Below are 72,089 nucleotides of genomic sequence, written 5' to 3'. Positions count from 1 at the left end.
TTCACCGAAGCAAAAGCGCAATGACAAGGAATTCGAACAGCGGAGCGTGTAGCCGGCATTTTGTTCACGCTGGTTTCGCTCACAGTAGTAAGTTTGCTGGCTGCTAAATCATTTTCGAGATGCGACTGCATGATTTAGGACCTCAGCATAGATGCAGTGCCATTTTTTTGTTTATCCAAGAAGGAAACTGACAAACGTTTCTTTTGCTTGACGAATTAAGCGCGGGGCACGGAAAGGAACTGATTATAGTTTGTAGTAACGTCGCATGCTGAAATGATAACGCGGAGGAATACGACAACCTTCTACCGATTTACCGGGCATTGAACATTTTATTATCTCAGGAAAAGTTTAACTGATGCTCTGTGCACTGATTTGGTTTGCCTCCGGCATATCCACGTTGGACCACGTGGCGAATTCGCAATGAGGCATGATGAATTAAGATTTCTTGGTTCCTCGTTTATTCCGCATCTTGGGACGGAACATCCCTCAAGATAGCGGTTTGTGGGGTGCACTGCTAAGCTCAATATATATATTTTTGGCAGATACACAGGACTTTAACAAATGAACTCAGCTGTCATACCCTGAATTGCTGGATGGCACCGCATGCTGACCAAATTGCGCTGTGTCTGCGAGCGTGGATTTCTAAAAAAAAAATCAGTTATGTCATAGTGCATCAAGTTATGCGAGATGCACCTTATAGCGTTATGGACGGCCTTAGTGCGAAAATGACTTTCGCTCTTTTTACGTTCATTATTATGAATTAGAAGAATATGAAGAAAACCGTTCGTGCTTTGAAAATCACAATGGAATCATCTTGCTCGTGGTCTGTCATCAGACTTATTATTCTGGGCTAGCTCGCACCATAAACTGTTGAGTCAGCGTCGCTTGCGAAGTAAGCTACGTATCGGTTATTGCCATTTATAGCGATTGACAACACGTGTATTTCCTTCTAGATCTTTGATATCATTGATGTGAGCTAATAATTGGTTTTCTGGGGAAAGGAAATGGCTAAGTATCTGTCTTATATATCCTTGGACACCTGAACCGCGCCGTAAAGGAAGGGATAAGGAAGGAGTGAAAGAAGAAAGGAAGAATAGGTGCCGTAGTGGAGGGCTCTGGAATAATTTTAACCACCTGGGGATCTTTAACGTGCACTGACATGGCACAGCACACGGGCGCCTTAGCGTTTTTCCTCCATAAAAACGCAGCCGCCGCTGTCGGGTTCGAACCCGGGAACTCCGGATCAGTAGCCGAGCGCCGTAAGCACTGAGCCACCGAGGCGGGTGATGTGAGCTAGTAGAATTAGCATTCGGTGTAAACTCTGGGCAACTCTATGGTTGCTAGAACGGAGGAATTTGACTTGCATTATATCCTGACTTGACAGCTGGATGCAGTAAAAGTGCGAGTGCTGCGCTTAACCGGGAATACCCAGAATGAATGCACGAAGATTCTTTTTAAGCCTGTAAAGAAATAGAAACAGCAACGAATGACTTCTACACATTCCACAGTAAAAGCACGAAAGGTTATAGCAGCTAGATGAGTTTTATATGGCACTAAGCTTTTGAGGATTTTGCCTGTTTGCTCTTAGTGGAAGGTGTGCTGCAGTAAGTTTGCTAGGAAGCTACTGAGTAGCAGAAAATTGTGAATAGAGCAAATTTCCGCTCTTAGGGATCACCCAAGCCCGACCAAAGACACGAGCTCTGGAAGCAGCTACTGTCGGGACGGGTCCGGTCTTTCCTGGTCGGCGGAGACGACGACCTCACTGGCGAAACAGACGTCGGCGCAGGCGAAGACTACTACCACTTCAACTACGGCGGTGAGCTGCCGCTCAAGCTTGATAATGGCGTGCCTAACGGCGACCAGCTAAGCGATGCCTGGAGGAAGCAAGTGGCGGACACCCTGCTGGCCCCGCCGGTCCTTGTCCAGCGTCATCGGCACACGACCAGTGCAGCGTCCCCTGTGGAAGCCTTCTCACCCTACCGACATCCCACAACCCGACGCACGACGAAGGTTACGTCAGTCGGCCGCGCATAGCACTGCAGTAAATTTATTCCCTATGATAAGTGGCTAAATTCAACGAGAGCTTTCTCCTATTTTTTCTAAGCGCTTAGCCCAAGCGAAGTCTGACACTCTTTTAACTCGATACTGTATGCGCCCCGTGGGGCAGAGAAGACAATGTCGTCGTCGGTGTTCTTCAGTGTTGGTCGTCGTTGGCCGTGAGCAAAAAGTACGCGAAAAATCCTGAGGGGATAATTCCTAGGAGAGGGGGGGGGGGGGCAACCTAAGTCACTGACCTTTTGATGTCATCACAGCCTGACAACTGGATTGTGAGCAAACTACCCACCGTGGCAGGCAGCAGTTCAGATGATTGGTTGTGAGAGGAAGCTCGGGAACAGCAGCCTCCGTCTCAGCAGCCCCACCGGTGGCAGTACCTGTTTATTTATTTATTTATTTATTTATTTATTTATTTATTTATTTATTTTTTTATTCAGCATACCCCTAAAGGCCCTCCTTCGAGGGTATTACATAGGGATGGGGGTCAGTGTAAGAACATGTACAATTAACATTAATAAGAAGAATAGAAACAACAAACAGGCTAGATATAACGTGAAAAAAATAATTAAGCACCAGAGTGTAAATAAAGAAGCATGCGATAAAAACAATATAATACAAATCATTGGCTTAATGAAAAAGATTTGGCATAATGGAAATAAAAATATTACAGTGTACGTATTAGGCACGGAAAGAACAGAAGTAATCTCAAAAGTACAGCAACTGGAAAAAAAGAAATATTAACGCCAACGTAGTTGTGGATGAGAGCAAAGAATGTGGAAGCCCTAGATTCAATGGCCATGTGCGCTGGTAAATTGCAGGTTAGTGACGCATCGCTTAACAGCAGCAACACTTCGCCTAGAGTGTTATATTTTGCATATATAAGCATTAGCCAATTCACACTATCCCGACACACTCATAAGCTGGAGCTTAAGTATCGCCTCCAGGGTTTCTGTCTATACACTTCAAAACCAAAGGACTGCGTAGTCGGATCATGAATGTTTATGCTGATTGTTGTTGGTGAGATCCTTGAGCTTGAAAACACGTAGTGAGAAGAATAAAGGCAACTTGGCAGATTAGTAGATTAAAAGACCGTGTTTGAAATTTCTGTGAACTAGGCGTGCAGTCTAATTATAAGTACGATAAAAATAAACGTCAGTTTTTATTATAAATATTTGAATTCCAGGAAGTATAACATCGAATTTTATTTTTAAATCAGGGTCGAATCCTAAGTTGAATAGAAATCTCATTTAAAGGCTGAAAATTCGGCGTTTTTTACGAATAATTATTAATAATATTCTAGGTCAGCACATGTTAAAACCGCACCATGAAGGTTTCTTTTTTTTACTGGATTCAACGCCCCGAAGGGCCTCAGGTTTTCAAGGAGGCTGTAGTGGAAGGCTCCAGATAATTTCGCCTGCCTGGAGTTTTTTAACGTGCACTGATAACGTATAGTGCACGGGACTCCAAGACCGAGCCTCCATCGAAATGCAACCGTCGCGATCATTATCTAAACCGTGTTTTCAGGTCTAAAGGCGTTCACGATAGCCACAGAGCGTCCGCGGTGGCTAGAATTTTACCTTGGAATAAGTTTTGAGTTGAGAAAAAAAAACAGCGAGAGCGCCATACACTCTTACAGATTAAGCTTCATGGACAGTTCACGGCGGAACCGAAAAGCGGTTATCATTGCAGCAAACAAATCTGCAATAGAAAACGTGCCAGCAGAGCCGCCACCTTCTGCACGAGCAAAGTTAGCACATTTTGCTAGAAAAAGTTGTATTACACTTTCCGTTAGTGCACTTTCTCCACGGCCGATCTGAACCAGATTATCAGCGACATAAAAAAAACTCGATATACAGGAGCAAAGAAAAAAAATGTGGATTGGAAAACTAATCGGCCTTAAGGGTATGACGCAATACCTTTAATTGGTTAACGCCATAACGCCATATACGCATAAATGACCATTTCCTAGTTAACATTCATAGATCGCTTGGTGTCCCCATACCACTCCTGGCGCAGTGGTGCAGCGGTTAAGTGATGAGCCACTGCCCTGCGATGGCAGGCACTGCCAGCGGTGGGCCCAGGTTGCTCTTCCGGAGTGACCAGTCAAGAACTGTCACCTTCCACGGTGGGCACTGCGCTGGCTGGCTATCCGACGGGCAGGTCGTAATGACTCCGCAATGTCACGGGACCTATGTAGCCCACTTGCCTTCTATCTTGTTCTCGGGGCAGTACCTTCCAGAGTCATACTCGTTATTTCTCGCTCACAACGACGACGCTGGTTCTTCTGCGTAACGGGGCCTGTAACGCTATAGCGTTAAAAAATGTACGCAAGGGGGGGGGGGGGAGAGGTATACTTAAGCTCCGCTTTAAGGGTACGACGCGATAGCGTTGGTGGGTTAATGCCCACATATGCCTTCGTGGTCATTCTGTAGTTAACAGTCATAGATCACTGAGTGTCTTCATGCCAATCTTGGCGCAGTGGTGCAGCCGTTAAGCGGTGGGCAGTTTTCTCACAACCCAATGGGCAGGTTATGATCAGGCCACAACGTGACGTTACCTAGCTAGGCCGCCTGCCTCCTAAGATGCTTCTATGCATATTTTATTCTGCATTCTTCGCTCATGCTCGACAACGCGGATGGTGAAGACGCAGGATTTGCTGCGACACGAGCTCCTTAATTAAAGCTGACCCGTTAAAAACCATGTAGTGCAAGCACTGGCATATGTCTCTCCTAGCGGCCAGTGTTTGTGTTGTGAGCTTCTTTAGGTTGGCCCTTTTTTTTTGCTTCCTTACCTATTATGCATAATTCTTGTGCAAAAACACGTCACAGGTCTGTATTGGTCATGGAGTTTGGCTTCTGAGGACCCCGACGCTGGACTTAATCCCAGAAATAAAAACGGCTGATTACAAGACTTCAGTCTAACTTATTCTGCGCTATGAGCGTTGTTTCTTTTTGCACATTGCCAGCTTCCAAAGTCGGCTAGCACAGCCCAATTTGATTTTACCTAGTAGTAGGCCGCCTTCAAATATCATCCACCGCGAATGCGCATGTAACGCTTCGCGTGTCTATACTTGAACCCTCACGGCCTCATCTGTATTAAAAAAGAGCTGTTATTCTTTCTCCCCGGGTTCTCTGGTGCAGGTACTGAGTACAATTTCGACTGAGTCTCCTCACCTGGGCCAGTTCTTAGACATCGTCAACGCCCACGGCGCTCGGCATCTGCACGAACCGTCTCCTCAAGCTCCTCTGATCTGCCGTTGCTCGCCAGGAAAGAATGGGAGCAGCAACGGCAGCAGTGACGTCGTTGTGGCCAAGCTGATGACATCTGCGAAGACAACGCGGGAGCCTCCGCTGCTCCTTGTTGTGCCTGGATTGATGGTGGTGCCACGCGATGGACCCTTCGCTGTCGTACTTGAAAACAAGGGTACCAACGCGAGCGGTCCGCCACCGCAGTCAGCACTGACGCCTTCATCGACGTCCACACCTATGCAAGCGGCCAAGCTGAGAAGACATCGACTGAGATTTGTGTTGCTTCTCGTGGCGTTTGTTGTGGCACTGTCAGCGTCGCTGGCCTATCGCATGCGCTCCTACCTTGCCAAGTACAAGCGAGAATACGAGATAATTAGTACTGCCCAGTTTATTTGATGCGCAGCGCTCTGGAAGACTGCTGCTAGCCTGCTCCACTCTGCGTTTTCATCTCAAATAGAGAAGTTACCTCTATATCGCTGCATTCGTGTTTTTAGTGCAGTTTGCTATTGTTATGTTCGCGCTGTCTTTAACAGTTTTAGCCTTCAATCGTTGCACGTTCGCGGAAAGGGTTTGCGTTCATTTTTAGCTCGCTGCGAATCGCTTGACCTGTACAATTAATTTTTGTATGAAGAAGTATTAATTTATGGAATGCTTTATGCAAGAGTCTGTGTTTGAGAAATGCTCGGAGCTCATCTGACAGCTTTGTCAAAAAAATGTGTGATCACCCCCGACGATATAAATTTCGTCTGAAGAAATACAAAAATTGGAGCGGACACTTAAGCTCTGCCTTAGGAGGGCTCATTAACTACAAGTCAACTTAGATTTGAACTTTTTCTGTCAATACATGGCAGCACTTAACTACCACAAAAAGGGGGTAACTTCTATTCCCCTCCAGGTGCGTAAATTCCACCGCGATACGAAAGTATTCTCTTCAATTTTGCTGCTCTCAACAAGGAAATTGAGAGCCATGCCCAAACACTAAATAGACAACACTGGAACGACATCTGCGATAGACTAGACGGCCAATTAAGCTCCGTCACCACCTGGAAACTATTGCGACACCTCCTGGACCCAGGCAGCACCAAAGCTGAGACCAGGACAAAAATGCAAAGACTAACCCACAATTTCCAGGGATCGGAGGAGGAGATGATCAACCAGATAAAAGAGAGGTACATAGGGGAAACAAACACCGAGACATTGCCCGACTATAGCGGCGAAAACAACGAGGAGCTAGACCAAGCAATCTCCATAAGAGAGGTCCAAGCGGCCTTAAACAAGCTCCGCGGAAAAACTGCGGCTGGCCCAGATGGGATCAGCAATAATATGCTTAGAAATCTCGATGACGACTCCTTCCAGCAACTAACAGCATTCATTCAAAGGTGTTGGGAACAGGGGGAGATACCCGGGGAGTGGAAAACAGCAAATCTAGTCCTCATCCCCAAACCTGGAAAAGAACTCAAACTTGAGAACCTTAGGCCAATATCGTTAACCTCCTTTGTAGGCAAGCTCATGGAGCACGTCATACAGAATAGGCTCAACGGATACTTGGAAGGTAAGGAACTCTACCCAGACAGCATGGTCGGATTCAGACAACTGTCCACAAACGATGTTATGCTACAAATCAAAGAACAAGTATTGGAAAGGAAGAGTAGCGACTCGAGAGTCATAGTGGGGCTTGACGTTAGCAAAACGTTTGACAACGTCAAACACCAAGCGATCCTGTCGCACCCCAATCACCTAAATGTAAGACTCAAGCTATACAACTATATCAAAAGCTTCCTCACGGACCGAACGGTAAACATAGAAATCGGGGGCACAATAAGAGAAAACATTATGCTAGGCAACGAGGAAACACCGCAGGGATCGGTGCTCTCTCCTATTCTTTTTAACAGTGCAATGATCGGGCTGCCAGAACAACTCAGAAAGCTAGAGGGCCTCTGCCACACTCTCTACGTTGATGACCTCACCCTTTGGGTTGACACAGGAGGGAGCGATGGGCAAATAGAAGACACCCTACAAATGGCAATATGGGAAACGGAAAGCTATCTGAGACCCATAGGGCTAAAATGCTCACCGGAAAAGGCGGAGATGCTAATCATGGGCCAGCAGCAGGTTAATATCCAGCTCCTGGACAACAACACCCCGGTCCCAAGAATGGACAAGATCAGGATACTGGGTATGTGTATACAACAAAATGGGAGAAACACCGAAACAATAAACCAACTTGAAGCCACGACCAACCAAACATGCAGGCTTCTCAAGAGGATAGCAAACAAAAACGCGGGGATGAAGGAGGCGAACCTACTTAGGCTTGTATCATTCTTTCATAATTAGCCGAATCACCTACGCTATCCAGTACCTAAAGACAACTAAAGCAGAGAGAGACAAGGTAGACATTCTCATCAGGAAAGGGGTAAAAACTGCCCTAGGTTTACCAGCGTGCACATCAATCGAGACGATCCTCCACCTAGGAGTGTCGAACACACTAGAGGAAATGTGCGAGGCTAAACTCACGGCACAATATGTCAGACTAACTGGCAGCAAAACGGGCAGATCCATCCTTAGGAAACTGGGCTACCAAAACCCAGAATCACGAGAGGGGATAACCACCATCCCCAAAGAGATTGCCAACAAATTAAGAATACCCCCCATCCCAAGAAACATGCACCCCATACACAACGAGGAACGCAGGAGAAGCAGAGTCCAAAGACTCCAAAGCTCCCTCTTCCAGAAACAAGGGGTTGTGTACACCGATGCGGCAGAGTACAAGGCCACTACGCTGCAGTAGTAGTGAGCGACAAAGGCGAGCTAATCTCAAGCTGTAGCGTAAGACACTCTTCACCAGAGGAGGCAGAGATGGCGGCGATTGCCCTGGCAATCACATACCCATCAACTAGAATTATCATCACCGATTCTAGAACTGCAATCAAAGCCTATGACAACGGTCAAGTGTCCAAAGAGGCCGGTAAAATTCTGCAAGCAGGCAAGGAGAACGTACCTAACGACCTAGTTAGCATAATATGGGCACCCGCCCATAGTGGACTCAAAGGGAACGAGATCGCCAACGAGGTCGCCCGAGCACTCACACACCGGGCCCCAGCGCAGGCAGAATACTGCCTGTCCAAAAAGCGACACTTAATCACTTACAGTGAAATTCTAGAACACTACAGAATGGGGAGGAGGACCCTGCCTCCCACCCATACATCTCTCACAAAGAAGGAAGAAGTAATCTGGCGAAAACTGCAGACGGGTACATTTCACAACCCGTATGTCCTACACAAATGGCATCCTGAGGTGCACTCCCCAATTTGCAAAAACTGTGAAGACATAGCGACCCTAAATCACATGCTGTGGGCTTGTCCAGCGCTAAATGGTCGACATGGAAACAGAGAGTCATGGGAATCCTCCCTCCATAGCCAGGAAGAACAAGTACTGCGACAAGTCATCGGTCATGCCCAGGCCGCCGCCGGAAGTCAACTGATTCCGGCTGACGTCTAGGGGGGAGGCAGACGGTGAAAGAGGAGCTGCGTCTCACCCATCACCCATACTCTCTGAAGGGTGCAAATAAAGTGCTTTCTCTCTCTCTCTCTCTCTCTTCTGAATAAAAACAAAAATTGGAGCGGACACTTAAGCTCTGCCTTAGGAGGGCTCACTAACTGCAAGTCAACATAGATTTGAAATTTTGCTGTCAATAGACGGTAGCACTTAATTATCACAAAAAGGAGGTAACTTCTATTCCCCCTCCAGGTGCGTTAATTCCACCGCGACACGAAAGTATTAAGGTCTCTTCGATTTGCCTTGCACTGGCTGCACTAGTTCTGAAAAGTGCCGCAGCGGTGCCAAGCGGTGCTGCGAGAGTGCAGCGAGTGCAGGCGCAGCCGCGGCACTAGCGCACGACGGCTACATTCAAAACGAAGACGCAAGTGTATCCCTCAAACCTGTAGCGCGTATAGGCCTAGCAGCTCTGTGTTTACGTTCGCGATGTGCGCAGTGTGTAAAGTGCTGCTTGCCAGAACGCGGCCGTGATGGCACTCTTCGAAGCTGCCATAGAACTGCTAGACTCTGACAGTGACGACGATTTCGAGTTCGATGATAGCGACTGCGTCGAGGAGTTCGACAACGTCTGCATTTTGGTCGCCTGCGCCTTGGTGCGTCAAGATGTCAATCGTGTGCCTGGGTGTGCCTTCTACCCAAGCGCTGTGCACGACCGTGAAAAAATATCGGCCGAAAAGACGTGCCTCACTACGCTGGCGTACATCGGGTCACAAATGTCGATGTACGCGATAGGCGACAAGTTCGATGTCACCGAGTCGTCCGTGCACGATTACGGGTGCACGTGATACGGGTCATCCATTTTCTGCACGCGATTAGCGGTGAAGCGATATGCTGGGCCAGTAGCGCGAAATGAGCCGCATCAAGGACAGTTTTCTCGCCAAGAGCGGTGGAAAGAGCCCATGCAATGCCATCGGCTGCATTGACGGGTCGCCTCAGTCCTACTTCAATCGGAAGAAGTGGCATTCGATTAATCTCCAAGGAATCTGGGATGATTAGAACAAATTCGTAGACGTGTTCATAGGATTCCCAGGCTCGGTACATTACGCCCGGGTCTTGAGTGAGAGCCGGTTCTTCACACGTGCAGCTCTGAAATGCGAGGAAAATTACATACTAAGGAACAGTGCACACCCCTTGATGTCATTGGTCATGACTCCAATCAGGGACTATGAGAGCAGTTTTCCTACATGGAAAAAGAACTTCAATGAGCGACACAGCCAGCAAAAAGTGTCTATTGAAAACACCTTTGGATTGCTGAAGCAGCGTTTCAGGATACTGTACTTAGTAGATACCAAAAGTGTCGTGCAGTGCTGTTACACAGTTATGGCTGCGTGTGTGCAGCACAACCCGTGTAATGACGAGAGAGACTTCCTTCAGGAAATGGTATCATTGCCGCAAGATGATGTAGGCAATGGCGACAGTGAAGGGGATATTATTTTATTTATTTTTTTTTATACACAGTACCTACAGCGCCCTCATTGGGGCATTATTGTAGGGGGGAAACATCATAAATAAGAACAAACATCTAGTACATAATAAATTAGGCAAATGATGCGGTCTACACAGAAAATACAATAAACCCATGCACACGGAAGGAAAAAGAAACAAACAAACAAACAAAATAAAAACCATTGTAGAAAGGCAAACATACCCTAAACACACACATACACACACAAAAAAAGATACATTTTAAAATACAGCACTGCTTAAAACATAATACACTCGGACAAGAATTATTGCACTTATATTGACAGGTGGCTTTGCAAATCGGTCAGAAACGATGTGGGAGGAGCGGTAGCGACCCGCGAAGGGAGACAGTTCCAATCATGCACTGTTCGTGGGAAAAAACTATATTTGAATACGTTTATACGGCAATTGTACTCGCGCACCTTAAGTGGGTGGTCAGTGCGGGCGGAAATGTAGCTGGGTTCACTAATGTATTTCTCTTTTGGAATTCCAGTTTTATTATTAAGCACATTATAAAAGAAAGAGAGTCTCAAATATTTGCGCCTGTTTTCAAGTAATGGCCATCCCAACTTCTCGCGCAAACCAGAAGAACTTTTTTGGAAATTGTAATCGGCGGACACAAACCTAGCAGCCCGTTTCTGGACGCGCTCCAGCTCCTCAATATTCAGTTTTGTATGCGGGTCCCAAACCGCGGAAGCATACTCAAGTATCGGACGTACAGTAGACATGTATAATGTCTCCTTCAGCGTAAGGGGAGCGTCCTTAAAGTTACGTCTGAGAAAGTTTAATGTGCGACTGGCTTTAGCAGATATGTAATTTACGTGTGTATTCCATGATAGGTCAGAAAAAAAGACTCCCAAGTACTTATAAGTTGAAACTGCGGATAATTCAGTGCTACCAAGGAAATAGTCTGTTTGGAGGAATTGTTTCTTTTTTGTAAACCGGACCAGATTACATTTGGAGATGTTTAGCGCCATATTCCAGTTGTTGCACCAAGAGAATACAGAGTTGAGGTCATGCTGTAGTGAAATTGCATCTGCTTCAGAAGAAATATTGCGGTAGATACAACAGTCATCAGCATAAAGTCTGATTATACTTGAAATGTTACTAGTGAGGTCATTTATAAAAATGAGAAATAGAAGAGGGCCCAAAACCGATCCATGCGGAACACCTGAAGTTACACCCACACTTTCCGAGCTGACACCGTCGATAACCACGCACTGTCTCCTTTCCGCAAGATACGCCTCAATCCAGGATAAGAGTGAGGTAGGAATATTTAATTTTGAAAGCTTCTGTAACAATAGGTTGTGAGCAACTAAATCGAACGCTTTTCGAAAATCTAAAAATATACAATCTACCTGACCGGCGGAGTTTAAGGGAACAGAAATGTCATGTGTGAATTCCACGAGCTGTGTTTCACATGAGAAGCCGGAGCTAAATCCATGTTGTGTCGAACAGAAAAAACTATTGTTTTGTAGATGGCTAATTAACTGAGTATAAATGACATGTTCCAGTGTTTTGCACGACACGCACGTCAGCGATATGGGCCTATAGTTACATGTTTTATTTTTATCACCACTCTTATGAATCGGAACGACATTGGCACTTCTCCAGTCAAGGGGCAAAGAAGAATTCTCTAACGATTTCTGAAATAATGCAACGAGATACGGGGCAACTGAAGCTGCACAATTTTTCAAAACGTAATTGGAAATGTTGTCAGGCCCTGGTGCTGATGTAACTTTAATTTTCTGTAATAAAAGCATGATCCCCCGTTCAGAAATTTCTACGTCATTCATTCTGGTCAGGGTGCTGGAAGATTGAAAGTCAGTATGTGTATTAATGGGATCGGAAAACACCGATTGGAAATAAAGATTGAAACTTCTCGCTTTACCTTTTGAATCCCTTCCAAAATCAGTTGCGTCTAGTATATCAGGCGCAGAGACCCTGCTGTTTCTCTTATTTTTAACATATTTCCAGACTGCCTTTGGGTTTGTATTTAGTTGTTGGCCTAGTGTGCTGAAGTATGCCCTTTTCGCTTTACGGATTTCTTTCGATAAGTTCTTAGTTGGCTTTTTCATCTCGGAGTACAAAGTTAGTGCGGGCGTATCACAATATCTGCGAAAGAGCCGTTTCCGCCGGTTGATCATTGCCCGCAACTGTCTATTCATCCAATGCATATCGTCACGACGCTTGGCTGAAATCAAGCGGGATGAGATGAAAGTCTGCGTCAGTGACAAAATTTTAGTTTTAAACAAGTTCCAGAAGGAATCAATATTCAGGGATGGCTGATGTGAAAGAAACTCAGGGAAAAATGCGTCGAGTTCCTGTGATAGCGAAGCATAATCCCCTTTTTCATAAAAAGACACTTTGCGTGGTTGGGTGTGGTGGGTCTTCATAGCATTACAGGATACTTTTGCTAAAACTACATCATGGTCGCTTATGCCTGGCAGCGTTATGACAGACGAGACTAGGCTAGGGTCATTGCAGAAAAACAAGTCTAGCACATTAGCACTGGTAAGGCCGAGTCTGGTAGGGGTTTGAACAAACTGAAATAATGAGTGAGCACCAATTACTTCACGGAAAGCGGTATACAAGAGGGATGCAGTGCGAATTACTGGTTTAAAACAAGACCATTCTACGCTGGGCATATTAAAATCACCGGCAAGGATAATATGTGTTGCGTCTAAGGCTAATAATGTGTTGCTAAGTTCAAAAAATGGCTGTGCGCAGGTTGAACCGGGCGTCCTATAAAAAGAGCCAATTGCCAAAGAAGTACCATCGCCCAGCCGTACCCTGCACCAGACAGCTTCAGAGGAATCGTTGTCTAAGTTAACAGACACGCTTCTCAAACTGCTATGAACGAGGATGAACACACCACCACCGCGTACATTGCGATCCTTCCTATACGTGGTATAGGATGGAGGAAATATTTCACCATCACTTATGTTGCTGTCCAGCCATGTCTCGGTTCCAATTACCACATGTGCGCTCGTCATTTGTAAGAGTGAAAGGAATTGGTCAGTTTTGTTTTTTAGACTGCGGCAATTAGCAACAATACAGACAAGTTCATTTTTAATAGCAGTTTGTGGGCTAGCTAAAAGCCTCGGTGATGGCTATTGGTTTACACAAGTGATATCGTCTGTTTCAATGTTGTATGTACATATAGGTTTTGTTGTCCAGGTTTAGCTTATTAAACCGCAGTTTCAACTTTCCGCCGCGTGCCTTAGCAAACTGCATGAGCTTTTTTCTTTGTTGCCGTATTTTGGCCGAATAGTCCTCGCTTATCGCCCAGTCAGTATCTTTTAGTTTGGCAGCATTTGAAAGAACACGATTCTTTTCTTTAAAGGACAAAAATTTAACGATCAGGGGTCTGTGCTTGTCGGGCGCATATCTTCCTAGTCTGTGCGCTCTTTCAATGGGAGCGGCGTCAACGGAAAGTTTTAACTTTTCAGCGCAAAAAGAGATAATTTTAGTCTCAGACTGTTCCCACGATTCGGTTTCTTTGTCATGGATGCCGTAGAATATTAAGTTGTTTCTTTGTGATTGGTTCTCCAGGTCATCATGCGATGACTCGAGGGCCGTGCACGCGACAGCAAGTTTCTGGGAACTTTGAGATAATCTTTCTACTTCAGGCTTTAGCGGGAGCACCAGTGACACATTATCTTCAACGCTCTTGACTTTTTCTGCGAGTTTTGTTAGTTTTTCTTCGAGATTCTTTTGCTCAAGCCGAATGGAACGTAGTTCGTCCAATATTTCGGTCTGTTGCTGTTGTATCACAGGTATTGTCATGATAGTATCGAACATCTGCTTTTCCTGCTCAGCAGACAGAGGCCCAGGGTTTTGCTCTACGTCTCCCGCAAGCAAAAGCTTTCTTTGAAACAAACCTATGTATCCTGAACAGCTCGCGCACACGTCGTACAGAAGGCGTAAAAACATGCACACAGCAAAGTTGGGATCTGGCGTCGACTTCCTAAACGGTTTGCCATTAACAGAAAGGTAAGAGTAACAAACCTGAAGAAGAACAAGATATAAGCGTCTGGCTGCAATGTCGGCGCCAGATCCCGGAGTGGCTGGGTACAACAGCTGCTTATGTAGGTCATGCTTGTGCGGAAGGTTCCAGGGTTGCCAGTCGATGAAGCGTTCGAGCGCCGGTAGCGCTGTGAGGTCCAACGGCGAAGCGTCACCCAAAAAAGCCAGGTCAGCAGAACAGACTTTCTAGGTAGAAGCGGCTCCGTTCATTGGCAGGCACGTCGACATCGCGGCAGCATCGAAAATCGCCATCATTTGCAGCACGTGAAGAAGAACAAGATGTAAGCGTCTGGCTGCCATGTCGGCGCCAGATCCCCAGGCTACGGGCAGTCTCAGCGTGTATTCATTGACTAGGAGCCGTGCTAATAGCGTATATTTGCTAGGTCATTGACAAGTCACCATGAAAGTATTTTATAACATAGCCGCATATGTATATATAAGTACAGCATTGCGACAAACGCGCCTGTTCGTTTTCAAGGTTTCTTTTGACAACAGTTTCTGGAATACCATTCCAGGAACTCTTGGCAAAATAAACCTTTGAAACGAGCAACCTCGTTTGTCGTAATGCTGTAATTACACTATTAAACTGGCGCATTGGAATTCCTACTGAATATATATATATATATATATATATATATATATATATATATATATATATATATATATATATATATATATATATATATATATATATATATATATATATATATATATATATATATATATATATATATATATATATATATATATATATATATATATATATATATATATATATCGTGGGTTCACGCTGTGCTCCTTCTCCAGTATGGCGGCAAGTTCTCTTTGTGATGCACAAATGATTAGAACCACTGAACAGGTTTATGGGGTTAAAAGTCCCAAAGCGACTCCGGCTATGAGAGATGCCCAAGCCACTAGACAGCTCAAGAAATAATTGCAACTTACTCCTCGTGTACGCTGCTGACAAGGTTGTGCAGACTAACTGTTATCTTTTTGGACTTTTTGTAGGCTAGTCCAGGGACTTCCATTTGTTTTCGACTTGTATCGGAGACATATTACATTGCAATTCCTTGTTTATGAGCTCACAGAGCTTTAGCCAAAGTTGTTTTCTTGTCCTGAACAGAAAAATAAAGCACAGTTGAGAGCAAAACAAAACTATATAAAGTGGTTTGACTTTTCTTTCACTGTAGCACTACGATTGAAATGACTTGCATGCTATGGCTGCACAACCTTTTATTTAGAACTCTCTTAAGAAGTGTGTGGCTACCGGGTTAACTTCTACCAGAGTATGTGCATTTCAGCTGCTACATATTTTAAGCATTCTCTGAGGGATGAAAAGTATATGAGCTTCAAAATGCCGCGAGGAATTGAAAACACTGCAGTAACTTGTTGGGACGTGAAATCTGAGCACAAATGCCCAGCTCTACTGTACAAGTCTTTTTGCACATATTGTCGGCGTTTACGTATAGAAAAAACGAAACGCCATTATGGTATGCTGCAGATAATTTTGGATACAAAGGATTACATGCCGAAGTGTCCTGGTTTTACCAACAAAGTCCTTCATCTCCGTGTACTTGTTCAGAACAAACTTCGTCTTCCGGGCGCTCCACAGTTCTTCTCGTCGTCAGCAGACGCCAATGCCACTGAAGAAAGAGGTGTCAGCGTTTCATCGTCGCAGCCACTGGCAGAAGCCGGCGTCGGCGGTTGCGCCGGAGGGGGTACATTCTCCTCTTGGGCCGCAAACCGCAGCGTCACGCGCTGCCCGTCTGCAAAAGTGCACACCAACATTTATGAAGTCTACACAGCCCAACACGATGCCTCAGAAAAACAACCAACACATGGGACTTAGCAGAGCGACGAGGCCGTATTCGTCGATAATGGGCTACCGACATGTGGCCACGGCCACAAAGAAAACCCTCCTGACCGCTAGGCACGTGTTAAGCGCCAGCTTGCAACAGCACTTACCGAATGCCTCGTCTAAGTAACCATTTGCGTCCTGCATGGGAGAACCGTCCGGGTTATGAAGGAGACGAACTTCTTTCAACGCCTTGTAGCACGATGTGTAGCGCCGTCTGCTCGGTGTTGGGTGGCACGTACGCCATTGTTGCATTTCTCAACACCGCCTCTCCAGTGAGTGCACCGCGACCGAGAACTAAAGCCGAAGTAGGCCTGAGCCCTGACAAAACGAGGAAAAAAGTTCAGAGGGCGCGCTACAGCAGAAAAACGAGGACGACGGTGTTGCACCCCTTGAACTCACTGATCTCCACTATGTTGCTGGATGCCGCATTCCCGCTTTCCGAAGTGGGCGCAAGTGAAGCCTACCGAAGTTCGGTTGCATGTCCCGGAATTTCGATGTGTGCTGTGTATTTCAAAGCAGAAAGTCGCGTCTTTCGCCCTTCCGTCCTCAGATTTTCGCGTTGTTTTCGTGTGACATCTACTGTAATATCAAAGTAATAAGCAAGCTCAACGCGAGAAATGTGCGCATTGTTTGGGGAGCTCCGTAATTTCAGAGAAACCGAAGAAAACAGACATGCAGGTCTCGCCATGCCGCGACGAAGGGGCACGTGCATTAAACACTATTTTCTGATCTGGTTCTTGTCTTTAGAGCATAATTAGGGGAAGTAGTGGAATGACGATGAGTTTAGGTCACCTTAAAAGCAAATTTTCGTGTAGCAAAGAAAAGGTAAAGGCGAGGAAATCCAGACGCTCGAAGAGCCAGTCGTTACTCAGCAGCTTCCGCTGTCTCTTCTTATCGACGGCAGGTGATGATTATCGCTTTAGTTTGTCATTTACCTTCCAGACGTGCTTTTAATCTAACTCAATAGCACAGCCATGTTTCCCCTACACAGCACTAGAGAAACCACTGACGTACGTACGAGAAAGACGAATGCATGCAGCAGCGCATGTGACAAGCGCTGTTTAAAGTGAACTGCACCAATCATCACATGAATAACAGCCCATTCAGGCATAATTTGCTACAGTACGAAACAGTACATACTTGATACACTCCGCCGAAAAAGCAGTACCATATACCTTTTGTACGCGCTAGTGTGAACCAGTCACCGACGGCACCCCACCAGATTGTGGCCTCTCCCTCACCCCGGTTCGGTCTAAACAAAATTCCGGAAATTTGTCACTGCAAAGTCGGCTGCCTAATGAAGGTTCCACCTATCCTTTCTTAAATTTATCAGTCATTGATGGTATAACTTGATCTTAGAGCGCGACAACGTGCAAACACAACAAAGAGCAGTGTTGGCGATGCTAGCGCAACGCGACGACACAGAGCTGAGCAGGCGCGGCTCCGTACGTGCTGTGTGTAGCGTTGTTCTGTCGTCTGCTAGTGTCGTCCCCTTGCGAGGGAATGGACCCTTACTTTTGTAACGTCTTTACCGATGATTTTGATGCACTCCTCATGCAGTTGACGGTGCAACGGGTCGGCATTGTCATGAAAAATGACGAGAGCGTCAAAAAGAGTTGATGATTAGTGGAAAACTAAAACTGAAAAGCCGTGCTGAGGCCCGATTTCGTTCACTTCCAAAGGCTGACTTCCGGGACATGCCGCCCAATTTCCGGTGGCCTCACTTTTTCAGGCGCGCGATGCGGCATCCGGCCTGCTAGTGGAGATCAGTGCTTGAACTAGTGCAGCCGGTCCAGTCAAATGGAAGAGACCTTGAGTTCTTCCGCGAACAAAAATTAGTGCCGAGAACTTTCTGTTATAGACAAGCGTCAGGCCATGACGTCAAAGAGATGCGGCAGCTTTCGCATCAGCAGTGACCTTCGTGGTGAAGGCAAAAAGCGGGACCTTTCGCATGGCTGTGCCGCGCTTGCGTATTTTTGGGCACAATTCACGGCGTTCCGACAAATTGTGGTGCGGTTGGTTGAGCCGCAATGCAGAAGAAAGGAAGCGGCATAAGCTTCCACAAGTTTATTACAGTCAAATAGGTGCGAAAGCGATGAGCAAGACAAGTTCGGCGGCCGCCGAGCTGGAGGTTTATTACGCAGAGCTCATTTCACCCCTTGGGTTATTACATTGCGTTTCTGCATCAAATCTAATAAGTTGTTTGGTGCTTCTGACTTCGCACCGTTACTGTTCAGTCATGCGGTGAACTGTGCACAAATCAAGTAATGCCAGCAACTCGTCCTCATTCTGTCGTGCTCTGAGCAAAAGTTTGGGCGCGATATTCCGTGTGCTTGGGATCGTGAGTGTAACGCAGGGGGCCATTTTCAGACGCTTATCACACGGACAAATTCCCGAGAATCACTTCGCGTAAACAAAAAGAGACAAAAAGCTTGCGCCAGTCGCCTTCAGCGTTCGCACTGTGCCGCGCTTGAAGAAGCAACGGACTCGCGTAGTAGCGCGCAAGACGGCTTTTTCCCTGTTTTCATTTTCGCGAATTTCAACAAGTGCGTCGTTTCAACATCGGTCCAGCGACGCTAGGACTTCGGCAAAGTCGCGCATAGTTATTCCCTAATTTTTTTGGAATTTTCACATAGTAGGCCGATCAGAACTTGGCGAAGAACGCAAATTCCACGCCAAAAGCTGCTCCAATCAAGCAGAATGCGCACACATGAATCAATGCTAAAATAAGACGCAAGGATATATAGCTTAGCAGAGTGAGCGTAAAAGCAGCGCTGGTATCACCTAGCCAGAGCAGATAAGTTACTCATCTTTTGACACACCTTGGGCACACCTCCCTTTTAGCACTTCATATGTTCAGTACTTCACGAAGCTGACTGTTTTCTCGCTTTTGGCCGGTGCATATTCCGCGCTATTCCACCGTCGCCTCATGAAATGCAAGCCTGGTGACCGTGTATGAGCGTGGACGCCGATTCGACGACGCGGCCTCAGTGAAAACCGTTTCGCGCTCTCAAGCTTTGCGCTCGCAATGTTTAATTTACAATGTCTGTGCTTTTGTTGACCTTACTTTCCCTGAAAGCATCTGGCCGATGGTTCTTTGAGAGCGAAGTAATGCCGCGAAATTGTTGTAGTGCTTGCATGCTCGAATTCAAAACCGTTGGCGCGCGGGATTATCACTTTGTTACGCGAAAAGCGATCAGCGTTACCTGGAAGGATTGCAGCCAGGCGCCACTATGTCGACATTATTCTGGGCTGTTGTAGTTGCTTTTTAGCGCCTTGTCTCCAAGGTTGCTCTTCGATGACCACGTCTTTTGCTATCGGCGTCGCCGAAATTCTTCAGTTTATTTATCGGCAATAGTCACTTCAATAACGACTTTGTTCCTCGTTAGTGTGCTCATCTCATTTTTCATGGCATTGCCACCAGCTCCTGACAATTTTGAATTAAATAATTGCTGAAATACTTCATTTCATGTCTCGTTCACTGCATATAATTTCACAACGAAACAAATAAGAGTTAGGTAAATGGGTGAGATTTCTGGTTTGCAAAAGCACTGAGAACGTCCTGTTGCTATTCACGGTGACTTTAAACGCAAATTTCATCATTGCCCAGCGACATTATACTGTTCTGGACAAAGTTGCTATTAGTGGTTTAATTTTGAAAAAGTAATAAAAATTGCAATTTAATAGAAGAAAAGATGGGCGCTGACCACGTCAACCGCGTGTGCTCTTTGTGTACATAAAAATGGCAGCACACCTGAATTGTCATGACGTCACGGGTTTAAAAGCGAAAATTCTATACCTACTATGGTTCCCGGGAAAACCTCAATATGTGCCATTTTTCTCTATGTATTTATTTGTATGCCTCTGTATTTATATAGTGCCCCTTCAGGACGTTTTTTCCTGATTGAAATATGCGACTTTTGGCAGCGTAGTGTAGAAGGTGCGATAAGGTGTGGCGCAGACGGCTAGAGAACGCTTGACACATACGAAATCGATTCACAAGCAAAACTAGACTATTTTGCCAGCCAGGCCATGAACCTTTGACATCACGTTCTTTACGCCACGGTCATTACGCCACGTTCTTTACGCCACGGTGAAAAACAAGTACGAATTTATCCTCTCCCCTCCCACTAACCCTACTTTTCGACTCGACAGCGTTTACAAGCAAATCTGGTCAGGGTCGAGTTGAATCAACCTACCACTTGCGGCGGAGTTGACTGGAGCCCACCCGTCGACTCCCGTCCTGAGTCGACGCGGGTTTACATGAGTAGTACTGGTTTTCAGTTCCATAACTCAACAACCAGGCGGCCCTGTTAGGTTCATGTAAGTGCCGCTATTGGCTTGAGGGTCTCCTATGAGGAGTATTTCTAGTTTAATTCTTGATGACTTGTATCGTCAACTGGGTCACTGCGCCCTTGCGGTGGGGAAGGAACAATGCTCTTCTCCCACACTGTCCTGAATAATGAGCCCCCTTCCTGTGTTTTGCACTAACAATGCCTTGTGTGGCTGCTAGGAGTGGAAAGGAGGGGGGCGCTTTTGCGTGTGGCCTTGCATACCACTTCCTTTCTGCACCACAAGCTCGAGCAAAAAAGAAAAGCAGAAATCCTCTCTGAATACAACCCAAAGAAGAAAAAAGGAAAGAAAGAGCTCAAGTCCGTCCAAGTTCTCATTAAAAACCTGCGCGCACGAACACAGACAACCAAGAGGTTCGTGGTAGAGTGCAATAGCGACAAAATATTGTCTTACGCCTGATTTAGCCTCGTCGCATTATTTAAATTTGATGCGAATTTCAAACCACCGCAAAAAATACATACACAACTTTCAGAGCCTGTAAAACGCAAACATTAGGCACGATATGGATGAAAATTGCGGGTTAACAATGAAGCAAGAAAAAGAGCGAAAATTTTGCGGGAGAATTTTCGTTTTGTGGCTTAGTTTCTTCACGAGATGACATGAAAGACCGAAATATATAAACTTGCAATTTTGCTCAATGTTTAGCTCTGGATTTTGAAAAGTTGGAATTAAAAGAATAAAATCTGTCCGCAACATTTCTTCTATCCACTAAAGAAGACGTTCTGTCACAGACCTCATGAAATTCGGACCATATTTAGGAACGCTACAGGTTCTGGAGTTCCCATGTATTTCTTAAGGATGTAGTCACTGGTGAACCCTCGTTTATGTGTTATTGCTCACATATACACAATTGATTATACTCTACATTTAGAGTTACTGGGAGTACCCATACTGCTTCTTCCATCAATGCTGCAAGTTAAGCGATGCGCCACTGCTCTGCGATCGCAAGTGCTGCCACCGGAGGGGCTTGTGAGACGGAGGCTGCTCATCCCGAGCGACATGTCTGCTCGCAATCCGGTGGGCAGGCTAAGATGACGTCACAAGGTAACGTGAACTAGGCGACCCACCTGCCACGTATGCTGCTTCTCGGAACATTTTTCGCAGGTTTTTTTGTGCAACAGCGTCGACAACGACGGCGGCTTTTCTTCGACACCAGCCTCCTAACACTGTCACGCTAAAAGTTGTGTTCCCATCCATGTTACAACAGTCAATTCTCAATGCTGTTTGCTGCCCTGCTCCGACCCGTGCATATGTGCCTGGGGGCGCCACCTACCTAAGTATTTTCGGTGGCGAGCCGGGTTTAAGACGGCCCCTCCGCATTGAGCGGCACGACTCGAAACTTTGAGGGGGTCTCTCACTTTTAGTGATGATAGTTTTACTTCGGGCATTTGTGCTTTCTTTATATATGCTGCACGCTCTTAATTACATAGACAAATTGCTACATAGCGCTTCGGCGCTGAGTCTTCACTCTGAGAGTCACTCGTGTGAAGTTTTCGAGAACACCAAAAAGTAAAAGCACCGGACAGAGCTCATGATATGGACCCACGTGATTAATCCTGAAAACGCGTCCTCTTCTATGTATTTTCCACGCATCCCGTTGCCCATAGTAGGTGAACTTATAAATAGAGCTTGCAGCGCGAGGCGTTTCGCGCATTTTCGGAAGACACATGGTTAAACTTGAACTCTTATATGTTCTATAATGACGCTTCGTCATCCAAGCCAATAACAATTCTCTGAAGTGTCGAAATAAGGTATTTACTATTAATTAGGCTCAAGCATTAACGTGTGCATGCGTGTGTGTGGAGAGTTTACAGTGTATTGCACCTGGCCTGTTAGTAAATTAAAGGATGCGGGTATATATTTGTTTTAAAAATTTAAATTTGAGCAGTTGCGAACGAGCTGCTTTAAGAGCGAAAAGTGTTTTAGGCCCTCTGCGGTAATCAGTGAGAGTAAAATACAAACCCTTCTCTACCGCAATAGAAACCTTTCGTAATATTCACGATAGGTGGTCCAAGAGATTAAAGACATAGACCCATTAAAGCCACTTTATTAAACATACCATGGCTAGAAACCTCAAAGGTATCCAAAGGAAGCAGGCCTAATACTATCTTTTCGCTTTGCTTCGGTCACTTTATTTTATTGGGCATTATTTACACACTCTTTGTTTTACTAAATAGCCTACGCGCCAAGTTAGCACTCTAAAACAAAACGTGAAGACCCTTTGCATTGCTCTTACGTGGGAGCTGTGAGATTCTATTGCCGTAATGAATTTACTGTGAACATCTTCGCGACGCTATGTGCGAGTGTTTTTTTTTGCTCTCGACGAGAGTGAACCACCTGAAAACTCGCGAAGAAATCAAATTTATTTACCTTTAACCACGCATTGAAAGATGCCTCTGTGCACGAGACCTTAATCGGATGTGACGCTTTAACCTACAACGGCTGCCAACGCGGTACGCTTGTGCGCTCTTTTAGGACCGATTTCCGCAAGGAAAATTCACTGATCTCCATTTACTATTGCCAAGCCACGGCTTCATAGCAAGAGCAGAGCGCAGAAACTAGGCAATAGAGCGTAGAGACAAGAACACAGGCTGTAGCTACTTCTGCTAAGGTTATAACAAGGTAGCCGCCTGAAAAAAAGAGAACAGGAACAGACTAGACAATGGAGCATAGAGACAAGAACACAGGCTGTAGCTACTTCAGCTAAGGTTATAACAAGGTGGCCGCCTGAAAAAAAGAGAACAGGAACAGGTTAGACAATAGAGCATAGAGACAAGAACACAGGCTGTAGCTACTTCAGCTAAGGTTATAACAAGGTGGCCGCCTGAAAAAAAGAGAACAGGAACAGACTAGACAATGGAGAATAAAGACAAGAACACAGGCTGTAGCTATTTAGCTAAGGCTATAACAAGGTGGCCGCCTGAAATAAAAAGAGAGAACAGGAACAGACTAGACAATGGAGCATAGAGACAAGAACACAGGCTGTAGCTACTTCAGCTAAGGTTATAACAAGGTGGCCGCCTGAAAAAAGGAGACAACAGGAACAGACTAGACAATAGAGCACAGAGACCAGAACACAGGCTGTAGCTACTTCAGCTAAGGTTATAACAAGGTGGCCGGATGAAAAAAAAGAGAGACCAGCAACAGACTATACAATGGAGCATGGAGACAAGAACACAGGCTGTAGCTACTTCAGCTAAGGTTATAACAAGGTGGCCACCTGAAAAGAAAGAGAGAACCGGAACAGACTAGACAATGGAGCATAGAGACAAGAACACACGCTGTAGCTACTTCAGCTAAGGTTATAACAATGTGGCCGCCTGAAAAAAAGAGAGAACAGGAACAGACTAGACAATGGAGCATAGAGACAAGAACACAGGCTGTTGCTACTTCAGCTAAGGTTATAACAAGGTTGCCGCCTGAAAAAAAAAGAGAGAACAGGAACAGACTAGACAATAGAGCATAGACAAGAACACAGGCTGTAGCTACTTCAGCTAAGGTTATAACAAGGTGGCCGTCTGAAAAAAAGAAAGAACAGGAACAGACTAGACAATGGAGCATAGAGACCAGAACACAGGCTGTAGCTACTTCAGCTAAGGTTATAACAAGGTGGCCGCCTGAAAAAAGGAGACAACAGGAACAGACTAGACAATAGAGCATAGAGACCAGAACACAGGCTGTAGCTACTTCAGCTAAGGTTATAACAAGGTGGCCGCCTGAAAAAAGGAGACAACAGCAACAGACTAGACAATGGAGCATAGAGACAAGAACACACGCTGTAGCTACTTCAGCTAAGGTTATAACAATGTGGCCGCCTGAAAAAAAAGAGAGAACAGGAACAGACTAGACAATGGAGCATAGAGACAAGAACACATGCTGTTGCTACTTCAGCTAAGGTTATAACAAGGTTGCCGCCTGAAAAAAAAAGAGAGAACCGGAACAGACTAGACAATGGAGCATAGAGACAAGAACACACGCTGTAGCTACTTCAGCTAAGGTTATAACAAGGTGGCCGCCTGAAAAAAGAAGACAACAGGAACAGACTAGACAATAGAGCATAGAGACCAGAACACAGGCTGTAGCTACTTCAGCTAAGGTTATAACAAGGTGGCCGCCGGAAAAAAGGAGACAACAGGAACAGACTAGACAATAGAGCATAGAGACCAGAACACAGGCTGTAGCTACTTCAGCTAAGGTTATAACAAGGTGGCCGCCGGAAAAAAGGAGACAACAGGAACAGACTAGACAATAGAGCATAGAGACCAGAACACAGGCTGTAGCTACTTCAGCTAAGGTTATAACAAGGTGGCCGCCTGAAAAAAGGAGACAACAGGAACAGACTAGACAATAGAGCATAGAGACCAGAACACAGGCTGTAGCTACTTCAGCTAAGGTTATAACAAGGTGGCCGGCTGAAAAAAGGAGACAACAGGAACAGACTAGACAATAGAGCATAGAGACCAGAACACAGGCTGTAGCTACTTCAGCTAAGGTTATAACAAGGTGGCCGCCTGAAAAAAGGAGACAACAGGAACAGACTAGACAATAGAGCATAGAGACCAGAACACAGGCTGTAGCTACTTCAGCTAAGGTTATAACAAGGTGGCCGCCTGAAAAAAGGAGACAACAGGAACAGACTAGACAATAGAGCATAGAGACCAGAACACAGGCTGTAGCTACTTCAGCGAAGGTTATAACAAGGTGGCCGCCTGAAAAAAGGAGACAACAGGAACAGACTAGACAATAGAGCATAGAGACCAGAACACAGGCTGTAGCTACTTCAGCGAAGGTTATAACAAGGTGGCCGCCTGAAAAAAGGAGACAACAGGAACAGACTAGACAATAGAGCATAGAGACCAGAACACAGGCTGTAGCTACTTCAGCTAAGGTTATAACAAGGTGGCCGCCGGAAAAAAGGAGACAACAGGAACAGACTAGACAATAGAGCATAGAGACCAGAACACAGGCTGTAGCTACTTCAGCTAAGGTTATAACAAGGTGGCCGCCGGAAAAGAAGAGAGAACAGGAAGAGACTAGACAATGGAGCATAGAGACAAGAACACAGGCTGTAGCTACTTCAGCTAAGGTTATAACAAGGTGGCCGCCTGAAAAAAGGAGACAACAGGAACAGACTAGACAATAGAGCATAGAGACCAGAACACAGGCTGTAGCTACTTCAGCTAAGGTTATAACAAGGTGGCCGCCGGAAAAGAAGAGAGAACAGGAACAGACTAGACAATGGAGCATAGAGACAAGAACACAGGCTGTAGCTACTTCAGCTAAGGTTATAACAAGGTGGCCGCCTGAAAAAAGGAGACAACAGGAACAGACTAGACAATAGAGCATAGAGACCAGAACACAGGCTGTAGCTACTTCAGCTAAGGTTATAACAAGGTGGCCGCCTGAAAAAAGGAGACAACAGAAACAGACTAGACAATAGAGCATAGAGACCAGAACACAGGCTGTAGCTACTTCAGCTAAGGTTATGTGGCCACCCGAAAAAAGAGAACAGGAACAGACTAGACAATGGAGCATAGAGACAAGAACACAGGCTGTTGCTACTTCAGCCAAGGTTATAACAAGGTGGCCGCCTGAAAAAAAAAGAGAACTGGAACAGAAGAGGGGAAATATTTTGTGGGCGAACTGTGAACGATGCACAAACACGTCAACGCAGGCACAGAAGGCCAGAGCTTCTGCCACGAAGAAGCGTTGTTATGATAGAATTAGGAAGCAGCGCGCGCGTGCAGCGAAGAGAATAACATCCTATACAGTACCGTGTCCAGGATTTAGTCCGCCTTAGTCTTCACGGCATGATTGGACACTCGGCCGTAGGAGATATTTGCCTTGTGGACAAAGTTTCACTTAAAGTTGATCGTGGTCAATCGGTCGCTTTCGTTGGCGCTGCCATGAAATACAACCGCCAAGAAAAAAGTGCGTAAAGGTTTGGTTTTCGCAAAATGCTCGTTGTATATGCATAATAAAACATATAAACAAACACCGCGAGCATTAAATCTAACAGTGGAAAAGTATAGGCATAACCATAATTAGACCGATTTTTTTTTATCATCTGACAAATAGAAACATTTTTTTACCTCACTTTTGATGTGTCGTTATCCTTCATCTTTTTTCTCTGCTAGGGCTCCATCTTTTTTACAATTTTAACATGCTCTCACTTCCTCCAGCTTTGTAATGTCGCCTCAGCATTGAGTGATGAATTATCACGAGTAAGAAAATTTCAGTTTTAGAAGAAAAAAATTTGTGCACCGTGGCGCGAAGCATAGCTTGCAAAGCCCGACGCGAACACATCCAGCCGAAAAGCGATAACCACACTTTGGAGTGTTTTTTGTACATTTACATTTCAAATCAAGCATCAAGATTGCGCACAAGAAAAAATATTTCAGCAGTTGAATGTAAAAAAAATTGCATCAGCGTAGACGAATGGAGCATTATTCTCCGGGGCCCCCTTTCTTTGCTTTTAATTCTTAGCCAGCGAAATACTCGAGCGAGAACAGTGGCCAACTAACTCATGCAGTCTTGTAGAAGTCACTGCTCTCCTTCGGGTGTTTTGTTTTTATGTACCTGTTTTTTTTTCAGCATTAATACATTTTCTTTGTTTCAAGTTAAAAAACACAATGATGCAGGAAATAAAGCTCGCAAATAAACCCGAAAGCTACTGATATGGCACCTTATGTTGGATTCAGATGGAATGTGTCACTCCTTCATTAAACATACATTACACATACTTTAAGCAATAAACATTCACATTGTTGCAGGCTAACTGGTTGGTTTCTGACGTTTAACGTCAAAAAGCGTCTCAGGCTTCGAGAGACGCTGTAGTAAAGGTCTCCGGAAATTTCTACCACCTAGGGATTTTTAACGTGCCCGGACGTCGTACAGTACATGCGCCTATAGAATTTCGCCTCCATCAAAATTCGACCACTGCCGCCTGGATCGAACCCGCGTCTCGGGTCAGCAGCCGAGTTCCATAACCACTGAGCCACCGCGGCGGCCCCTTTTTGAGGCTAAATGTATTAAAAGAATTTATTTATTTATTTATTTATTTATTTTATTTTACAGGTACTGCCAGCCTTATTATCAGGCCTTAGGCAGGAGTGGACAACACAAATCAACAAATTCAGAAACAGCAAAATCAGCAAACAAGATACAGGACGCTGAATGATAAATCAGAACAAAAACAAAAACACAAGATAGTATTTACAACATGAGTGTCATTTTGATGAGGGGGAGCCACATGTCACTCAGGACTTACGCGCAAGTGCGCAGAGGAATGAGGAAACCGTTGGGCAGTCAACTGTGTCGGCGGATAATGCATTCCAATCGCAAATAGTGCGCGGAAAATAGGAATTTTTAAATGCGTCCGTCCTGCACGAAAAATCCAGGACTTTTTTGGTGTGATATGAGCGCGTAGATCGGCGGTTAGCTGGCAGAATGTATGAACTTTTGTCTATTCCCAATTGGTTATGATAGAGTAAATAGAAAAATTTCATCCTATCCCGGTAACGTCTGAATGTGAGACTTTCCAGTTCTGCAGCTTCTAGAAGTAATGATGGGGACGTGCGCCAGCTGTATGAGTTAAAGATGAACCTAGCTGATTTTCTTTGAACTTTCTCAAGTTTGGTAATATTAGACTGTGTATGTGGATCCCATACAATCGCGGCATACTCTAGGACGGGTCGGATAAATGTATTGTAGGCTAGGATTTTAATTTCAGGTGAAGCGTTCCCTAACGTACGCCTTAAAAAGCCAAGTTTCTTCATTGCTCTATTGTAGGTGTGTGTTACATGTTGATTCCACCTAAGATATGATGAAATTATTACTCCCAAGTATTTGTAACTGGAAACGACAGATAAGCACTGGTTGTTAATGTTATAAGCAAATGATAACGGGTTCTTTTTGCGTGTAACGGTCATTGCCACAGTCTTTTTAAGATTAATAGTCATTTGCCATTTTGTGCACCAAGTTTGTATTTTAGATAGGGAAGTGTTTAAAACTGCCTGGTCGTTCGCACTACGTATTTCATGATATAGGACGCAGTCGTCTGCGAAAAGTCTGATCTTGACGTGAATGTCACTGACGATATCATTTATGAAGATCAGAAAGAATAGCGGACCTAAAACTGAGCCTTGTGGAATGCCTGAGTTTACGTTTGCGGAAGAAGAAGCTGCATCTTTAACTTGAACACATTGCTTTCGTAAGGACAGGTATTCCCCAATCCAGTTAATTAAGGTGTTGTTCTTTAGTATGGGTCTTAGTTTCAGCAGTAATTTGGAGTGAGAGACGCGGTCAAATGCTTTTTCGAAATCGAGGAAAATTATGTCGACTTGGCTTTGCTTATCTAAAGCTGCTGCTAAATCATGAACTGTTTCTACGAGCTGAGTTGCGGTAGAAAACCCTAGCCTAAACCCATGTTGTCTGGTATCAATTAATGCGTTGTCATTCAGAAAGACGGATATGTGTTTGAATATTATATGTTCGAGCAATTTAGCACAAGTGCAAAGTAAAGAAATTGGCCTGTATGACGTGACGAGGGACGGATTTTCTGTTTTTGGTATGGGAACGATCTTTGCGTGCTTCCATTCGGTTGGGAGTTTCGCGCTTGTTAATGACTTCTTGAATATTAAAGTTAGATATCTTGAACACCACTCGGCGTAACGGAAAAGAAATGCATTCGGAATCCCATCAGGTCCAGGCGATTTTTTGGTGTCTAGATTGAGCAAAAGCGCCAACACCCCTTCCTGAGTAATAGTGACGTCAGCAATTGGCAGAATGTGTTCATAAACAGGAAAGTGTGGGCTGATACCATCGTCATGCGTGAACACCGAGCAGAAGTACTGGTTAAGCGCATCTGCGACATTTGCACTGTCAGAGATAAAAGTATCACCGATGCAGAGTTTGGGTGCAACTTTCGTTTTCGGCGATAAGTGCTGCCAGAACTTCTCCGGGGAAGAGAGCAGAAAGTTTTTGAGCGTTATTTTCTGGAAATGATCTTTTGCGCTTTTTATTTTTTCAGCTAAAGATAAACGTAAGCCAAGCAATCTGTTACAAGTGGAAATAGTGGGGCGTAGTTTGTGCTGTTTTCTTGCCTTTTTTAGCTTACGTTCTAACCGCACGATTTCTTTTGTTACCCAGGGATTCCGTTTCTGCAGCACTTTTCGCTTCACCGGAACAAACTTTTGTACACATTCTAATACAAGGCATTTGAAGGAACACCACAGGTCATCAATTGAATGTTCATTTGATCCACACATAACTTGAAATGTAGAAAACGAGCTCTCCAGTGCATCAAGTACATCAGTATCATTGGCACGCGAGAAAATAGGGACGGTTCTTTCTAGTTTTTCAATATGTGAATCGAAGTTTACTTCCAAAGTTAGATAAACCATTTTGTGGTCTGATATGCCTTCGAACACCTGAACCTGTGGGTTTCTGCGAATAACAGCGGCATTTGCAAGGTAAAGGTCCAAAATTGACAATGTGTTATTGTGAACACGGGTAGGTTCTTTGACAAGCTGAGTAAGGTTGTGGAGAACAACTATATCAACGAAAGGCTCAGAAGCACTTGAAAGGGGCTCGGGAAAATCATTCCAATTGACAGATGGAACGTTAAAGTCTCCCGTAAGGAGCATAGCACAGCGCTTTTTCCTGCAGGCACACAAGAACTCATTAAGGTTTTCGAAGAAAACGTTCTCGCAGTTGGGTGGACGATAGAACCCTCCTACAATTAAATTACATTCAATGAGAAAAAGTTTTACTACAACACATTCAATTCCTGTAATGTCAGGCAGCCTAGTAGCCTTCAGCGTTTCTTTGAGAAGAATAGCAACGCCACCGCCACGGGAGTCTCTGTCATGTCTGTAAATTTTGTACCCATTGGGTGTTACTTCCGAGTCGGCGACGCCACTATGTAGCCAGGTTTCGGTGATTACTAGGATATGGGGTTTGTGTGCGGTTATAATGCTTTCCAATTCGGCAGTTTTGTTTAGTATGCTTCGGGCGTTAATGTTTAAACACCGAAGTTCAGATTTTTCTTTAACACAGTCATTAAGTCACTGCTGTTTAGGGCTTTCAGGACGCGAACTGACTGGCACTCTTGCCATCTGAATGCTGTCCCACCGATATATTTGTTTGTCAACCTTAATTTTGTCATACTGAAGCTTTACCTTTATACCTGCTTTCCTTTCTTCAGCCGTGCTGTCCCAAAGGTTTTTCCTAATCTGCCGAGTCACTGCTGAAAAATCTTCTGAAACTGAAATACGTTGCCCTTTGAGCTTGTGGCAGTTGCGCAGCACGTTCGTTTTTTCTCTGTGATCTATCAACCTCATAATGATAGGCCGGTGCTTGTTTGCCTGCCTACGGCCCATCCTATGCAGTCTCTCAACGGAAGTTACTTGCACGCCTAGGTATTTAGAAAACACTTTATCATTTAGAGTAGTCATCAGCGACTCGGTTGTTTCGTCCGCCTCTTCTTTAATGCCAAAAAAGATAAGGTTGTTTCGTCTGCTTCTGTCCTCTAAATCAACTAGCTTCTTTTCAAGACATTGTATTGTTCGTTCCATGTTCTCGAAGTGCTCTGTTAGAACGGAATATTTGGCTGCTATGGCTTCCACGGTTTCAAGCTTAGACTCTATAGCATTTAATCGCTTTTCTATGTTTTTTTGACCGTCAAGAAGTTGTCTCAGCAAAATGTTTAATTACGTTTAGTTACTATACCAGAGTGTTCACTGAGCGCGCAAACGTTGCTTGTGAGTCGAATATTTGTCAGCCAAAGGATCGCGGTGATTACCTTTATCTGCTTATGAAAATGACACCCGTACCTTTTGACAAACATGAGGGCTAGATAGGATCGAGAATCCAATACAAATGAAATGCATCACCGATATAAAAAAAATCCAGAATTACTCGTGTGATTATATGCATGAGAGGCGTGGAGATGAAAATCTTATTCTTTTTTTACTAAGCCGAAATGGAGGAAAGAACAGTACTATTGGGGATAAAATTCCTAGTGTGCAGAGCATCGAGAGGTGCCGCGTTTGTAAAAGTGTGCGTTATGTACAAGCTGCTCTCTTTAGGCTGTTAGATCGTGCCTATATCTCCGAATTTAGATGTGACCTAAAAAACTCTCTACGTGCTTTTGTTAGGCATTATAAACCTTCATTTCATTGCAGTGTACAGAGCAAAAAATAATCAGTGACAATTGCAATTCTGAATGCCCTTACAAACACCTCATTCCAGTTATATGTTTTTCTTTCCTTCACTTGAAACGAATGAGATATTAGCGCGATTTATAAAGCACAGAACTCCTATCCCTGGCTCTGTAAAATTACCGCACTTAATAATAGTGCTCAATGGGTCGGTTTCCTTCCCTCGTTCGGCCGTTCTCTGTTCTCCACTTGCATGCCCAGCTTTCTGGGACATCTACTACTTGCGCCATCTACCGGCAGTGGCGGCGACAGGGAGCGTAACTGAATGGGAAGCGGTACAAAAAAATCGTAAAACGTGACCAAAAGCACCTACAAAAAATGCTTCGGGGATTTGTGTAATGTACACTTAGCTGATGAATGTGCCGATGTTTCAGTCCTGTGCTATTAATACACGAGCTTCCCAGCGCGTTTGAATATTATACGATGCTGCCTACGGGAGGGGGCCAAAGTTTTGGCATTTTTCCAGACTTTGAAACTGTATAGCACCATAACACGGATAGATATCGAAAATGCTTCCCTGTTTTAGGTACCCAAATATATGGTGTTTAAAATGGTGTGCAACGATCTGGCATAGCTTTGATCAAGAAGCTTCCTGAGGCCTTTTAAATGAAACCTGATATTGCCTAAAGTATGAAAGATGGCGCCCTATAGCGAGCTACGCTGCAGAAATGGTTTGGACTGCTGAAGTTGCGTCCATTTCGACGCTTACCTTTTTATCGGGTGACTTTTGCCTTGCAGACAAGAACACATGTCAGAGCTCGAACCCAGTGTCTCGACCGGAGCTTTAAATCAAGAAGGTTGTTACAATGACCATGCATTAACGCAGCTACATAAAGTATTCGCGGTTGTTCATATATGCTTGTCGTGGAGCAACTTTGCAAACTGTCAGCCCTTTGCTTTATCTAAAAAGTTTATTGGGGCGTGTGATCTTGATATATTAGGGTATGAGAGCTAGCTTGCCTGAATTTTAGCTATTCTTGTTACTTTTAAAGAGCGTAGCGGCATTCAAACGGCCTACATCAAAAAGTGTTCGCGGATATAAATGTATAAGTTTATTCTTTTAATACTTATTTAAGAAAATTTGATCTAGCTTAACTCAGAAACATTCTGAAGCCGTACAGCTGTTGCTGGGCAGAACACGGAATTTGGAGTCTAGAAGCAAATAGCGTCTAGATAGACGTTCATATTGTTACTGTCACGTTCACCTGTAATGTTTTCAAATTAGTGACTCTAGTGTTGTCCGAATATGCTGACTCGAGTTTGCACTTAATGTTCTAACTTGGGTTCAGAACCTTTTGTTTTGGTCAACTAATCTTAATAAATGTGCTCGTTTTTATAGCAAATATATTAGTATGAATGTATGAATGAAAAATTTCACGCATGATCACTATTCATACTTTTATTGCTGCAGTTATTGGCGACTTTTTTTTGCTGTTCCTTCATTCTGACTTCTGTAATATGCATGCATGATGTATTGCCGGGATCCATCCTGTGTAACACAACTGAAAAAAATGAGGCTTCGCTTTTGAGGCACGAAACTTCGCTTTTAAAGATACCGCAAGATACCGCCATCTTTTTTCATTTTTGCAAACAAATTGGTGAATTTAATTGTGCCCGCTTCTATGCTACGAAAAAGCGCTTTTACATGGACGTCATCAAGGAAGCAGTTCATAACGGTATATATAAATGGTAAATATGGTGGCTGTCGCAATTTGCGACGCGGCCAGTCGCTACGCTGCCAGTCGCTGCTACGCTGCTTCGTCGGCCGATTGTCATGATATCGCAGTTAATTCTCCCGCACCTCCCAGAGTGACATCGCAAGGGGCCGCCAGGTGCAAGAGGGTTAACCACGGATTAACAGGGTTAGTCGCGATGTCATATCAATCGTCTGAAGCGACTGTCTTGAGAGCCTCCTTTGAAGAACGTTTGCATCTGTCCTTTGAGGCTGGGCTGTAATCATTTTAAGCAATAAATTTTTCTATTTCACCAGTATAATAGATGAGTTGCGTTATCGCAAGCAGCTTGCTTTTAAGATTCATCTTTTTCAAAATGCTATGAAAACGTGTAAAAAATTGACCGCCAATAGCAAGATCAAAGGATGTCAAGGGATATAAAATAGAGGGGGAAGAAAAATAAAAAATAACTAAGTGTCCTGCCCACGCCAGTACAAATACTACATTGAGACTGTTAAAAGAATGAAAACTAGAAGAGCTGCCCGTTAGGACGGCCAATAAAAATCAAGAGAAACACCCCCACAAATGCATTCAAAGAGAGAGAGAGAGGCGGGTGGGGGGGGGGGGGTGGCAAAGTCTTGCACAGGGTGCCGGGTGATGTAAGGCCGGCTCAGGACCCAGCCGCTATGCCCACATTTCAGCGTACGCGAAATGCAACAACGCTCCGGCTGTTTACCCCCGAGGGGTCGAATTAGTTCGAAGCGCTCCAGTGCGCTGTCCCTCATAGCCCGTCATGGAGCGAATTTGTATTATTTCATTGTAGCTTTTCCCAGTTCCCAGTTTACTCTGCCTGCAGCAGCTTTGATTTCTGTGATCACATGAAAAACTAATTATACTGCACTGAACAATACTATCACTTACTTTGGAAGCAGCAGCGTTTGGTAAATCAAACCAAATACAATTGTAACATAGAGGTAGAGCGCAACAAAAATAACCAGACGCTAAAAAGGAATGTATACCAATAAAATAAGCCACGAATTGCATTCGATGTTACAAAGTTAATGAGAATATCAAATAGGCGGGGATGTCATTATAGTCGGTGGAGATGTCATTATAGCACGTAGCGGAAAGCACAATGTCAGCAAATTACCATGAATGATGGGGATGCCTTCGTAACGATAACACTCATGGGAAGTGATCTGTTACGTTTACAGTAATATTCGAAGCACGGGGGTTATATTTCTTCTCTCCTTTGCACCTTTGGGGAGGAAATCGAGCAAATGTAATATGTCTATTTTCATGGCGTCGCTGTCAATAAACTTGCACTTGTCACACTATCTGATAGCTGGTGCAGAAGGGGTTATAACATCCCCGCAAAAAGGCAAGGACAGGGGCTATAGTGCCGACATAAAATATTTTATTACACACTTTTTATATAACATTTCGAAACAAAATGTGTACAGTCAGAATCACATAGCGTCATTACCTTGTGTTCATGTTGCATGTACAACCCGAACAATGCACTCCAAACCTAACGAATATGAATATAACTAAACACACTTCAAAGCAACATGGCTTACAAAGGAAGCAATACTTTGCGAAAAGAATAAAGAACAAGGCAAACTTTAAATCGGTTGCCAAACAAAATGAGTCAGCAAAGAAGGACATACAAATGAACATAAATGATGGCATTGAATGTGCGTAGTACTGCTGTCGCCACTTTTCTCTAGCCTGTTTGTGCGCATTTTGCACTTGATGCCTGTATCATATGATCTACGCCCGATACGCCCAATCAGTTTTCTTAAATTCGCTGCAAAATTTTTTCCTGTTGCCCCGCAGAACTTAAAAGCGTGTGTGCATGTTCATTTTCAAAGCACCCCCACCCCCAAGTACTTTTTCTAGCTGTACTGATTGCGTTATAAATCGGTTATCCATGGTTTGTTTACATAAAAGAATTTTCTTACGCAAAAGACAAGCCAAAAGATCATTTTAAAAGTGACAACGGCAATACTTACAAAACACACATATCACATTTATATTACACCAAAAAATTGCTCAGGGCATATATGGCAGGTAAACAGTCATATAATACAAATACACTATTTTTAGTACACACCGAACACTCCTTTAGGGGCAGGTTACATAAGGAATCAGGAACAGTACTCTTCATCTTCAAGCAGTGATGCACTTTCTAAACTAGAGGTACAACACAGCACTATAAAAATAGGAGGAAACACGCAAAACTAAAAGGCACATCTCACCGCATAACTGTTATCTCCTCCTATGGCTACAATCATTGCTTTTTTCTTTCTTTCCTTACAAGGTTGCGAAGTTTTTCTATTGATTTGACTTTCGTCGACATTCACATAGCCCGAAGCTCCGTGCGCAATTCTCCTGCATCCATGTCGTCCACATTTTGTAGACAGTTTCCTTCGCTCACTTTTTCTTCTGCACAGCGTAGCCACTTCGCCCGTGTCTCTTGAATAAGTCCCTCAAACCAATACTCTTGGTCCCGCTTTTTATATGCACGGCTTAGTCTGATATTCTCGCTCACTTCAAGCCTTTTCGCCAGCTTGAGAGCGTCAGCGGCTGCATTCCACTTGTTAGACTTCCCATGGTGTAGATGCTTTAGCACGTCGTTTTTTTCTCTAACCCTTGGCTTGAAAACCAACCAAGGCACTGGCGCGCGTGGTGCGCGAGAATATGAATGTACGGCGTAACTCTATCGCCACCATAGCCTTTGCAACCTTGGGCTCCTAATTCTAAGAACGTGTGAAAAAATTCTGAGGTTTCTCTTTCTATGCTGCGACCTTCAACATCATTTTCCAGGTGGTACAAAATTTTCCGCATAAGCTTCCAAAGGAGCAAAGTTTTTTTTCCTCTATTTGAGGGTGCAATTTCCCGGCCAGTTTTCAGGCAAAGCTTTCAGCAGGCGCTCACAATCGGCCCCCGATACCGACGTGAATGTTTTTCCCTTGTTTCCTTCATTGGATTCCCAGACGTGAAATTTAATTCCACAGTTATTTATGGCGTCAACGATGTCCTGAACGTGTATGGTCATACAACGTGGGTTTCGGACTTTTTCACGGTAATCTCTGTCTTCTGCTTCTGAAAGCAATCCATCTACAAGGCGGTTAACTATTCCTAAGTTCATGTGCAATACACCAGGAATTATTAAATCAGAGTCGAAGTTAAACAATAGCACGTTTTTCATCCCGTTCGCCTCTGCGCAGCAATCAGCTTTCATGTTCTCACGAGTGCGGATCAAAGGATGCTCATTAAAGCTCCTGTTACTTGTCAGAACTGAGCACCTTGTCTGTGGGTTTGCTCGACAAAATGGACAAGGATAGTGTGATGCAGCAGACTGCAGACCCTGAACAACAAGCAAAAATTTCAAATCTGACCCTAGACAGATGCGAATCGGAATCTCGTGGTCCCCTACAGATATGCTACCCCTTCGTGCGACAATATTAATTTCTTTTATCAAATCCCGAAAAGCCTCTCTTATTTCAAAATAACCCTCCGAGATCTCCGCCACACCGAGAAGGGGATAAAGGTTATGGCTTTGTAGCTGCCGCATTTTGCAAATGATGACAAATGATAATGTTGTCCAGGCCGTGCGTCTACTCACCACGCAGCCATCACCCTCTATTTTTACAAGGAGTGCCTCGGTAGAGATCTCTGTCACACTTATGCCTACATCTTTAGCTAGCTCTTGCGCAGCTAACGCCAAGTCTTCCTGAAATGAAACCTGAGCGCCAGGTGAGGTACACGGTGTCTTGAAGACAGTTATCCTGCAATCTAGGTGGTCTCTGTAACAATTTATTAGCCTTATGGTCGGCAGATTAGGGACGCTCGCGGAGAGACGTGCTCCCAGAAAACGTTACTGACAAAATGTACGTCCAAGAGGGCTGCAACTTTTCGCAAGCTTTGTTTGTTTGGAGAAGAAAGGGCATTATAATTAACTTGACCATTGCTGCAGAAACCTCTTTTTACACCGCAATTACAAATAATTTCTCCATTTTCCTTCAATGTTACTTTATGCAGCAGGCCTTTTAAGTCAGTTACGAGAAGCTGGCATACATCTAAGCCGTAGCTCTCCAGTACAGCGTCAAGTGCTTGCGCGATAGAATATCCAGCGGCATTAAGCTTCCTTCGGTCTGTTTTTTTTTTTTTTGCACCCTTCGCCAACCATTCTTCCTTTGTTCAGTAGCGTTGTTGTTTTTTCGGATTTCAGCATTTCATTCTCCTGCTCTAGGTTAAGAAGCTTAGCCTTATAGGCAGAGACGGTGTCTCTGAGCTTCATTTATGGCCTTTTCTGAAACTGTTCCTACTCTTTCGAGTTCTTTTTGCAGAGCAGAAATTAAGATGTTCTCTATGGATTCTCCGGTATTCGTTTCAGGTGGGCTAGTTTGAGACTCGAAGAGAATCTTTATGAACCTTTTATTTTTTAAGAAGGACGCTTTCGCACAGCCTGTCAAATTCCTGTAGCGCCTATCCGCAATATTGCACAGTGACATAAACCGGTCTTCAAAATATTTACCCATAATGGGAAGCCTTACATTCGTGGGCAAAAATGATTGCACAGTTTCAAAGTATCATTTTTTTTGCCCACGAATGTAAGGCTTGATTGCACAGTTTCAAAGTAGACTACTGAGCCGGAGTTCCCGGGTTCGAACCCGACCGCGGCGGGTGCGTTTTTATGGAGGAAAAACGCTAAGGCGCCCGTGTACTGTGCGATGTCAGTGCACGTTAAAGATCCCCAGGTGGTCGAAATTATTCCGGAGCCCTCCACTACGGCACCTATTTCTTCCTTTCTTCTTTCACTCCCTCCCTTATCCCTTCCCATACGGCGCGGCTCAGGTGTCCAACGATATATGAGACAGATACTGCGCCATTTCCTTTCCCCAAAAACCAATTATTATTATTTCAAAGTATGTCTTTCGAAGAAGGTCCTTATCGTGTCTTGTCTTTATTATAGCTGTCTCATTGGTCAGCGTGAATGTGACACTGCAACTGTCAAAGGTAGCAGACAAGATATGGTTATCTGACGTGGCCATTTCGTGGAGCTATAAACAACAAACTAAATAAAAACTAGAAAATTTGACGAACAAGAAGTCATAGCAGTGGAATAGAGACAGTAACACTCAGTGAGCTAAACAGGTGACACGTTGTACAAAACAAGCCAAAATAACGCGAAAACAAAACAAATAGAACAAAAGTAGAACTCCATGGGAATAAACACTTATCACTGTATTACGATGCGCCAGCAATGATCTCTGTCACGATAAAAACCTGCAAGGTCTCACGAGTAAATCCGCAAGGAAACCTCTTGCAGGGCTTCTGAAGTGTCACCCCACCTTAATTCTGATTGGAAACTCAATCGCCACCGTGTTCCCAAGTTTCGTTTCCCGTATCGACCATGCAGACGGAAGTTGGAGCCTGGAGACGTCTTGTTCCTCACAGAGTAGCCATTTTTTTTTCTAATGGTTGGCCTTTCCCGTGAAAAGCCCACCGATAAAAGTCCTGGTCAAGTTTCACCTTCAGAACACCGCTTGATCGACGGCAGTTGGACAGCTTTTTTTGAATTTCGTAAACGATCTCTTCAGAGGCAGACAGGAGGCGTCGATTCGATGGTCCTTGGGGATGTGAACTCGCGCAGACAGGCCTCGTTGAGATTCCTCTTAGGCTCCAGGGTACAATGCCATTTGGAGTACCCTTTCCAATGGATCAGGTATCCTTTGCGCTAAATGAAAGACAAATGGAGACATTTTGTCAATACTTTAGGAAACGATTTCATTTATCTGAAGATAGTGGGAGGGGGGGGGGGTGAAACCATAAGTAGGGAAACTGAAACTGAATCTCAGCATTTTATTTGTTGTGGTACTTATTAGGTTTATAAGATCCGCAAGCGCACGTGCACCTTATTACGAGGAAAATTGGCATGTTATCTCTATGAAACAAAAAAATGCTGCTGCTAATATGAAGGCGGTAGAGCGTCATCACGACAAACGCTAATAGAAATCGTCTTTGGCAATCGCGAGAAAGGCTAATACCTGTGCTACATGGGCACGTTCGAATGACACCTGAGTCGAATGACATTCGCAACTTGGAATGGCATTCGGACTCGACGGACTTCCGCGGCGCTACACGACACTTTCCAAACGCATTTCAAATTTCCTCAGCTCGTTTTCAGTTTACGATGACGACGGCGGCTGTTGTCACACTAGTGCGACAACGACACGGTCAACAGCAGCATATATGACTGTATTGGGACAAGTTTTTGAGGCCAACGACACCGACGAATCCGACCGGTGGACTGTCAGCCTTCATGTCCTCGGCAGGCCGGCGGCTGAACGAAAACACGCTGATGAGGCGACGGTGTGAATATATTCGCCCTTCTACCTTATCGACATTGTTAATAAGCGAAAGGAACGGGTATATTTCACATGTGCACACTCGAACACTCACCAGCTATAAGCGCTTGCCAAATTAATTTTAATCGACGGCGACTCCCTTCCCTTCCGCGACGACTAGGCCTAGCGAGTCCGCAGGGTTACGTCTTCAAATTCGGCGGTTGTGAAGAGCGAATTCACAAGTTTGAGCGAACGGAAATGATCGACGAGTGTAGTTTTGACAACAGTGACCTCAAACCAACTATTGCTCACATCGCAGGGCGCGCATACGATGAACGGGAAGCGCCGGTGTGACCCAAACCGTCGAACACTACTTTAGGACCAGCAGCAGTCGTCGCCGTTGCTATTTTGTGGATAACAAGTTATGCCTTTTCAATTACCGCGAACGGTCCCCAATCATACTTCTGAATAAAGCAGTTTAAAATAAACTACTGATCGCGTCGGACGAAGTCGGGACAATTAGCGACAAGCGCAGGTCGTACACCGTAACACGATGGCATTAGCCCAGCTGTCAAGTGTTTCTCAGGCGAGCGATCGTATCGGCGCTTCCTCCCACAGATTGTCGCACTGCCTTAACAAGCCACGGGTACAACCAGTACAAAAAAGATTATTTAATAGAACTAAAGCGCAGAATGTGTTTTAAGTCACGCAAACGAGCGCTAGCTGTTCGTACGCAGCGATGTAAACAATAGTATATGCACGCAGGCGTCCTCATCGGCACACTGCTGGAGAAATTTCATGCTCACGCGGTAAATCTTCTTTGGTGCACTGTTATCTTCAAGCACTTACGTAGACAGAACACGAGCTATTTGCTAAGCAAAGAGCAGGAAAAAGCGAGCAGCAGGTATCAAAATGAGCAGCCACAGAGCCGAAAGCACTCGCGCGGCTGTGGGCGGGGCGGAGCGATGGCGGCGGCAACGCCTATTGGTCGGTTCTGGCTGCGTTCGCGTTTCGACGGAATTCCAAAATCTGGAATGTCTCCGCCGAGCTCCGTCGACTCGAATGCCATCCGAACCGAATGCCGGTGAGAAACTTCATGTAGCAGCGTAAGTTCGGCAGTCGAGTCGAATGACACTAGGTTGGAAGGCATTCGAAGCGCCCGTGTAGCAGGGGTATAATACTAAATTCGGTATACTGAGGTCGGTGCGACTTACTAATTTCAAATACTAAATTGAACAACTATTTGCCGGCACGCAATACTACGCGAAAATGTTGTGACCCATTACAGAAGCGCAACAAACATTTTTATAACAACATTACAGAAAACGATATGTACATGAACTTGTACATTTTTGTGAATGATACGATGTTGTCTTGCTCGGGACTAGTCCGGTGCAAAGTGGAGCAAGTGCATTTGAATATGGGAATGCAGTTTGCACCTCGTTCCTAAACCTGGTGAAAACAGTCACAACTATTAGACTAAATGATGCGTGAGCGGAGTAAATATAAGTGACCCTCAATGTTGTTTTATTCCCTACCATATGCATATTGTCCTTAACAAGTCTGTGTGTTCGGCGATAGATAAATCATCCACACTTAAATCAGATAATCTAATACAATGCGTACTTATTTTTTTGTTGTTGCGTTGCCGTTATTTTAAATGGAGCGAGTTTTCCAGGGTACCTTTTTAACAATCTCTGAAAGACCATTACTTAGGTTTCAAACTTAGTGCTGCAGATGGAATAAATGCACTTTATTTTTCTGATGAAGTATATGGCTTCACATACCAAAATCAAACCACAGGTAATGACTAAATGTACCCAGCAGTGCGTTGAAAATATAAAAAAAGGGTTTTAATGTTACAATATTCAGACAAAAAAGTTCAAAACTTACCGTTTTCGCGATGACTCTCTCGACGGAGTGGTACATCAGTTGCTTCTGGCAGAAAGGTGAGGCTGCAGTTGCTGGGTGTGGACGAATGGTGTTCAGCATCTCGATGGTACTGTGTTTATAGTACGCCAGCGAACAACCTAGCATAAAAACAGCGTCAAGGATTCGGGATCACGTGGAAGGCTCACGTGCTTTCCCTTTTGTCCCAAGACGCCTCCCGAAAACTAAACATCGCGAAAGAATTCCTTTTTTTTAATTTTGCTTTACCTTCCGACGAAACCGGTTGTGTAAACCAAAGCATTGTCACTTTCTTTACAGCGGGGAGAGACCTATCCCTGGGGTAAACAGCCTGATGACAAAGGGGAAAGGCCCGATGAGCAGAATCGTCAAGTTTTTCTTCTAAACTGGCTTTGCACATGACGAGCACCTGCTACCCATCCATGTCAAAACGCGCATTCCAGCCGCCTGAGTCGAAGCGACAAAGGCGGCTACGGGAAAAGCCAAATACCTATGTGTCCCCCTCATTCTCAGCCCATGTTTCTTCAGCTGGTTGCCGACACCATTTATTATTCGCCATTTTTTTTTCTACTTTATTGCCGTGCTCCCTGTTTTCCTCTTTTTTATTTTGGTGCGTCTCTGTCAGGAACTCTGTCAGGCGCGTCAGTCCTATACTAGTACTGTCGAATGTGGGCGAGTAAGTCTCACTATCCAAGCGGCTTTGCCTCCCCAAATCTCTCTCGGCGCACAGAAGAAGGCAGCTGGTCGGCCTGGCGATTAAGTATCGCTGTTTAGTTATTGCGGCGATAAACTCATCCCAATGGCATAAAGTGGAGATGTGCTACTACCGGCGCATTTCGCGAGTGACTTTGGGAATTGGATCCTTTTAAAGACTGTATCTATTAAAGAATTTTGAAGACTTGGTTAACTTTCGATGTTTACAGCCTTCAATTTATAGTTCATTAATAGACTCTTAATGAACTTTATCACGGACATAATGTCCGCCTTGGCGCACAGTCCACCTGCACGGACCACGATGATTCATCTTTTACGGCTTTTAAAAGAAAAATCTGTATACATTAGAAAAAAAAAGCACGCGCTATTTGCTGCAGCCAACACGATATTAATGAACGTCCGTCACGTCTGCAGCTTGGCAGCGTTCATAACAAGGCACAAAACAAAGAAAATTCAATATACACGCCAAAAATTTTGAAAAGAGTATGATACAAGCAAGAACGCGAATTCAGCTTCTCATAACGAGATGAAGGGTAAATGCTTACCCATGTATTCTCTCTATAGTCGGGTACAACTTAAGAAGGCAGCGGCATTTGCCCCTGAAAGGCGGATGCACACGAGCCTTCGCCAATAGACGCGCACTTCAGGTGACGTCATGAGCCGGACGGCCGGTGACCCTGCCGACGGAGAACATGCCTAACATGGCCACCCTCGCTTCGAACTGTGCCGGGCCGCGTCAGCTGTGTGCGTCTCCCTTCGTCAGAGTGACATAGAATTGTTTGTGGGCGTCTGTCATGCCGGAAATATTATTGCAAGCTTACGATGCACAACTTGTGCCGCGTGCCTTTGTTCTAAGCCGTGAGGCGACGAAAAAAGGTTACAGGGAACATCGGTGACTGCGCTGCGCTGCGCTTCGTCTGGAAACAGGATCCCGCAGCAGCACACCGTTGCAAACAAACATCGTGCGTGTTTGTTCTATGGTGTTTTGTTTTGCTCCTAAGTGAAGTTACGACGAGGAGAATTTGCCAAAGTCTGGTACCTACTGTGAGCGGCGGGTGTGTTTGTGTACTGTGCCCCTGCGTTTCAAGTCTGACGTGGCGAAGTGATTGAGCAAAACCATTCTCAGGATAAATGAGAAAAGCGTGCGCGGACGAAACCAACCTACGAGTTCCTCAACCGAAAGGATTTGCGGAAGCAACCTCCAACGCAAAGATTTGTTGCTGCCAGCTCAGCGCGCAAACGATCGATCGTTGGCAGCAGTATAAGATAGCCGAGCGTCTAGCAGGGCGTCGTTCGACTGTTGTGTAGCGCCGTCGATTGATCACTTTCCACCAGTGCTAACAATCAGTGACTAACACGCGCTGCTTGAGCGAATGTCATTGGATTACTAACAGCCAGGCGTGTGGGAGCAGTGTTTGTTTCCTTAATGTCAGCCTTAGTACTAATATAAAATTATGACCGATACACTGGTGCATTTACAAGGGAGCTTGGCATGAATTCGCGTCTCTGTATGGCTTAGAATTCTTCGCTCACTGCACGCGCCAGCTGTAGAATGCCTGCTGTGACACAAACGCACATCAGTTGTGCTGCCAGCGCTCGACTTGCTTTCCCACGTCACAGCTTTGCGCTGCTTTTCGATTGTTATGATATGTTGCTACTAAAAAAATTCCAAGACAGTGAAGGCAACAGAGCCAAAATGTACATTAAAAATGTACGACAAAGTAGGCACAGCTGCTTGTGAACTGACTCCTAATACCTCTACTCGCGTCTGCGTTGAATGTGTGTGCATGTTTTCTTGCGTGTTTGTTTATATTTGTTATTTTCCCTTTTTTGCATTTTAGATCTTAGTTTTCGCGGTCACGTTTGTGTGCATCTATGTGAATATGTGAGTGCTTCTGTGCGTGTATGTGTTTCTTATTCCTATTTCTGTCCTTTTATTTTTGTGTCTGTTCTTGTACCTCTTCTTTTACAATTTTATTAACTCGTCTCATTCAATGTACCAAGTACTGTGAATAGCAGGGCTGGCCTCTTCGATGTCATTAAATCCTTACACTCTTGTCTACCTTGCCTCCTCAGTCTGCCATCTTGCTGTGTTTTCTCCTACTCTTCTGACCTTGCTTCTTGTGCTGTTGTCGCAATGTGATTAACCAACTTGCACTAAAAAAACTTCTATCAGCTGTGACGACAGAAACATTGACCGATACAAAATGTTAAAAGCATCACGTGGCTTGCGCAATAACTTCGTCTCTTACCCCTGTTAATGTGTTTATGCATCAGTGCATACGGCAGCTCGCCAGGAGTGCACATGAAAGGGTGCCCTATTGTGCAACAGCATCTTGCGATGTTGTTGCATTCAGTCTTAATAAATAGATGGTTTCGCTGCCCGTCACACGTGGGGGTACCCATAACATTGTGCAGTGGATTATCATTTCCTGCCTTGACGCTTTCATCATACAAATGTAGTTTTGTAGTGAATGGAGTCCAGCAAAGCAGTGCTGTGAGAGCTTTTTCAGCTTTCACCATTTATTACCTCACCAATATCACTGTCTGAATCTGGCCGTCATTTTGCCTACGGCTTGTAATGAGCAAAGTGACTCACTAAAACACGTTAAACCTTGCTGGGCATTTTTCCAGTTCGTAAATATGACAAAAAAATGCTAGCAAAGTTATTCACGTTAATAATTGTGCTTGCATTCGCGTTAATGCCAGTCAGATAAATAAATTAAAAATTGGCTATGACAAGGCTGCGCTTTTAATTGCATATTGCTAACAGAGCCATAAAGCGTGCTCTGACTACTGTTATTTCAACATGGGGCCCGACAAACTCGACGATGGCTGCCTGAATGAGCATTTTGGGCCTCAATAAGCAAATGATGTTTTATATTTATTCTCTTATTCTCATTACTTGTGTGAGCAAGATAACCAAAATAAACAATGCAACCACTTAAATGTGCTTTGGCGTGCAAGCTGCTAACAGTGGCTGTCAGTTTCGTGTTGACTACTTGTATCGCAGCTGCACTGGCTATGACATGACTGCGCTTTTCAGTGCATATTGCTAACAGAGCCATAAAGCGTGCTCTGACTACTGTTATTTCAACATGGGGCCCGACAAACTCGACGATGGCTGCCTGAATGAGCATTTTGGGCATCAATAAGCTAATGATGTTTTATATTTATTCTCTTATTCTCATTACTTGTGTGAGCCAGATAACCAAAATAAACAATGCAACCACATGAATGTGCTTTGGCGTGCAAGCTGCTAAAAGTGGCTGTCAGTTTCGTGTTGACTACTGGTATCGCAGCTTCACTGGCTATGACATAACTGCGCTTTTCAGTGCATATTGCTAACAGAGCCATAAAGCGTGCTCTGACTACTGTTATTTCAACATGGGGCCCGACAAACTCGACGATGGCTGCCTGAATGAGCATTTTGGGCCTCAATAAGCTAATGATGTTTTATATTTATTCTCTTATTCTCATTACTTGTGTGAGCCAGATAACCAAAATAAACAATGCAACCACATGAATGTGCTTTGGCGTGCAAGCTGCTAACAGTGGCTGTCAGTTTCGTGTTGACTACTGGTATCGCAGCAGCACTGGCTATGACATGACTGCGATTTCCAGTGCAGACTGCTAACAGAGCTATAAAGCTTGCCTTGAATACTGTTATTTCAACATGGGGCCTGTCAAACTCGATGGTGGCTGCCTCAATGAGCATTTTGAGCCCGCCAAAAATAATCAGAGTTAACAGTTTTGTTTCAATTCAGATATACCAGCATTTAAACATGTTTCTATGCCACTTCTTAAATCGAGCACAATGTGTGCAGGACGTTGCTTATCAGAATTGAGCTTTTATTATAAGGAATACGCCATAAATGGAACTGCTTATTTATTTCAGAGGTCACGGAATGGATGGTTTTCTGTTGCGAACCAACCGAAAAAATTTTGATAGCCCTAATAAAGGCTGTTCTTTCGTTAAAAGAAGCCGTTATGCTTCATCGAGTGACTCAATGCCAGACAGCTCGCAGTCGGAGTCGCTTTCTTCAGTGTCATCTTCACCCAGCTGGATGATGATGGTTTGAATGTGCTCACTCCCAGACGTGTCAAGTCTGAACTTTGCCTCCAAGTCCATCACGTGCTGAATGCTCTTCGCCCAGTCTTCCGCCGCTACGTGCTTGATTTTCTCCCTCAAGATGGCGTCGACCGTGGACAGCTTGAAGTCTCGGTTGTCCACAGCGATGCCATTTTTTACCTTGGCCCACACAAGCTCAATGGGATTAAATTCGCAGTGGTACGGCGGGAGCCTGAGTACAATGCAACCGGGTGCTTACAGCTGCATTGTCTACGATGTAGCTCAAAAAGCGTGACTTTACAGATGCCACCAGCTCAAGCAGCTGCTTTTTTATCATCCTTTCAGCGTAGATGATGTTCTTGCTTGTGAGCCACTCCTGTATCTTCTCTTTCTTCCAGGCCGTCGTTGGCAATTTCTCTTCTCGCCCGCTATGGTAAGGTGCATTGTCTAATAAAATGACGCTACCAGCTGGCAACTTCTGCAGAACGCCATTAAACCAACCCTCAAAGCGATTGCCGTCCATTTCCTCGTGGTAGTCGCCTGTCTTTTGGCCTCGGAATACATCCAAGCAGCCGTCGACGAAGCCATCCTTGCTGCCGATGTGCGTGACGATCAGGCGCTGACCTTTCCCAGAAGGTTGTTTTAGACCCGTCGCTTTCCATTTGCTCGAGCGAACAGGCGTCCGCGCTTCTGCACCACGGTGTCTGTCCACATGATCGACCGAGTGTGTCCCGCCGTCACCCATGTCTCGTCCAGGTAGATCTTCCGGCCTTCCGCTCGGTAGCGCTCCACGTCCTGTAGGTAGCGATTCCGCCAATCAGTTATGTCATCCCGGTCGATAAGCAGCGAGTTGCAGCTTCTCTTTTCGTGCTTGAATCCGATCTCGGCAAGCAGGCGACGCACAGTACACCGCCTTAGTGATGGGAGTTCCATACTCTCCGAGAACTCGGTAGTGATCTTCTCGAGCGTCGGTATCTCGTTGCGGCGAAAGAAATCATGCACACATGACCTCAGCGCGCACAACGTGAAGCTGTCAAACTTCGCGCTGCGTCTTCTCTTCTCCGCATTGCGTGGGCGCTTTCGCGAAGGCGTCGTCAGTTTGCCACCCGAAAAATGCGAAGCTTTAACTTCCTCCCTCACCCTGAACACAGTCGTTTCGCTGACACCGAGCATGTCAGCGACAAACTTGCTCGTCTCCTCTACGCTGCGTTCAGGCTCCCTGTTACGCCAAAACGTGTAGCAGTGGAAGATCATGTTGCGTGAATCGCTGTTCAGGATGCGGCCGCTCTTGCTCTTGCCGAGGCTCCTTGGTGGTTTGATCATCGATGCGACACAAGGCTCGTTCGGCAACAAAGGCTCGCGTTCCGATGTCACCTCGCTGGGCTCCATGGCGGAAAAGAGGTACGGAATGCCGTGCGCGAACTTGCGTGAACTCACGAGATTGTAGGTTCGCAACCACAAAAAATAAAGAAACAAGTAGCAATTAAAAAATAAGCCTCACACATTAAAAAAAATAGGCTTGTGAAAACACACAAAAAGTACATATGAATCCTCTGCTATTGAGCCAGACTGTTTTGTAATCACACGCCCAGTGCCGTCGATCTCACTCCGTAGCAGACGACGCACAGCGTTGTAGAAGGCACGGAGTTATTTTTCTCTCGCGATCCGGCATGTGCTGAAGCATTTGCATCATGTTAGTTTTACTAAAACACTCATCAAGATACACAAATCTTATTTATACCGAGAAATACGCGTTTTAGAAGCAGTCACAATTTTTTGAGCGGGACTATTTCTTTAGTCGCGGAGGCAATTGGCTGCTGCGCTTCGGTCATCTGGGCAGGGCCTCTCCTGTCTTCTAAAGTTGTACCCAGAGCAGTTCGCCTAGTCGACACTCGCGGCGCCACCACCGTCGCGACATCAGTGGCCTTCTGGATAGCAGGCGACTGCAGGTGGTGCCTACGGGCTGCTGACTTCGCTGCTGTATCCGCTATGCTCTGCGGCAAAAATGTGGAAAAGCAGAGGCAAAACGTGTTCCGTGTTCGATTGTAAGAACTGCGACGCAGATTTGAAGGTTTGGAATGTATCTGTTTGCGAAACGCACGGGCCTCAATTTCACGAAGATTGTCCGTGCACTAGGCCTTTTGCAATGCATAGATTTCCGCAAGGAGAGAAGAACAAGTTGGTACGACAGTACTGGATTGCGAATCTACAGAGGAAATACTTCAACCCCGGCTCATCGGCTAGGGTGAGTACACATGATAAAAGTGAAAACACCGGTTGCTCGGGTTGTTTGCTGGCAGTCACCTGCGCGCTCGAGCCACTGTTCAAATGAATTTCTGTGCATGGTCTGACGGGAGGTTTTGGTTTGCCAGTATCGTTTCAGTCACCTTGCATTCAGTGTTCATCTGAGAGTAGGGTAGTACGGCTTAGAGCCTGCTGTTTTAATTGTAAAATTGTAAGTACCTTATCTCTACCATCTCGTTTCGAAATACTTACGCGAACGTGCGGTGCTGGCTGCATTTCATTTTCGCCACAACGGGGAGGTACTACGTACGTGTGTTTGCGCACGTGAGATAGGCGATTTCATAATACGGCCAGAAGCTTTCCAGGCATTGTGCTGGACTTTTTTTCGTTTATGAATATTGGCACCGCACATCCGAGGAATGCTGTAGGGCTATCTTTGAGTGAGTGCAAACGCCGGTTGAAAAAATTTTTCTTGGTTGTGTGCCCCGGTTTATGGAAAACAAATCTCAAATATGCATTGTGAAAATATTATGGTGCAATATTTTTGAAGAGCACAAAGGAGAAGTGCAATGCCTGGACAGTTGCATGAAATGACCATATTACATGTTTAGTTAGAATGACCATATCACATATTTCCTTGTATTTGTGGTGTTTGACGTAGTCCGCTTGCACTGGTTGTCAGAACTTAAGTGGCCTTCATACACATTTCATGCAGGTATGCTCAGTTCATTTCATTGTTGGGCGTCCCTCTAAAGACAACCCGTACCCAACACTGCACCTTGGAACACCGGTATGGCTTTCGGAGGTTTGTTCTGAACTGCAGTTTATTTATTCTTTTGTATTTTCATACTCTGCAATATTTTAGACAGCTCACCACAAGGGAAGAAGGAAGCTGGTGCGGCACGATGTCAAACCTTTGGAGCCTGAGACCTGTTCAACAGCTGAACCTTTGTCACACCATTTATCAGACGAGCAAGATGAAGAGAGTGCTGCAGCTCATGATCACCTGCCTATCAACATTGCAACAGAGTATGTATCACATAGGTACGGTAAAGTGGTGTGAATTATCCTTCATGGGTTCTCATTTACATGCTTTTATGCAAGTCTGTCTTGGGTGCACAATATGCACGTTTGCTTTCACTAGTTATATGAAGAGTTTAAACCTGTGGTACGCTATGTATATTACCTTTAGCTGAGAGTGTGCTGCACTTAGCAGCGCTTTCTTCGTTCCAAGTGAATTTTGCATCCTTCACGTCGCAAATAAGATGTTTTTATGTCATACAGTGACTGAAGTAAACAATATTCAGCAATTTCGTCAGCGGGGTAGCATGCCATCTACCATTTTTGTGCAAATATAGTTTGCCACCATTAGTGACATAAATTTTTTTTGGATTTCAAGCGTAATGTGCACCTCCGAAATAGAAATTAGTCCCACAATCGTTCATAAGTCGCATAATTTTTATTGTTGCTATTTCCATAATGGCACCTCTACTAGTATTTTGCCCTTGAGAACTAACAAACTGTCTTTGTCAATGCTTGAAGATGCCTTTTTGGTGGGAGTGTTCCTTTTGAGTAGAAAAAAAGAAATGGCGTGTGAAAGGGTTAAGAACAGCAGAATCTGTTCACAAATAAAGTTGCTGATATCATGAAATGGTGATTGTAAGCTTGCTTACTAGTTTTGCCATCTTTTGCATTGTCATGTTCAGTTAACTGTAAAATTTCTTGCAACCACTCATATAGGCTAGCCCAGTTACAGCTTAGTAAGGCATGTTGCTGGGCAAGTTGGTTAAGCATCTTTGAAACTTGGAAAGAATCCAACCTGGCGCAAGTAAAACCACACACACATAGGAAAGACAAGGAGACAAGGGCGCCTGTCCGGTGTCTCTGTCTTTCCTTTGTGTGTGTGGTTTTACTTGCGCCAGGTTGGATTCTTTCCAAGTTTCAAAGACAGTTACAGCTTATTGCCTGGACCCGGATTGTGCATCTCTTGCTGCCATGTGCGCAGGAGTTATGCCTATCTCTGCAGGCATACACAGTCTGCATTTCAATGAAGCAATTACTATCTTTTCATTCTTTTTCCCATGAGATGGTGGTTGCCACACGCTGCTATGTATGTTTGGAACTAGACTTTTTCACGTTGCTTGGTGTTTACTGCTGTGCAATTCTGAACAAAAAGCAATCAATGCACATGAGAGCAGACTTGATTTCAGTCAGTGCATGTACATACATTGCTCAGCCATTCCACTGCACAGGTTCGTCGTCTGCTGTAAGCTTGACAGTTTGCTGCATTAGCACTGTTTCACGGGCTACTGAGGAAAACTCTGAATATTGTCAGCCAATGATGGGAATCCCTGTATTTAGTTTTTTTCCCATTCATAAAAGCTCAGTGTTCGCTTAGCATTTGTGATTAGAACACAGTACCTTATCTATAGAGGCCAGTTTCAATTTTCTTTCAGTGTCCCTTTAAAGCTTTCAATACCTCTGCAAGTTGTTACAGGAGTACGATGCAGACCACAATTATACTGCCAGAACACTCTATTTATTTCCCTGTAGTATAACCGTTGCACGGCATGGTAATTTTATTCTGTGTGCTTGTTAACTCATACTACTATGCTAAATATTATGTCTCACTTTCCTCCACATCCTTCGTTGTACAGGAGAGAAGGAGCTGAGAGTCTCGTTGATGGCTGCTTGGCCTGTGGCTGCAGATGCAAGATTACCGAAACATCAGAAAAAGGAACTCAAGTGGAGCCAGCGGCTGCTCATGACCATTTGTATGCAGCCACTCGCAGGCAGGCCCCGGTCACTGCAGACAGTGCTTGCCAGACTATATTCAGTGCATACTCAACTCTTGCACCAAGTCACTTTCGCTTCTTTACAGGTCTGTCAAAAGTAGTATTTGACGAACTGGTTCGGACTCTTTCCACTATTGTGAAGAGCCCTTTCACTATGCCCTTTGAGGACCAAATCCTACTTACACTGATGCGACTGCGTCTTGGCCTATTGCCTAATGACCTTAGCTTACATTTTGGTGCATCCACTGCAGCCATTAGCAGGATTTTCTGCTTCATTGTAACAAAGTTTGCCAGAGAGTTCTTAGTGTTCTGGCTGCCAAGAACAGCAATCAGGAGGACATTGCCTTATGTTTTTGAGGAGAATTACTCCGTAACTTGCATTGTTGACTGTTTCGAAATTTTCATTGACAGACCTGAGCAACTGCACCGAAGAAATACAACTTACAGTTCCTACAAATCGCACAATATGGCCAAAATTCTTCACGTCATTGCACCAAGTGGGTTTATTATGTTTTTGTCAAAACCGTATGGTGGCCGTGCAAGCGATCGTTTCATCACTTTGGACAGTGGTTTTTTAGACCACCTGACGCAAGGCGACGAAGTCCTCGCTGACCGTCGCTTTAACATAGATGACCTGCTCCCACCATCTGTTAAAGTTTCACTCCCAAGCTTTTCCAAAGGCCGGCCGTAGATTTGTCGTTCAGATGTAGTAAGTTCGCACCGCCTGGCAAGGCTTCGGATTCATGTTGAGCGATCAATAAGGCGTCTCAAATGCTTCAGGATTTTGAAGCAATTAACTGCTAGTATATTCACAAAGAAACCCCTCGCAAATGATGTACTTGTTGCCATCGCTGGGCTCTGCAACCTGCCACCGAATTTGATTAGAGATCATGGTGATGCGTCAGAACCTGGTGCTCAGTCACCATCGCATCCAGGCAAGCAGCTGGAAGTGGTAGACAACACACCTGAATGAGGCATGGAGATTTATGTGGAGTAGCCACATCATCTAGTCGTTTCTTGTTTTTATGCACCTGCCATGTTCTCTGTTCACTGATTAACGTAACCATGTTCACTGCAAGAGAAAGGCTCCTCAAAATTGCATTCAGTTAAATCGTTAAATCTCCTGGGCTAGCTGTAGCCACCTTACCCCAACAAACTTGCCAATTTTAACTGCCCATCTGACTCTGCCACCCTTGATGTTATTGGTTATCAGCTCTCCATATTACATGCTTTGCTGATGGAAATTTCTGTTTCAGCTAGGATATCATTAACTTGCATTTATTCCCTGACCCAACCCACTTGTTTGCTGTTTCTATCCATAGCTCACATTGCTCTCAATTTAATTTTAAGCATTTTCATTAGCTTCAGAGTTTCTGCCCCATAGGTGAATACTTCCAAGATACAACTCTTATGTAATTAACTGAAGCATGCTGGTGTACTGGCAGGCTGCTGTTGATGACCCTAAGAATATCTGTCAGAGATATGCTATTCAGGTATTTTGCTAGCTATTTCACTGATGGCTCTGAGCTATCTTAGCTGCTACAAACAACTCGCCTTGGAGCCTTTTTTTCATGCCGTCTGATTACCAAAGTGTTTGTCAGCAATTTCAGGTCCGCTACCTTTTGTCCAGGAAGAGCAAACTCTAAAGCACTCTTCCTCCTTGAGGAACTGAAGTTGGAATCACTTGCAAAGCACGTTCGAGCTGCCAAGGTTGATGTTCTGAGCCTATTTCATTGTCTTGCTGGTGCACTTAGAGGCAATTGCTTTGCGGCTGTGTGTACAGTGTAGGTGCGACGTTTATGTGGATTGTGGATTTTTAAAATGCAATGGAAAGTTATGTTGGGGAGTTTCTGCATTGGCTTGCCCGATGGAAACCTTTGTTGATACCATATTGGAGATGTCATTCTTTGAAGATTTACTGCTTGTACTCCCTGTGTTCACTTTGGGATGATGAGAAATGTTCAGTACCAGGTGAGGGTACGAGCCTGTTGGTTTTTGTTCTATGCCTGCTTTTGTTTTGTTGTATGTTTAGAGATGTATTTGATAATTCTGATGTTGCATGCACAAATAAACCGGGTCAAATTTTCTTAATGACAAGACAATTAGTCAAATCTCGTAAATTTATTCCAATAGAAATGTGTACATTGCTTGCTGTCAACAACTGCTGGCAGAAGGTGTGAAAAATAGAAGTCCTCAAGATGTGCCACTTGCTTACTTATGAACTCCTTGTCATAGGGCACCTCGATAATATATGCCTCGTTCGGTGCCCAAATCACGAAGTCGCACCGACTTCTCTCGCAGCAGAACAGCTGCAACAGTACTTGCAGGAAATATCTGTTCTTCCCGGCCTTGCTGAGTGTGAGTTTGTTCTCCTTCTTAATCACGTCATATTTTCCGCTCTTAAACAGGGCATCAAAGCTACCATGCTTTTTCACAGTCAGTGGTGTCGGGCACTTTATTTCCAGCACTGGGTCCGAGTCTGGAATTAAGCCATCAGGGCTGGCTCCAAGCCATGAAGTGGCAGGCCGGATGATAAGGCCACATTCCACAACGTCCGTGGTCTTTGTTTTCTTGTACCAGGCACGGGCTTTTGCTTCTGACTCTCTTCCATACCTTCATGTAAAAATCACATTCATGTTGTAATGAATTAGTGTCCCTCATCTTAAAGTAACTTCAACAGTGACTAGTATATTGCAATACACAAACCAAGCATTCACAACGTAACAAATATCAACCTCCAATTTCATGCTTTCAGGCTTGTAACTTGCATGCGATTTGCGATGAACAAGCAGTCAGGCTGTGCTTTTCTGTTGGAAGCAATGAATAGAAATTTACATCACAAATTACAACCACACAGTGGTACTTCCATTCTTTGCAGGCAAATTCGGCGTGCAAATTGCCACTTTGCATAATGCAGTAATAGAGAGTTCATACTGCAAATACGCAGAAGTGCTGCTGTACAAAATCAAAGCATAGTGTTGCAACCGCTCTATTGTCAGCATCACATGCAAAATTTCGATGGAGGCGAAATTCTAGAGGCCCGCGTACTGTGCGATGTCAGTGCACGTTAATGAACCCCAGGTGGTCGAAATTTCCGGAGCCCTTCACTGCGGCGTCCCTCATAGCCTGAGTCGCTTTGGGACGTTAAACACCAATAAACCAAACCAAACCAAACATGCAAGACAGTATTTAGCAATAGTTCTTGTACTATAAAACTTTCCTTAGCATTTTCGAATCCAAGGTGTAAACTTCAGCATGCCATGCAGAGCAACTGAGGCACAACACCGAAGGCTGTAGTCGGTGAGATATTTGGCTCCTTACCGTGTGCTGGCATTACCATAGAAGCTTGGGTGTATGTGCTTTGATACCCACTTCTCAGGGGCAGCTTTGATGGGAATGCTACGGGCCTCACTGGCAGTTATCCTCAAGAAACGTTCTTTCTGCCATGCTGCACTTTCCTGAGGGTGGTTTGCCTGTGTTGCAGCCTGCTCAGGAGACAGCAGCACATTGGTGACGAAGAAATCTTGGCATAACTGGCACAGCCGCTTGCAGTCATGCTGGCTATGCTCTTGCTGGAGAACTGTGGAGTACAAGCAGGGTCTGCTTAATTTAACGACTTCTTGTGCATACTCGAAACAGGCTTATGGTGGCTAAAACCTGAAAATCACTCAGTCAGTATGCAATGTAGGGCCATGTGTAGGTGTAATTTACAATCAAAAGCCGTTGCAAAAAAATCAAGTCTGCTGCAGCATCAGCAATAGCTGTTTCTCGGTTCACCTAGAACTTAGGAAATATGCACAGGTGCTAAGAGTGACCTTGTGAGATCATCGCACAAAAAACTGTCACAACTTGATAGGAGGTCCTGTAGTTCATGCACTATCATATTCAGCAGTGCATGGTGAACAGCTGAGATTGCATAAATGAGTATTAAAGAGGTCTTGTTGATGCTATACCACGTTCCAATGCCGAGATGCACGCTCTGCTGTAATGCTAATTACTAGTTAAGCATTACTGCCAGTATATTGGGATGGCTCAACCACAAGCACATGTCACTTGCATTTCTGCAGTTTTGAACATTGCAAGAGCAAATCTTTACGCATAATGTCTTTATATAAACTGACTACATTTAAATGAACAAAATGTACACTTATGCAACAACAAAACCCAGATGGCAATCTTACTTGCACGTAATGATAGCCTCTATGCCTGCTCGACTCACTTAGTTGAGTCAGCCATGCGCAACATCAGGAAGTAATGTTCTTACATGCACGGCCATCTTCATCACCACCTGCGGGTAGTTCCCTGCGTGGCTTCAGAACAGTGTGTAGCATGGTGTTCTGAAGCTTGCTGACGTCGAGAGGGCATTTTTCGAAGTGAAGGAGCATCTCCTTTTCAGATAAAAACTGCTGCGTCTTCGATTGCGTTTTCTTATGGCAATAAACTACCTCCATTGTTGCTGGGGTGACATTCTTCGCTGTTGCCGCATTCCATGCACACGCTTTGTCAGTTGATTACTGTCCGGTGAGCCCCTTGGATGTTGCCTCGACAACCTTCATGAGCAGTGCACAAATATGGCTGCACCGCTCACTTAGCCCCACTTTGCATGTGCAACTTGCTGAGAAAGGTTGTCCAAAATTTCTTTGTGCTTGGTACGTCCTGCTCGCTGTTTGCGACGACCTGATGTTTGCCTTGATGCACTTCACGCCATTTTTCTGCTGGTACAGTGCCGCGCCAACATGGCCACTGTCAAGCAGGTTGCTGCCTTCAGCAAATCCTCTGTAGTTGAGGGATGGTTTGCCATCTGTGTCAGGCATTTCAACCATGTAGTTGTAGACAACTGAAATAAAGAATGATATCAGTACAGTATGTCATCATGTGTGCTATTTATGTAGCTAGTTTTGTGGTAATAAAACTTTGTCCCCATGCTGAAAGTTGGATGCCAAGAAATCTAGTAAGGTTCTGCGTAATACACTTATGCTTTCAGTTGCTGACAAATAATGAAAACTAATTATTTGTGGCTGATCGGCCGCGTCAGTCATGCTGCGACCCGCCGCATATGTTTACGATGGTTGAACGGCTGGTATTAGCTCCTGATGTTCGACTTTGCAAAACCAAAATAAAAGGACTGCTTATTAAATGTCTCCACAGTTCCAACCTTTTTTGATCTAACATGACTGGCGCAGAAGCATGCAGTGAGGAATATTGTCACTTGTGCTGATAGTTTTACGTCGCATTTTACTAGCGGCTGCCAGTTTTGGCTTACTGTCCACGCTGGAAACTTCGCTTATCGTACGCAAGGCTACCGCAGTAGGTCGCGCGATGCCATGCAGCAGCTGTAGGTTAAACGCAAAAGAGCTTTTATCAAGTGCTATCTTGTTTGCAAACGAGTGCACGTTGAATCTCGCGCTCCTTGCGGCAGACTACAAAAAGCATAAATTCGGAAACCCTTTCCGCAAGCGAGTAAAAGTTCGATTTCATGCAAAGTCGAACATCAGGAGCTAATACCAGCCGTTCAGCCATCGTAAGCATATGCGGCGGGTCGCAGCATGACTGACGCGGCCGATCAGACACAAATAATTAGTTTTCATTATTTGTCAGCAACTGGTACGCATGTGTTGGGGATTTTTTGCAGAATGAGGCCGTTACGAGCCAGCTGCACAAAAAGTACAACTTTGCGCAACTAACTTGTGCTGCAATCAAATCTGGGAAGTTCTCGCTTTAAACTCACGCACGAAAACAGTCATAAGCACACCAGGACAGAAATCCAAGCAGTGTTTTTGGCTTTAGAAAAGCGGGAAAAGACAGACAGCGAGCATACCATCGTCACCAAGCAAAGCGATGTGGCGTCCTAAAATACAAAAAAAAACAGCGCACTTACACGGCCGCTGAAGCTTCGGCCAAAGCTTGCTGTCATCCACCCATCCTGCATCCATTTTGCGAGCAAAAATAAGTACTATCGCAGTAAAACGCGCTTGCAGATGAGGCTTCCGCACAGGCAGTCAGCGGAGTCAGAAGGCCAGCAATGGAAGAGTGGTCACGTGACCAAATATGGCGGCGCCCATGCTTCCGCGCTGTAAAGCGTCTGTAGGCTCCGTGCGCTGCAGTTTGGTGCGCGCGAGTGGCGCCGCCTGGTTAACAGCGGTGGCGAAAGGCGGACGCAGCCGACGCAGCTCTCTGGTTCAGTTTGCAGTGAGCGAGGCGAGCGGTGAGGTATTTCGTTCGAAGGCGAAAACAAACTTGGATATATATGGGTGCTCGACCTACTGCTCTGTTTAGCAATGTCACAACAGCTATAAAAATACTGCAGCTAAAGGTACCGAATATATTGTTACGATGAAGTGGCAGTGGAAGACGAAGTGGCCTCTCGCGTGAAAGGACGAACGAAGAAGAGGAGGTTAATGCAGCTCGCTGTTCGGGTTGGTGCTCCCTGCTAGGAACTTTTTATTCTAACCCCCAGCACTTGTAAATAAATGTAAATAGTATTTCCCCGTAACAATATTTTAACACTTTCTTCGGACATCAGGCATGCTCGCTCACGCACAGAGGGTCTGCTGGATATGAGTACACTGTGGAATTAAATTGATTAGTGTGAACTGGGAAAGAGTTGACACTTACTAGGGTGTTTTGAACGTGCCATCATTGGTAGGAGTTGCTTTAGGTCTTTATGTAGAGGGAAGGAATGCGCCCAGTCAGTCACAGGAAATGGTCTACGGTGAAGTTTTTGGAGCTAGCATCTGAAGTTTGAGTATTCGTTTGTTATGCTCATCTGTGGTTCAGCGAGTCAATTTTGTTTCTAGTTTTTCTTGTGCTTGTGTGTATGCTGTGGGAGCGACGTCGTACTTCTGAGTATAATTATGTTGTTTTCACATTGTTTCACCTAACTTTGTGTATTTATTTGAATCATTTTATTTTCTGCAGTGGTTTAAAATTTTGTATCCTTATTTGTTGCATTTCTGAGATCTCAAATCCTGTTCTGGACGAGGGAAAAGAAAAATAGAGAGTGGTTCAAATTTCCCTAAATATATTTCTTGGATTTCACAACATTGCTAAGCCCTTAATTTCTGGAATTAATATTTTGATTTTAATGAAGTTCATCGTCCCAATGCAAACTCAGACTATAAGAGGCGCAATAGTAGGAGGTTCCAAATTATTTGAACCACTTGGGTATTTTTAACGTGCACTGACATCGCGCAGTACGCGGGCCTCTAGAATTATGCCTTCATCGAAATGCGACCGCCGCAACCAGGATCGAACTCAAGTCATTTAGGTCAGCAGCTGAGCATCATAACCACTGAGCCACCGCGGCGGCCTTTCTAGAGTTAAGTATTTACCAAAAGAAAAATACGACCGAAATAATTAATGTAATTGGTGCCTTCACGAAATTCCTTAAATGAAAGTCCTCTAACTGTGGAAGATACTTAGCAAGAAACCCATCGTATTTTTGTATGCTTAGAGCTATGCTTCTCTGAAGGGAATACACAAAGTAAAGAAGTGACTATCCTGCAGGATGTAGAGCATTATAATCTAAATGCGTAGTAAGTGCGTTTTTCGCAATTCTAGCCGACCATTCACATAGTGGATGTCACAGTGGGTGTAAATTACATAGCTGATTTCATTATCTGAGTCAATCAGAGACTTGTTTCTCAAACTGTAAAGATTATTAATCTCAATAAGGTCAATTGCGCTGCCAAATATTGCAGTGCCGTCGGGACTGCAACACAATCATGGCTGCTCGGCATTGGTGATCAGCACAACCTGAAAGCAATTGAAACTAAACGTAGCAGCGGTGGCGCCAAGGCTTTCAATGCCTTGAAATCCGCAGAGAAGCAGGCGTTGACTTAGAATGGCATCGCGGTCAGTGCTCGTCTGCTATGCGGCCGGGCTGACGCGAACGCACCGGCATGGAGGAAGACGCAGGGCCACCACGGCCAGTCTCGAGGAGAGCGCGGGCTCTCCCTTCGAGAGACCGGCCGTGACTGAGCGTCCGGTTAACTCCGCGAGTGCCGCGAGGCGGCGCTGGCGATGTGGTCGCTGCTGGCGCCACCATACCAGCGCACGGAGTCCATAGTGAGGCTATCTGTTTAGTTATTTTTTTGTTAAAAGATTTCAAGAGTGAGTTAAGAACGAATTCTTCTCACAAGCGAGACACTATCCTAAAATCGGGTCGCAAACACTCCCTGATAGCAGTGCATTGACAAGGAATCACCGTTCGAAGTCTTTACTTTATTGTTATGGTGTCGCCGCCGGCAACTAATACAGCAAACGGTTTCATCACTTTTGCAGGAGCATAATAGTATGAATGCAAGCATGCAAATACTCAGAGAGTAGTTCTACCATCCTTCCGTTCCGCAACCAAGCGTACTAACGACTACGCTACTTCCTGCCAACGCATATGTAGTTCTGCTTGTCTAGGACGCTGGAGAGTGTTTGCAGAAGGGCGTCGAATCAGATGGATGCCTCCCAAATGCCCTGCAGTGTCTCCAGCCTTTAAGATTCACAAGCAATTGTGTACTTAATTAACATCTTAACCCCACATCAGTAACACAAGCAGCAACACCACGCTAAAGACTTTCGCCTCACCGCACTTAAGTTCAACAAAGTGCCCCCTGAATTTTTTTTTTCTGGTTCTAACGTAATAATTGTTTGCAGCCTGAGACTGCGATGCAAATGTTATATTTGCGCAGGTAAGAAGCGTATTACACTCCGCGTATTCTGTATAGCAACGTTGTGTCCATTTTCGGGAGGTTACGTTGCTGCATGTCCCAATTTTATCCACAGATTCCCTTCTGAAACTATGCTGCAAATGTACAAACTGCATGCAGTGGAAGACCGAGACAGGCAACCATAGAGGGATATAAAGTCGGAACCCGACGCATGGCGTTGCAGCGCTTCTAATATTGTCGCAACACTGAAGTCAGTGTTCTGAATAACTGTCCGGCCCGATTACAATATACAAGAGCTGTAGTACACAAAACATGGTGAGGACGGTTAGTTTTTTTTTTTCTTTTGCTTCGGGCTAGTCTGGTTTGGTTTATTGGGTTTTAACGTCCCAAAGCGAATCAGGCTATGAGGGACGCCGTATTGAAGGACTCCGGAAATTTCGACCTCCTGGGGTTCTTGAACGTGCACTGACATCGCACAGTACACGGGCCTCTAGAAATTCGCCTCCATCGAAATTCGACCTCCGCGGCCGGGATCGAACCCGCGTCTATCGGGCCAGCAGCCGAGCGCCATAATCACTTAGCCACCGCGGCGACTCATCGGGCTAGGATAATTTAACAAACAAGCGCAAACAATGGTACATGGATTTGTTTGATAACTACGTAAAAGAACCAAGAAACAATCCTACTCATGCTCTGTGCAGCTTGTTGGGAGAGCAGTGGTGGTCGTATCATTGTACATGCGGGATTACCCTTACTGTGGTCTGTCGGCAATTGCTCGATCTGAGGCCCTTAATTTAAACAATTTGTTTCTACGACTGTCCCGCAAAGCCATTGTTAGCCGCTCAGTTCATGAACGCTGAGGGTACACGATGAGAGAGGCGGTGTCCGAGAGAACGTTCAGTCTCCTCAGATTGCGCAGGAGTGTCTCACTACGGTCACAAAAAAAAAAACCTGGAGTGCACTGCTATTCGTGGGTTCACCAGTTGATGTTAGATACGCTAAGCTCTGGACACGAAGTCCTGTATTTATTTATTTATTTATTTATTTATTTATTTATTTATATAGCCAATACTACAGACCTCTTGCTTGGGTGCAAGCAGGAAGGGCACAAAGATATAACATACAAGGGCAATAAGTCAGTAATAAAAGCATGCACGACAAATAAAACTGAAGAATATCTCTATACAGTAACTAAAATACATCATAAAAGGTCCTCAGAAAGTCAACAGCGGATATCACTCTCTCAGGGAGAGCATTGCAGTCAGTAACCGTCCTCGGAATTGGGAAAAAAAGAAAGGAAATTTATAACCGTTACTTTTCGAGAAATATAGCGCTGAACTATAGTCGTGCTGATGAGGAGTTCGACGTGCTTCTGAAAACTCTACATGGCATTACGTCGATAAAAGAGCTGGTTCACTGATCCCCCACAAAGATAGGCGACAGCAATTACACAACCAAGACGGCGTCTTGCCACAAACTCCCCAAATGATTGTTGAGATTGGCCTTTTGGACGCTTCCATTGCGTTCGCCCAAAAAATTCTTCTACAAGCATCTGACATCCCTGCATTCGGCGTCCTTGATTTTTATAATTTTTATACATATTAATTTGGCTTCTAATCACGAGCCTAAATCCAGGAGTTCACTAAGGTGGCACTTTGGGCTAGTTGTAATACAGCGAAAAGATACGGCGCCGATGAGACATGACACACTGTATCACTGCGTCCTGCTTCTGCTGGGATGTATCTCTTCTCTACCTTACAACTGGTCAAAAAGAACCACGCGTTTTCACTCCACACAGCGTCCCTATCGAACGGCCTCAACAAGCCCTTCAGCAATCTTGCCTTTTCCGTCCCCTCTTTCTCTTCTAACTGGGCGCCTTTCTCAATATCCTGCTACTGAACATGCTTTCCTCAGGCGCAGCGAAGGCTTCACGCCGCATTGATAGTTTTTTTTTCGCCCACAAAGCCCTTCTTGCTCCTTCCTCCTCCTACAGTGTGGAATCCGAACAATGGTTAACCGCCCAACCCAACCCCGCAGCTGTGCGCCCTCCCGTCTGCCTGCGTGCGGCTATGCGAGGCAGGAAAGGGGTAAAGAAAAGAGAAATGAGTTCAGGGTGAAGCGGCCCGTGGTGGCAGTTTGCCGAACTAAACGGCCATGTCCCTGAAAGCTGGGCTTGTTATTTCTTCCAAACACAGCACATTCTAAATTGACTCCAGACCAAGACGTTTATTTTCGAGAATTGTCCAACTGCAAAAACAAGCAGCGATGGCGTAGAGGTAGAACGTCCGCCTCGCGTGCAAGAGGACCGGGGTTCAAATCCTGGTGCCGCGCAATTCTCCACCGGGTTTAAAAAAAAAATCCGCTTGTCGATGGAATTGCATAACCAGGCCTGGAGTGCGGCCTGATCTCGGTGACCAGAACCGACAACGCACTCCCTCACCAGAGCAGGATTTGGACGCCCTGGTGTAGTACTTGACCACAACCTTCTATGATAAAACCAATTAACCCTCGGCCCTCAGTCCCCAGCGGCTGCAGAGCAACTGACCACGGCGGCGGTCAGACCTGTGACGCAGCGGAGGGTGCTAAGAATCTCTGGCTCCGGACAGGCCGCCATTGGAATTTGAACCTGGCAACGTTTAACGCTAGAACTTTAGCTAGTGAGGCTAGCCCAGCAGTGCTGTTTGAGGAACTAGCGGGAATTATATGGGATGTGATAGGGCTTAGCGAAGTTAGGAGGACCGGTGAGGCGTATACAGTACTAAAGGACAGACACATACTGTGCTATCGCGGGTTAGAGGATAGACGAGAACTAGGTGTGGGATTCCTCATTAATAAGGATATAGCTGGCAACGTAGAGGAGCTTTTCAGTATTAACGAGAGGGTAGCAGCTATAGTAATTAGGCTGAATAGGAGGTACAAGCTGAAAGTGGTGCAGGCCTATGCACCCACATCCAGCCATGATGACCAGACCGTTGAAAGTTTCTCTGAGGACGTAGAATCGGCAATGAATAAAGTAAAATCGCAGTACACTGTACTGATGGGCGAGTTCAATGCGAAGGTGGGCAAGAAGCAGGCTGACGACCACGCGGTAGGTGACTATGCGATAGGCTCTAGAAATAGCAGGGGAGAGTTATTAGTCGAATTCGCGGATAGAAATAATTTACGGGTTATGAATACCTTCTTCCGCAAACGAGAAAACAGGAAGTGGACCTGGAAGAGCCCCAATGGTGAGATTAAAAATGAAATCGACTTCATACTATGCGCTAAACCTGGCATCATTCAGGATGTGGCTGTCCTCGGAAAGGTGCGTTGTAGCGACCACAGAATGGTAAGGTCTAGAATTAGCTTAGACTTGAAGAGGGAACGGAAGAAGCTACTGAAGAAGAAGACAATTAACGAGTTAGCCGTAAGAGGGAAAGCACAGGAGTTTAGGACAGCGCTGCAAAACAGATATTCGGCTTTAATTGAGGAAGATGATCTTGATGTTCATTCAATGCACGATAATCTGACATCAATAATTACGGAGTGCGCAGTACAAGTAGGCGGTAGGACAGCTCGAAAAGATACCGGCAAGGTACCTCAGGTGACGAAAGGTCTGATTAAGAAGCGCAAAAACATGAGGGCATCTAACCCTACCGATAGAATAGAACTAACGGAGCTATCAAAGTTAATAAATAAGCGCAAGGTAGCCGACATAAGGAAGTTTAATATGGAGAGAATCGAGCATGCTATAAAGAACGGAGGTAGCCTAAAAACAGTGAAGAGGAAACTAGGCATAGGTAAAAACCAGATGTATGCATTAAGAGACAAGCAGGGCAATGTCATTAGCAATATGGATAAGATAGTTAACGTAGCCGAAGAGTTTTACACAGACCTGTACAGTAGCCAATGTAATCAGAGCGCTAACGAGAAAGACAGCAGTGCACAGGAATGCGTCATCCCGCCAGTAACGAAAGATGAAGTAAAGAAAGCCTTAGAAGCAATGAAAAGGGGAAAAGCAGCTGGGGAGGATCAGGTAACAGCAGATCTGTTGAAGGATGGAGGGGGCATCGTGCTAGAAAAACTAGCCACCTTGTATACGCAATGCCTTTTGACCTCGACTGTACCAGAAGCTTGGAAGAATGCAAACATTATCTTAATTCATAAGAAGGGAGACGCCAGGGACTTGAAAAATTACAGGCCGATCAGCTTACTATCCGTTGCCTACAAAGTATTTACTAAGGTAATCTCTAATAGAGTCAGGGCAACATTAGACTTTAATCAACCAAATGATCAGGCAGGCTTTCGTAAAGGATATTCCGCAATAGATCATATTCACACTATCAATCAGGTGATAGAGAAATGCGCAGAATATAACCAACCTCTATAAATAGCTTTCATTGATTATGAGAAAGCATTCGACTCAGTGGTAACCTCAGCAGTCATACAGGCATTGCGTAATCAGGGGGTAGAAGAGCCTTATGTCAAAATACTGCAAGATATATATAGCAACTGCACAGCTACTATAGTCCTCCATAAAGTGAGCAATAAAATTCCAATAAGAAAGGGCGTCAGGCAAGGAGACACGATCTCGCCAATGTTGTTCACCGCATGTTTACAGGAGGTATTTCGAGGCCTGAATTGGGAACAGTTGGGAATAAGAATAAATGGAGAATACCTAAATAATCTGTTATTTGCTGATGACATTGCCTTGCTGAGTCACTAAGGAGGTGAGCTGCAAATCATGATCAATGAGTTAGACAGGCAGAGCAGATCGATGGGTGCAAAAATTAACATGCAGAAAACCAAGGTAATGTTCAACAGCCTAGCAAGGGAACAACAGTTCACAATTGGCAGAGAGAGCATAGAAATTGTGACGGAATACGTCTACATAGGGCAGGTAGTGACAGCTGATCCGGATCATGAGAGGGAGATAACTAGAAGGATAAGAATGGGATGGAGCGCATATGACCAATTCTCGCAGATCATGAGTGGCAATTTACCAATTTCCCTCAAGAGGAAAGTGTACAACAGAATAATCTTACCGGTACTCACCTACGGGGCAGAAACGTGGAGGCTAACGAAAAGAGTTCAGCTTAAGTTAAGGACAATGCAGCGAGACATGGAAAGAAAAATGATAGGTGTAACGTTAAGAGACCGGAAGCGGGCAGAATAGGTGAGATAATAAACGCGGGTTAATGACATCCTAGTCGCAATCAAGAGAAAGAAATGGGCTTGGGCAGGGCATGTAATGCGAAGGCAAGATAACCGCTGGTCCTTAAGGGTAACGGAGTGGATTCCAAGAGAAAGTAAACGTAGCAGGGGGCGGCAGAAGGTGAGGTGGGCGGATGAGATTAAGAAGTTTGCAGGCAAAGAGTGGATTCAGCTGGCAAAGGATAGGGTTAATTGGAGAGACATGGGAGAGGCCTTTGCCCTGCAGTGGGTGCAGTAAGGTTGATGACGATGATGGTATCTGTGCGACGCCAATGACGCTTTTATGCTGAAGCCTTGACTCGACCAACTCTATTTGGTTATCTATTTTCTGGATTGAAAATTTATCCCATGTCATGACTCCAAACAATTCAGAATACCGAGATACTGTGGCAACTCCAGAGTTACAAATGATCAGGAATACCTGTGACTCGCATGGATACTATTGCTATTTTCTCATGGATACTTTGGTTTAATTGAGTCGGCGAGATCAGAGGTAAAAAAATATATGGTCTCGAAAAAACAGGCATTTGGTGAGTGTGTACTCTGTGGAACGCCAGAATTTAACGCCTGCAAGCTGCAGACGCCCCCCTGCGGGGTGAAAAACAAGACATGGAGTGTCCCTTTCATCCCGCTGCACTGCTATACAATCTTGATTGAGAAATTACATTGGAGTCCCTTTTTCCCTTGTCCAAAAGCAGTTTGCCAGATGCGAGCTGAGAAAAGTACGGAAAAAGAGACTACAGAAAGTCGACAGATCAAGCATGCGCTCTCTACTTGAAGCTTTCTATTTTTATTATCTATTTGTAATAGATTTTTTTATCTATATGCCTCAACACTTGGAATGAGATAGGACATTATGCTTTTTAAGATACGCGAATATGATGTTGTTTGTATCCGCAATTCTTTTTTTTTACTTTTTACTCGAAACGTAGCCTCAATTCTGAAGCAAACCTTTTTTATAGGCTGTTGGTTGAGTTTAGTGATGTAAACTAACTTTTTGAAGTAAACATGGAGAAAGCGAGACAAAAGTTGAGACCAAAGCACAACAAGAATTCTTTCATGTTAATTCACTGCACGAAAATGCGGCACTCAAAAGATCCAACAACAACAGCAAGAATACAAATTCACAATAAAATTAGAAACTTGTCCCGGGTCATAAAATAATGATCAATGGGGCTAGTAAATGAAGTCATCAAAACAAGTTAAACATTTCAGTATTGTTACTTAAACATTTGAGCTCTTTCGGCGAATCTAACACGGGTGATGGCGCCCACTTGCACCACTTCTGTACACATGGAGCGCTTCAATCGCTTCTTTTTCGGCTCGGTTGATTACAATACAAAAAACTGAAGTACATTCAAAAAGCAACATCGGGCAAAGCTGACTGAGCATGTTTGATAAATGATCGGTGAGATACCTCTATACTGCGGGTGGGTGTACGCAGGTCACATGAGCGCATGTTTAGGAAAATGAATCTTCCAAGAGAACTAATATGAGCGGAGCAGTACTGATAATTATCTCCTACTGGAATGCAATTACAGAGAAAGTTTGTGCTATAGACTAGCTTTAAAAAAATGCATTTAGTTTACGTTCAGAGAGAATGAGACATGACCGAAGGCCATCATATTTCTGGAAAGCAGTGTGAATTTGCTCAGATATCCGCGATATTGTCACAGGTACTGTTCAACATATTCAGAAGCTCTGCTCAAGGCTTTCTAATCTGCTTTGAAGTTAATAAGTAACTGGGCCCTAGACGCTTCATCAATGCCCCGAGGCGTGTTAACTTTGTGATTGGGTTTTTTCTTACAATGTTGCTGGGCGTTAGAATGGGTCCATTTTCGCGCGAAAAGATCTGTCCGAAGTCTCTGTTTTTGTGTATACCTCGACTTGTGTCACGCGCTGATTTCGTTCACATACCGACGTGTTATTGTTAAACAAAAGTCAACGTACGGCGAAAGTCCTCGAAAACTTTGAATTTGGCATCCCTTGCCCAGCAGCAGGCATCCTCTCTAACACAGATCGCCTTATTACACGGCGTTGTTTAAGTGGCATTCAGCACCATGACTGCAAGAGACTTGATGAATATCCTTGGCCATCTGAGCGGGCTGAACAAAAGAGATCTTCTTGATGATACAGCAACTTGCCTGCAGGAAGTTGTTTCAATAAAAGAGCACCTGCAACATATTACCCTATCTACGCGAAATGCCTCAGAACGATAGTAACCGCTACAAAAACCCCGGGACGTCCAGCTGGTTGCTCATTGTGAACAAGGGAGCCGAAGCGCCCCCGAAACGCCATTTTTTTGTTGACCTTGGTCAGTGACCAGTGAACCTCATCAAGCCATGATTCCTGACCAGACGGTATGCCGTCGAACCCTCGACTACGATAATTATGCTTTTGCCTTACAATTGGAACCCTGCTTAAGATAGAACGAACTTAATAATATGTGGTCGATCCGCGAATGAGTGCGGTAAATGTGACAACTGGTCGTGATAAATCAATTTATGCTGTTGCCACGCCACGCCGGTAATTATCTCATTATTCATCATTGACTCTTAATTTGCGCGTTAGGGCTGACATTCATTATCTGCATTCTGGAGCTGTTTACGGACATAATATTGAGCTTTCTGATTTTGTTGAGTACTGGGAAAATGCATTACACGAAAACATGAAAATTCACGCCCGCATTGGTAGCTTACATTTCCTTGCTTTAAATTTTAATCCGTTCAGCAGTATACCGCCTAATGTATTCATCTCTCTTCCCCACTTTTCTTTTCCGCTGATAACTGTAATCGAGGAATCATAAATCATCCAACTGTAATGTTGATTTTTATGTCTGGTACTTTTTTGAGCGCCATTTTTGTGAAGGTAGCTTGGCGATTGCCCTTTTTTCTGGGATTGGCGTGAGAGACTTTGATTATTCTGCGTGTGGGCCTGATAGTCATTTTTAATTCCGGCACAACACTTGAACGAAAGGTTGATTTCTTTTACAAGTATTTGAGAACTGTATATTATCTGTACTTGAAGGCCGATCGGCTTGCTCTTTCAGAAATCACAGTATCAACTGAAAAGCGAATTCAGCGCGTTTCACCGGCGCTTTTGCGGAAAAAATTACGCTGGGAGCTCGAACACCAAGCAGCCATATCTGCGAAGCAGCCCATCAGCAGCCAGCGTTCTCATAGCGTTCTTCCTCTAATCCATGTTGGTCATGCTTGCGTGCTCTGCACTCTCTATTTATGCTGCATTCCGAGAATGAAGCCTGCTATCAGCAGCAAGTATGGTCTCTTTTGTTGCAAAAAGTGGTAAACCTGGAAAGCGCTGATTTAGAATAGTAGTTGGAGCTAAGCCCAGTGTCACGCATGCAACGAGAACGACAGGCTGACATGCGCCGTGAACGATAAGAGAGCGCGATCAATTTTCGCACGAGCAACGCAATGTTTACCACGCGAATCCGAAACAATAAGCACAAGAAGATCCAACGAAAACCACAAAAGCGTGAGCATTCCTATGCATGCGATGCCCTGATGATACAAATAAATGTATTCGCTATTGCGTTCACACTGAGCGCGTAATGCTCTCTTCTGAGAAGCAGCGTGCAGTCTATGAAGGGTAGGTTGCTGCTGGCGTCGCTTGATTCAGAGTCATTGCTCTGCGCAGATCGCGTTCGGTACGAACAAGCCATCGTTATTTAATCGCCGTCATTTCTGACCACTCATCGTTTAAAATTCCCACTTTTTCGTGTGCCTTGCACCCCCATTTCGTATCATATGGTAAGCCACTGACATTCATTCTTTCGGCACTAGGGCAAAGAGTGCGCCTAATTTACCTGCCAGCGAATCCACTGCTTTTAAGCTCACGTCGTTCAAGAAACCGGCTTGCTGAGTAATCTATATTCCATAGTTGTGACTGACATAACTTTCGTGACAACTGAGATCCCAGTCAGTGCTAGCTCTTAGAAACTGACAGTCCACTCTTTTTTTTTATTTTTTCGAATGGTCCGTCTATGGACCGCTCCAATACACTGTAGCGCAGCAAAAGACGAGGACACAAGAGACGAGAGACGAACACCACGAGCGCTAACTTCCAACAAATTTTATTCTCCTGAAGCATCACATTTATACACCAGAAAACAGTAATCACACGTGCGAACAGTATCGATTTCTTAGAAAAACGAGCTCTTTATCTGAGAGGAGAATGGAAGGTGTGCTAACACACGAGCATCCTGACCTATTTATCTTTTCGGCTTCAATGATTTCGCGCGTTAACCTTTCTCTACTTTTTCCTATCACAAGACTTTTATCGAAGAAAGGCTTACAGGATTTTGACTTGCATGCGACAATGTGGTCAACTAGCGATCCGCCTTGCCCGTTTCTGACGTTGCGAGCGTGTTCCATTAGGCGCTCGTTCAGACATCTCCCCGTCTGGCCGATATAGTGTTTCCCGCATGACAAGGGAATTTGATATATAACACCTTCATCGCACGTGACGTAGGGCTTCTGGTGCCTAGTTGCGCATCCGCGCGCTTTGTTGGTGTTGGTTTTTCCCAGTTTGCACAACGTTGCAAGTTTTTTCGGCGCCGAGAACACGACGGTGTAGTGTGTAGTAAGATTTCTCTAAACATGGGGCGAATGCCGTCCCTACTTCAAGTTGCTGATCTATTCCGTTCTGTCCGACCACATGTAACCACCCAGTACAGCTCAGTTGGTGGTGCCACTACCCCGGACAGGGCCAACCGCACTTTGCTGGAGCAACCAGCACAGCACGACTAGCGATGCAGGCTGCATGCATCTCAGCGGGCACACAAAGGCACAGGAAATCAGCAGAGTGCCGAATCCTCGTCGTGGTCGCCACGGAATTCGGTTGCTGCGTGGTGGCGTCAAAATGGGTCATTAAATCAGCAGCTGCAAGCAGGGCAGCGGTGAAGGTATTTCCATGGACGGGCACATAAGAAAACGGCTCAGGGGCATGGGGAAACGAAGCGGTCCTGGCGCAGGCACTGATGGAGGCGTCGAGGCCAAGATGGCAGATTCCACCGTCCGCCCGCCGGTTAAAAGTCGACAAACCTTTGGGGAAAATTTTCTGCCTCCGTGGTTTGAGGCGCGGGACTGTTCGAACGACTCTACCTTGCGGTAACAGTCTTACAAACATGCTGCCGAACTTCTCAAGGCTCCTATCGGATTACGCACAGTCTTTATACATTTTATAATTATTTTATTTAGCGACATTCCGCCAGCTACGCAAGAGACAGGCGTGAAGTGGTTACTACGAAATCTATATACGAAAACAAATGCCTTGGCGTCATAACTATGCTTTATCGAAGTACTCGACATTATTGGCTTCATTATAAGCGTAGCAAACAGGCTATTCTTGTCGCTGTCGCCGTCGTGCCGCGACATGTTTCTGGAAGACAGCGGCATCTTGGCCACCACTGCCGCAAAAGTCAAAGACGGGGAGGGCAAGCACGAACTTTGTGACACAGCCCTTGCACAGCAGCCGGAATCCTCTCTTCCACAGATCACCATATTGCACGACGTTGTTTAAGCTGCGTATGGCATGACTGCTAGAGATTTAATGACAATCTGAGGCCATCTGAGCCAGCTGAAGGAAAGAGAATTTCTCGCTTACCTTTCCAAGCATCTACCCCAGCTTTCGAGCGTGCACGGAGCGCACCCCGATGTGGATATCAATGAAATATCAAATTGCCTGCAGGATATTGTTTCGATGGAAGAGCGCCTGCACCATATTTCCCGGGCGTACTGTTGGCTCATGCCGCGAAACATATTGCGTGCTTGGCAGGTGTATCTGCTGACTGCGAACGCAGACCTTGCCATCGACTGCCCGACACTGTTCGAGTCCATTGCAGCCGCCCTGCGCGTTCCGGACTATACCGTCACGATGACGTGGAGCGTCCTGAATGGTCTATACTATGCGTGTCTTCTCACCCAAGATGAAGAGACTCGGCAGATCGAGCATAAGGTCGTCTCTATTGCGTTGTGGTCCGGACTACCTTTACTGGCAGTCCGTGTGGAGGGAGTTAGCATTCAGGGCCGCTTTAAAGACGTTCTGAAAGCCGCCCTTGGTGTAGATAGGTTTGCTCTCCTTGAAGGGATTCACGAAAGCCTGGACGGCGCATTTGTTTTCGGACGGAGTTATCTGCAGTGCTGTAGCGAGCATCGGAGCCGAGTGCTGCCAGCATTGAGGTGTGTTTCGAGAAGGGCCCTCTGACAAGGACCAGCTGCCCGTCGACGGCGTTGGCCCAGGAAACGGTGAGTGCTTTCTGATTTCTCCCTGCGGTAAAATTTTCTTCCTAGAACACGCTGTGTTTAGTGAAAGGCAGTTACAGCACTCGTTTTTTGGGGACCTCTATTTAAAGCGGTAGCGTTAATGATCGCATGCCGATGAAAATGCGTAGTGTTGTTAGCCGTTATTGTCAATGAGTGAAAATCCATATGAATCAGGTGGGAAACCTGTGTTTAAGGAACATCGCGGTTTCATCGCAGCCTGCCCATCGAATGAGAGCAGAGTGCGCACAATGGCAGGTGGCACTTATATCAATTTTTCCGCGGTAGGCTTCTCGACAAGAGCAACCTGGCAACAAGCCCCACTGATAGGAGCGCCTGCCATCGCAGGGCTGTGGCGCATCACTTAAACGCTGCACCACTGCGCCAGGAGGAGAGCACAACCCGG

General features: G+C 45.0%; 2 protein-coding genes and 1 pseudogene across 2 annotated transcripts in view; 2 read left to right on the top strand and 1 right to left on the bottom strand.

Moving 5' to 3' along the window:
- LOC144104033 (uncharacterized) overlaps positions 1 to 5,699 on the top strand; it is a 6,134-nt gene extending 435 nt beyond the window's left edge. The window contains exons 2-3 of the mRNA XM_077636816.1: positions 1,669 to 2,010; positions 5,196 to 5,699. Coding sequence (XP_077492942.1) covers positions 1,669 to 2,010; positions 5,196 to 5,699 — 846 coding nt within the window. The remainder of the gene's footprint in view (positions 1 to 1,668; positions 2,011 to 5,195) is intronic.
- Positions 5,700 to 15,134: 9,435 nt separating this feature from the next.
- On the bottom strand, positions 15,135 to 16,699 carry LOC144105367 (uncharacterized; annotated as a pseudogene).
- A 35,001-nt stretch (positions 16,700 to 51,700) lies between these two features.
- Positions 51,701 to 52,237, top strand: LOC144105208 (uncharacterized). Its single transcript, XM_077638353.1, has one exon. The coding sequence runs from the start codon at positions 51,701 to 51,703 to the stop codon at positions 52,235 to 52,237; it is 537 nt and encodes a 178-aa protein (XP_077494479.1).
- Positions 52,238 to 72,089: the final 19,852 nt, after the last annotated feature.

Source organism: Amblyomma americanum, chromosome 9, assembly GCF_052857255.1.
Source record: "Amblyomma americanum isolate KBUSLIRL-KWMA chromosome 9, ASM5285725v1, whole genome shotgun sequence".
Lineage (NCBI taxonomy): Eukaryota > Metazoa > Arthropoda > Arachnida > Ixodida > Ixodidae > Amblyomma > Amblyomma americanum.
This window is presented reverse-complemented; position numbering and strand designations above follow the sequence as displayed.

Excerpts from the sequence above, each read along its gene's own strand:
- LOC144105208 (XM_077638353.1), top strand. The coding sequence starts at position 51,701 with ATGCCCTTTGAGGACCAAATCCTACTTACACTGATGCGACTGCGTCTT.